The sequence below is a fragment of the Parasteatoda tepidariorum genome, chromosome 9 (genome assembly GCF_982258835.1).
Source record: "Parasteatoda tepidariorum strain Cologne lab strain chromosome 9, Ptep-v5.0, whole genome shotgun sequence".
NCBI classification, from domain to species: domain Eukaryota; kingdom Metazoa; phylum Arthropoda; class Arachnida; order Araneae; family Theridiidae; genus Parasteatoda; species Parasteatoda tepidariorum.
Genome location: NC_141763.1, coordinates 82728412 through 82800500, shown reverse-complemented (window position 1 = coordinate 82800500; position 72089 = coordinate 82728412). Strand labels below are relative to the sequence as shown.

At 30.2% G+C, this 72089-nt stretch overlaps 2 protein-coding genes across 2 annotated transcripts; one reads left to right on the top strand and one right to left on the bottom strand.

The window, feature by feature from the left end:
- Positions 1-15061: 15061 nt before the first annotated feature.
- On the bottom strand, positions 15062-16288 carry LOC107440248 (general transcription factor II-I repeat domain-containing protein 2). Its single transcript, XM_087151490.1, has one exon. The coding sequence runs from the start codon at positions 16286-16288 to the stop codon at positions 15062-15064; it is 1227 nt and encodes a 408-aa protein (XP_087007616.1).
- A 6223-nt stretch (positions 16289-22511) lies between these two features.
- Positions 22512-41188, top strand: LOC147804284 (uncharacterized). The gene is made up of 4 exons (XM_087151489.1): positions 22512-22631; positions 35117-35263; positions 37916-39708; positions 39775-41188. The coding sequence occupies exons 1-4, from the start codon at positions 22512-22514 to the stop codon at positions 41186-41188; spliced, it is 3474 nt and encodes a 1157-aa protein (XP_087007615.1).
- Positions 41189-72089: the final 30901 nt, after the last annotated feature.

Here is a 72089-nt window from a genome sequence, read left to right as displayed (position 1 = left end):
TATACATTTGCCTGGTATACCAGACACTGATGTTTTTTTAAGGTCAAGTGTCACTGCCCGGTATACTTTTGCCCGGTATATCCTACACCGATAATTTTTTAAGGTTCAGTAGAATTGCCCGATATATATTAGCCTGATACTCCAAGCACTGATGTTTCTTCTAATCTATCGTCAGTAAGTATTAAAATATCGAATAAATGTAATTATATCCACGAATAAATTAATATCAAATCGGATGTAATAAATATTTCGGACATTCACCAAAGCGCCTATGTGATTGCCAACATTCACCGGTAAAAGTCAACAACCTCCGATTTTGGTCATTCACAGTAACATGCACATCATTAATATAACATAATGACCTCATCAGTATGTTTTTTTTCCAATTTTGCCTAAATAACATTTGTCATTCTATAGAATGCCTAGGGAAAGTATGTAATACCTATCATATTTCATACTTTGCCTAAAAACATCCGGCATTGTATAGAATGCCGAGGCATTCTATTCAATACCGGCGATTCTTACTTTGCCGGTAACATATATAAGAAAACAAAAATAATAATAGTAGCAGTATTTGGTGATAAATGTAGCTGTAATCGTATTTGAAGAATATGCTGTGCGACATTTTAAGGTGAATTTGCGAATGTAAGTTTCAGAATGTATCGAAAGATGAGGATGGTATTTGCTAATCATCTTTATCCAAAGAAAGCCTTGTAACTAGAACTGGGCTATAAATCGATGTATGGAGACTTATCGATTTAACGCATATATCGGCAAGACGATACAGCGACTTTCATTCAAGGCGATGCATCAGAAATCTGATTTAAGCCGTCGAGTAAAGACAACGAGCGCAAAACGATATAGCGATATAAGACACGCAAGGATATAAGAACGATATAGCGATATAAGACTCTTCTCTTACGTTCCGATGTCGACTCGCGCTGTGGAAAACGATGTTCGTTTCGTTATGTTGAAATGGCCTTGATTGGCGAGCTGTAGAATCAGAATCAGACTTTTGAGAACACATATCGTTATATCGCATGTTCCTTTTCGCACCTCTTAGCTTTTTTTTTCGTTGTCGCGACTTTTCTTGTAGATTATTTTCAGTGGGACTAACTTCGTGATCGCCGATGTTACCTTGTTCTGAAGGCAATCTATTATTGAAAGGAATATATAAAGAAGAGTTTTTTCATTAATTAGATAAGTTTTTTTTAAAAAAAAACTTCTTTTTATTTTTAACTGTGAAAAATATCGGCAATCTAATTTAGGCTCCCATAAAGAATTGAATTTGTTAGGTTATTTTTTCACTTTCTTTTAATTTGTTAAAAACTTTTCGGATGAAACTTCTAATAATTTAATGAGTTTTTATTACAGATTTTAAATTTATAAATATTTTTGTTTTTATTTTTAGAAATAAAGTTAAAACAAAATCTATTTTTGTCATTTGGATTTGGACATAAGTCAATTAACTTTGTTTATACAAAAAAATTTGAAAGGTTTGCGTATTTTATTCATTTTTTTAAAATCATTTAGCACTTCGTTTTATTAGAGAGTATAATAATTTTTTTTTAAAAATATTCTTTTCACATTATTTGTTAATTAGCTAAATATATTATCGAATATCACAATTTTTTTATTTTTAAGAAATTAAATCTTACTTTGTTTTTCGTTCATAATTCGGTCATTATATAATTTAATTTAATTATTTATATGAAATGATAAGGTCCCGCAGTGGACTCATCGTTAAGACACGGTTCCCTGCAGATCACCGAAGTCAAGCATCACTGGCTGCGGTCAGTGTGCGGGTGAGTGACCAGTTGGATCAGTCTGCGTAGGGACCGAGGGTGTGCGGTATTGGTCCTCGTTAAACTGTCCTACCGTAAAGTGCTCGACTTCACGTGCAGGTCGTCGAGCTACCGAAGCGGGGGTGCCATCCCATCTGCAGAGGATCAAAATTGTGATGGCATGTCTTCGGATCATCCTCAGGGATGTTTCCCAGACCGTCGCCAATAGCACATTGTGCAGCTCTAGTGTGACGTAAATGAACTATAATAACTGCAATGATAATAATAAAAAATAGTGTTTTAAAAGCGTTTTTTTCTTTTAAATTTATTTAGCACTTTGTTTTAAACATACAAATAATTTTTTACGTTTCATTTAGAAATTGAACATTACGATTGAACTTAATAATTATGTAATTATTTATGCATAATAGTACAAGAAAATATTAATTTGTAAAAAACGCTTTAAAAAAAGTTTTTAACACTTTGTTTTACGCTTATTATGAATTTCCAAACAAACATTTCAATAAATATTTTAAGTAAGATTTGTACATTGTAGTCAATTTATTTAATATATATCTTAAGCAACACATATATAACTTCAAATTAATAAATTGATTTAAATCAATCTGAGTATGAAGTTTTGATAGAAATCTGACTTTCTGTGCCTTACAAGTAAATAAATTTCAAAAATACTATATCGCGATACATCGCTATATCGCGATGCAAAACTGACGATGCATCACGATATATAATTTCTAATATCACCCAGTCCTACTTGTAACCTAAATATCTAGCAAAATGAAACGATTTTTTAAACAATGAATCTTACAATATGCAACATATTATTTCAATATCTTATTCTTAAACATAACATATTTCAGTGTTTTTAAAATACCACTAAACATTCAGCAATTCCTTGAGTTATAGAAAAAAAAATTATCGTAAATTATAGAAAACTTTGCGAATGCGCATTAGAATTACTATACAATATACATTTTATTTTTCAAGCACTTTTTTTTCTTCAAACTTTCTTGCCTAGAACACTCGATTAAAGCTGTAAAAATGATTATCCCTAAAATTTTGTATATAGCCATAATAAGTTATGTTAATTTGATTTCAGTACGAAATCCTCGAATTTTTATAACAAAAACAACATAATCTAAATAATATCAGATAAAAAGTTCATGTATTTAAATTCTAAAAACTTAGAAAATCATAAATAATTTATAAATCGATTCAAATTTTCTATTCAATGGAGATTAAAATAAAAAATATTTTACTTTTTGGACAAAAATTAGCTTAAAAATTGTCTATATCCTAGAAACTTTGAGATATTTTCTATTAACTTTGAGATATTTCTATTAAACCTCTCCGAGCAATCACAGAGCATTATTTAAATTTTTTTTTTTACAGTCAGAAATTGGTTGCTTCGCAACCTAGTGAAATTAAGTCTTCTTCTTTTGAATTAGTCAATGGGTTACCTTAAAATATTAATTTGAGCTGGCGACTTTTTCTGGCGGTTTTCTGAACTATCGCCAAATATATAAACCTTTATTGTGACCCAATTTAAGACCCAATTATTTCAAAATTTTGTCTACCCCCCCCCCTAATTCAAGTGTCTGGATTCCAAATTATTTTTTAAAAAAAATACATGTTTATTCAGAGAAAGTACGTTTTTGTGTCTGATTTCGTAACTTAATTAATAATTAGCACTAATTAATTAGCATATTTGAGGTCACTCCCCGGAACCATTAAAATTGACACTTAGTTCGTGAAAATCCGATCATTAGAACGAAAGTTATTCAGGGTGATATCTTTTTTTTTACGGACTGTACCTCCATCGCCACATAATTTCGGCGAAATACGAATCGAAAATGACGTATATGGTACCGGAGAGGCGATGACATTTTTTTCTGAAGTCCTTTCTATGACTGCCCACATACCTTCGATCTTATTGACCAGAAGCAAAAGTAACCTTTCCAGCCAATATCCAACATAGAACTAACGGACCTCTGAAATTACATCTGCCCTTGAACATTTAAAAATGACGCTAAAATCTAAACCAATCAGAATCACGATTGGGTTTCAACATTGTCCAGCTTGGCGAGAATCGAGGGGCACCCTCAAATAAAGTCTAGCCGAGATAGGCTCTGCCACGCGTGCTTCGGATACGGAGATTAATCTCCGGCAAATAATTTAGTAATGTGTTAAATAATATTCCTTCCTTGCTTTATATGAGTTTATAATATTGTTTGTATTAAAATTGCTTCATATAAGTTTATAATGCTGATAATAAGGACCTCTGACATTTTACAATCCTATCTTATTCTCTCTATGTGATGTTGGTGCAGAAAAATTGTCACAAAAATGTAATCGCGTAGCAATTATCGGGGGTTGGCGAGCGGTTGCGAGCAGGGGGCAAAGCCCTCTAGTATATATATATATATATATATATATATATATATATATATATATATATATATATATATATATATATATATATATATATATATATATATATATATATATATATATATATATATATATATATATATATATATATATATATATATATATATTATATATATATATATATATATATATATATATATATATATATATATATATATATATATATATATATATATACTAGATATACAATATATATATATATATATATATATATATATATGTATGTGTGTGTGTGTGTTTCATCGGTGTAATGGTATAATGAAAGCAAAGTAAGGTTGGTAATGGATAGTAGTAAGCGAGATTGAAACTAACTACATTCACTTATCAATTTTAATCTTAAACTTTACTCTCGAAAGTTGCTATTATAAGTCCGAATGACACAAATGCTCCAATGATAGCAAAATAATTAAGTTTTGTAAAACAGAAAATATTACAGGCTGACAATATGACATCTGGCTGATTCATTAAATATTTCAAAACTGAGTCTGATAATGAAATAAAATCTGGCTTAAGCGTCATCATAAGTTTAGCGTATTTGATATGATAAGTATTTTTGATATTCCTCATTTGAATTGGTATTTCACCGGCGTAATGATATACTGAAAGCAGAGTAAGGGTAATGCATATTACAGCGAAGCTGGCCTCAAGAAACAGAAGACTCTTGGTGACAGCTGAAAGATAAACATCAGTGCTTGTAAGAAAGAGGGCAAATGTAGAAAACATAAAACATATACACGACAAACATTGCATGCAAATAATGCTCGAAAATGTTTTTTGAATTTCCTGCAGTGTTTCAAGAACTTGCAAATATCTCATTGCAAATTCTTTTTGCCGCGAGAAAAATGAAGAAGTTTTGAATGCCTTTTCCATATCAGAATGAAACCTCGATAATGAAATGGCAGCGTAGCGACAGCATGTCCAATATAAGCAGAAGCTTGTTAGAGTGCAAAATACTGCCATGAATCGATGTGTGAAAAGTCTGAAAAAGAATAACGCTTTAGTTAAATCTTTATCGGGAATGTCAATGTCATAGATCCAATATTTAACAGTTGCTTTTTTGAAATCATCGTCAGAAACTCCACACATTGTAACATAAAACAGCCCTGGATAGATAAAAGTAAGTGACACTAAAACTATTGTCGTTATTCGTTCTCTAGAATTTATAATACTCATTCGTTTTAATTGTGTAATTTTATCCAAGCTGGCAAATACATTACATATAATTTTGCTTTTTCTTCTTGAGCCGTGCCACGTAAGCAAATAAAGAACCCAACCAAATATATCAGCACTGTTGACTCTGATATCCTCCTTGCCTGTGTAGGAGTAATACAGTTGTAAAGTAATCATATCCATGCACGCAAAATGGAATAAAATAGAAAATACCGAAGATAAGGCTGCTAGAGGTTTAGAGTTAGATTTTATAATTCCACAAGCAGCAGCTAAATGAAGTAAAAAAACAAGTTCTTTACTTTTTACATTATTTTGATACATTTTAAGAAACCCGTATTTCTTATTCGTTTTGATATGAAATTGAAATGTTGTTCCAAACTCACAGAAGCGCAAAAATGTTTCCTTCTAATTTATAATAAATAATCCATTATTAATATACAGTTTCGCCACAGTCTTATAATAAATAAATAATTGATTTTAGATAAATCATATCTTTTTTTTTCTTCCATCAAGTTAAAAAATTCATAGGAAATTAATATTTCATTGAATTTTCAAAGATATAGGCCTCCTTTTTCATGTTGTCTTCAAAGAAGAACCTTTTTACAAGCACTTTAAATTCCTTTTCCGTTGCACAGAAATATTTCTATCTAATTTAGATTAAATGATCCAATATTGCGATGCAGTTTTTCCCCTATCTTATCATCAATAAAATAAAGATGGTTAAAGATTTAAATCATGTAATTTTTTCTATCAAGTCAAAAAATTCATCGGAAATTAATATTTCATTGAATTTTCAAAGATATAGTCCTCCTTTTCATGCTGTCTTCAAAGAAGAACCTTTTTACAAGCACTTTAAATTCTTTTTCCGCTGCACAAAAATATTTCTATCTAATTTAGATTAAATGATCCAATATTGCGATGCAGTTTTTCCCCTATCTTATCATCAATAAAATAAAGATGGTTAAAGATTTAAATCATGTAATTTTTTCTATCAAGTTAAAAAATTCATCGGAAATTAATATTTCATTGAATTTTCAAAGATATAGGCCTCCTTTTCATGTTGTCTTCAAGTAAGAATCTTTTTACAAGCAACTTTAAATTCCTTTTCCGTTGCACAAAAATATTTCTATCTAATTTAGATTAAATGATCCATTATTGCGATGCAGTTTTTCCCCTATCTTATCATCAATAAAATAAAGATGGTTAAAGATTTAAATCATATAATTTTTTCTATCAAGTTAAAAAATTCATAGGAAATTAATATTTCATTGAATTTTCAAAGATATAGTCCTCCTTTTCATGTTGTCTTCAAAGAAGAACCTTTTTACAAGCAACTTTAAATTCCTTTTCCGTTGCACAAAAATATTTCTATCTAATTTAGATTAAATGATCCGTTATTACGATGCAGTTTTTCCCCTATCTTATCATCAATAAAATAAAGATGGTTAAAGATTTAAATCATAGAATTTTTTCTATCAAGTTAAAAAATTCATAGGAATTTAATATTTCATTGAATTTCTAAACTATAGAGCACCTTTTTTTGTTGTACTCAAAGAAAAACCTTTTTACATGCATTTAAATATTAAAATATTTCTTTGCGTGATAAAATAAATTGCAAATAGTAATTATAAGATAAAAAAAATTATCATTAAAAATTAATGCATTAGTTGAATTGGGATAGAAAATGTTACATGATTTTCATAATTTGATATGACTATTAAATTTGATCAGGATTGTGGATTACAAATGTTTAGTATCATTTTTCGTTTTTCATAAATGGTTGAGTCAATAGAGGCTTTTTATAAAGTTTATTTGAATCAAAAAGTAATTTTTAAACACAAAAGTTTTTTTGTAAGCATTGCGGCTAATGATACCCTAGAACTCATTAATATTTTAGTATTTTAACTCATTAATATATACAGTTTTAATATTCCATTTTACAAATGATTGAATAATATCTTTTCAGAATTAAAAATTAGTCATAAATTAATTATTATTTTATAAATTACTCAATTACATTATTGTTTGACAATAAGTAAAATTTTTCTAGAAATAAATGAATTTTTAATATTTCCTTAAATTTTGACTGTTATTTAAAAAAATCCATTTTGGTTTTATTTGCTTTAAATAATGCAATATATAAATGAAAAATAGATAATTGTGTTCAAAAAATGATTTATATTAATGCGGTATGACTTGAAGGCAATTATTTGTGTTTTTATATAAAAATTTTTTGAACTGCATGATGAAACAAGCGAATGGTTTCCACATATCGTAAAAGTTAATAACTTAAATAAATGAAGTAAATAAAGTTAATTTAAAGCTCAAAAAATTAAATTCAGAGGCACACAATAAAGAAATGGAAAACCATATGAATTAATATTTAACAACAACAAATATTTAAATAATGCAAGATCATTTATTCCTTGAAAGGGTAGGTAAAAGAATTTGAAATTGTGTTTTATAAATGTTAAAACAGATCAACCTTTAAAAAAGAGGTTAAAAGAAAAATGAATATTTCCTTAAGATTATATGTATTATTTCAGACACTTTAGTTGGAGAAAGTGTTCTTAAACAAAACTTTAAGCTATCGTGATGTTTGGAACACTAGTGATTTAGCCTTTGGAATACTGTGAGATGCATTGAATTGCAATGCTGTGAGCTATATTGGAATGATCCAGCTGCAAGATGCATTGGTTTGTGATGTTGTGAGATGCATTGGGTTGATCCTGCTACCAAATCCATGGGGATTGCATTGTTGTGAGATGCATAGGGTTGATGATGCTGTGAAATGTTTTGAGGACTAGTCTTAACATTTTGGTTTTGAAAAATTCTTGGAGAGCTGGAGCCAACTCAAGACAAAACAAATCCATTCAGTTGGTCATTATCTGAAATCCATTCAGTTGGTCATGCTCTGAAATCATTGGGTTGGTTATGCTCTGAAATCCTTTTGGTTGGTCATGGTCCCATATCCATTGGGTTGGTCATGTTCTGAAAGTTGTCTCTGGTTGTTTGAATGAAACGCAAAGACATGACTCTGAAAAAATATTGGCTTGAAAATTTCTTGAAGAACCCGAACCAACCCAAGACAAGTTAATAGTTATACAACACTGTAAAAAAATTTGAAGTGGGCGTGGCTTAAGAATGAAACTAGTCGCTCCACACGGACATTGTCAGTCGTCCACCAACCTTCGAAGAGGTAACAACACAATACGTGGTGCTCTGCAATACAAAGGGATGCTGAAAAATCTTATAAAACTTTCAAACTCTCCAACGACTCGAACAGAAAAAATTTTGGGTCGTAAAAAAATTCTTGGAGAATTTGCGACAAGATGATTATTAATAAACAACATAAAAAAAAGTTTTTTTACAGTGTTGGTTTAAAGCAAGCGTTGATTCTCAGTAGCTTCAGCTGCTGAATATTTTTTGGAGCAATAACAACTTATAAATATTGTATTAGGAATAATACACAGAGAAGACTTGGAAAAATTTTAGCTTAAAAATTTCTTGAAGAGCTTGACACTACCCAAAACAAGTTGATCATCATACAACACTATAAATTTTTTTACAGTGTTTGGCTTAAGGCAAGCGCTGATTCTTAGTAGCTTCAGGTTTTTTGGAGCACTTACAACTTATGAATATTGTATTAAGAATAGTACACAGATAAGACTCCCCGCAACACTAAGGCATGTGGCACAGGTCCAATTCCTCATGTTACAGTGTCGCAAACGCAATAATGGAAACGAATCTTTGCCCGAGTGAGTGGCCGGACACGTTTCAATACAATGGGTGTTGATTACCATTTTTCAACCAACTGCAATTTTTGTAATGTGAAGAATCAATTATTTTAAATAACTTGTGAGAGTCTCCAAGGTTAAAAAAACCTGCAACGGGAATTGGAGTTCGTGGTCAACGGTAGCACATCCCCCTAATTGGGGACCTATCCCATTTTTTTGAAACACTCGTGAGACCAAAATTGAAATTTTTTGTTTTTTTACACTTGTCGAGAGCAAATTGAATATGAAAACGTTTGAGAGTTTAAAAATGTACTGCATGTGCAATAAATGCAATGGATCAATATCAGCACGATGAGTGTTTTAAAAAAAATGGAAAAGTCTCCCAATTAGGGAAACTTTCCCATTTTTTCAACACATTTGTGAAATGAATACAAATTTTTCTCAAACAAATCATGATTTTAATAAGCGCAAGTGATTGACAATTTACGAAAATTATGACAAGTGACTGGCAATTTACGAAATGATGAAAAGGGATTTTAAAAAATATTACAAAATCATTTCGAAAGAGGACACACGTATAAAAAATTGACTCCATAGGCAAATGCAAAAATTGGGAGATGCCTCCAGTGGCAGCAATCCATTTATGACAATCCTCGCGTGAACAGTACGCACATCTTCCCAAGGATTTCGATGGTTTTTTCAGAAGGACAGTTTTAATTTCTTTTTCTGGATGATAATCAGGCTAACTTTCAACTAATTCTCTCCATTTTGCATCAGTGATGGTATACGTTAGAACAGAAAAACTCACCCCCATGTTGAATAATTACTCTAACAATGCATGTTGACGAATGGGACCATCGGATGAATGATAAATATAACTATTCGTGAGGGTGTATCCATCTGTTCTTTTGCAAATAACGACGAATGAATGACTGTGAGTAGAGGAAAAGTGTTTCTCTGGCCTAGGCATGTACTGCCAAGATTCTCGTTTTGATGGGTACGATGACACTTTATCGTCACAATGTCTCGAATGAATCGGATGTCTCACAGGGTTGCCATAATCTCGTGTTGGAGCACTCACAGGTTAGTCACTATCACTCGAAACGTTTGAAGGTTTGGCCGATTTTGTTGAAACGCTTGCAGGTGGTTCGAAATCCCTTGAAACAGTTTCAGGTTTCCTCCAAAAACTCCATTTCAAAATCCATCCATTTCATTATTTCCTCCAAAATCCATTCAATACACTTTTTCGAGTATTATTTGCATGCAATGCTTGTCTTGTATAAGTTTTATGTTTTCTACAACTTCACTCTTTCTTACAAACAATGGTTTTTATTCTTCAGTTACCACCAAGAGTGCCCTGTTTCTTGAGGTTAGCTTCTACGTAAAATCCATTACCCTTACTCTGCTTTCAGTATATCATTACGCCAGTGAAATACCAATTCAAATGAGGAATATCAAATATAATTATCATATTAAATACGCTAAACTTATGATGACGCTTAAGCCAGATTTTATTTCATTATCAGACTCAGTTTTGAAAGATTTAATGGTTATATTATCAGGGTGTAATATTTTCTGTTTTACAAAACTTAATTTTTTTGCTATCATTGGAGGATTATTGTCATTCGGACTTATAATAGCAACTTTTGAGAGTAAAGTTTAAGATTAAAATTGATAAATGAATATAGTTAGTTTCAGTCTCGCTTACTACTATCCATTACCAACTTTACTTTGCTTTCAGTATATCATTACTCCGATGAAACATATATATATATATATATCAATATATATATATATATATATATATATATATATATATATATATATATATATATATATATATATATATATATATATATATATATATATATATATATATATATATATATATATATATATATATATATATATATATATATATATATATATATATATATAACGTCGTTGCCGAGTGGAAGGATTAAAACAGGTCTTAGGTCGGGAAGCCTCCTTCCCAGCCTAAAATCCTTGCAAAATTTATTTATTAATTATTAGACAGAAGCAGTCATGAAAGTGTGTAAAAAAGTGAACACAAAAAGTTGCGCTCCTTGGTTATATGTTAGGGAAAATCTCGCAAAGTAAAATCCGTAAAATGTCTTAATTTAGGGAAAGAGGGGAATCTTAGTAGTTGCTATTGGTTTATGAAATAGATCAAGCGTTTCCCACAGAGAGCAAAGGGAGAAATGCCCTGGTTTTAATTAAATGCATACTTGAGCCAAAAATAGATTTAAGAGCAGGATGTGGCTTTTAAAAGTGTGAGAAAGAATTTCGATTAGAATAATTAATTAGGATAACATAAAATGATCAACTGAACCTTTTTATGTTACATCCCCCCTCGCCAAAAATGTTTAATTACAATCCAAGAATTTTAAAAATTATCCATTTGCGAAATCTTCCCTATGGTAGAAGTACAGTTAAAATGAAAAAAAAATCAAATTTGTAATGCTTACAATATATAAAAGTAATATGAATTCTTAAACATTTACATATGTTCTCATGGTAAAAATTTTAACACAATTAAAAATCTGCAGTAGCATTATCAACAAATTTAAGATTTTCATTTTCAAAAGTTTTTTTGACTTAGAAGTTTTTTCAGTTCCAAAAGTTTTTTATTTGAAGATCACAGCACAGTTTTTTTTCATTATAAGAAGTATTCTTCATAATAATACAATTTAGGTTAACTCTTCAATCATGATGATAAAAATTTATAAACATTTGTTAGAAATGTATAATTTAAAATGTAAAGCACAAAATACCAAAAAACAGTTTTGCAGGAAAAATTTCAATCTGAAATTAGATTTGAGTATTGATTACCTTGTTTGAAAATAAAATTAAATAAAATAAAAAAATTCAAAATAAAAAGTAATATTTTTAAAAACCACGTTTTAGTAGTGGAGAATAATAATTAAGAAAAAAATTTTAAAACGAAAAACGTGGGGCGCATGAAATACATAACAGTAATGTTATATTAGTGTATGTGTGCTCTTGAGAATATGTGTATGTATATCAGTAATTGTAATTGTATCTGAATGTGGATGTGGAATATGCTTTTGTATATGCATATGTATGTGGATGTATATGTGGCTGTGCATGTGTATGAGTAAGAAAATGTGTATATGTATGTGTATATGTACTGTTATGTATTTCATGCGCCCCACGTTTTTCGTTTTTCAATTTTTTTCTTAATTATTATTCTCCACTACTAAAACGTGGTTTTTAAAAATATTACTTTTTATTTTGAATTTTTTTATTTTGAAGTTTTTTGTTTTAAACTATGATTTTTTTAATTTTTAATTTTCATTTTATATTTTTAAAAAATTATTAATTTTTAATTATTATTCTTCACTACAAAAAACGTGGTTTTTAAAAATATATATTTTTATTTAGATTATTTTTCTTGGTCAAGAGTAGTTAAAACTACTACAAGACCACTACTAAAGTAATAGAACTTTTATTTTAAATTAGGGATACAAAAAAATCTTTATAGAAAAACAATACCTTTACGACTTTCATTAGTTTTATGCTGATGACAACCAAAACATTCTGGAAATGAATGAGGAAAAACTGGATCCTACCACGTGATTTTTCAGCCAATAAAAATACTCCGACAACAGAAATATTTTCACCTGACACGTAATAATTTGAAATAATGGAATCGACAACAAAAGACAATCTCGAAAAAAAAAATTTTTTAATTTTAATTTTATTTTACTTTGCATGTCGTTTTTCTCTTCATTTTCATGCATTGTCATCCAATTCTGAACTGTGTGCCAAATTTGAAGTTTGTAGCTAGTCGGGAAGTTAGTTTAAAATCGATTACAAAATTCCACCCGGACAGACATACACGAAGGCAAGTTTATATAAACGTGGTAATAAAATGACACAGTAGTTGTCATTCTGAAGTCCAAGATTTCAGTATTGTCTTTATTTCACTTTATTATTTACCTTTCATTTTTTGTCACTTTAATAGCAAAATATTTGGAACTTTTTTTGCAAAATTACCTGAAGTTAGGAATTTATTAATTTTCTTGGATTTGCACAATTCTGTCAACATGATTTTGACAATGTTACGCACCATTATCATATTTAGTCTCAAGAATATTAGAAAACACAAGATCATTTTCAATTTTGAAATTTGAAATTTTTTTTTAATATAAATATATTTATATTTATTTATTTATTTTTTTTATGTCCAAAATTTGCCTACTGTAACACTTTTTCTTTTCTCTCTTTAATTTTTCTTTTCTTTCTTTTATTTTTCTTTTCTTTCTACTTTCTATATTTCATACTTTTATTTTCTTTCTTGGTATTTTTATTGCAATTATTAACCCGGATTTCAGAAAATATGTAAAAACAAATTGCTTTTATAATCAGAAAAGGTGATCAGTCTTCTCAGATTTTGCATTTCAACCGGTTTAACACAATCACTAATTGAAATCCAAAACAAAGCTTTCAAATTTAATATGGTATTAAGGTAAATCAGTTTTTAATTTTTGACTGATCTAGCTATTGCAAATTTGGTTAATTTGCAAATTACCTTTTGTTTCTTTTTTTTTTCATTTATATCTTTCTTTCTTCTTGGACATAATTTTTTTTTTTCAAAAATTTTAGTTTGGATATTTTTTTAAAGTAATTTTTGTGCAGAGATCTTAATTGGTAATTTTATTTGCCACAATCGGGTGTTAAAAAATTCAAATATTTTTCAGTTCTATTTTAAACGTGTTTTAAAAGTGTATTTGGTTACTAAATTTTTCAATTTGTGTTTGATCATTTTCCTATCTGTATGCTGGAATTAAAGTTCAGAAATAAAGAAACGATTTGTTTATGGAAATTACTGAGCTAGAACAGAGCTAGAACAGAGCTATGAACTAATTACCAACGTTGGACTAAAGCAGGGGTCTCCAAACTACGGCCCGAGGGCCACATCCGGCCCGCGGACAGATTTTGTCTGGCCCGCGGAGAGCTAGCATACTTGAAAACTCCTTTTAGAGAACATATTTTTTATAGCAAATTAAATTCAGTTTACTGAAGTGTTCCAATTTTATGTTGAATAATTATTAATATGACATCTACATTGATATGGTAATGGGCTAACTACTCATAACATTGTTGTAGGCTTATTGTTATTGCTTTTGTGATAAGTTGGATAAAGAAACACAGAATTATAATGAGTAAAGACATGTATAATATGCAGAAAATTTAACTTCAGTATATAATAACTAACAAATTATTGAAACGAATCCAACTAACATTTTATACATTTTAAATAAAAACATAACTTATAACAAGCATAATGACATATGAAATACTAATGAGATTTATGTAATTGAGATTTTCCACTGACAATAGTTTGTAGTTGTGGACTAATTTTACTTGTACCAATTATTAAAAGAGATTTAAGATGCTCATCAGTTAATTTAGATCTGTAAACATTTTTTGTGTACTTCATTTTGGAGAAGGTCTTCTCACACAAATAAGTAGTACCAAAAACAGAAAACAGCCCACGAACAAATTTATGCAAATTATCAAATTGTGTCAGTGGAGGACTCTTATAAAATTCCAACAAAGATGAGTTTTGATATTTGTTCTTAATTATATCACTGCACTGTAGATCAATCATTTCCATTTGAAGTTCCGGGGCTAGGGTTTCAATGTCAGTATCAAAAGGATTCTGAAAAATCTTAATTTGATTCGCAATGGCATCAAAGTCCGAGAGACGAGTATCAAAATTTATTTTCAAAGCACTCAAAGTTTCGATTGCAAAATCGATAGGAAACTCAGTGTCGGTGGTGTGGCTGAATATTTCACATGTTTTAAAATGTGAAAAACATTTACTTCGTAGTTGTGATTGAAACAGTATCAATTCTGGAATGATTTGATATTAGTGTATAAATCAGGAAGATGCTGGTTTTCTCCTTGTAATCTCAAATTCAGTTCGTTCACGTGTTTTGTCAAATCAACATAGAATGCTAACTTCCACAGCCATGCGTTGTTTTGTAATTCAGTAAGAGGGCGATGCTTTTCATTCAAAACACTTTCGATCACTGCTCGAAGTTCAAAAAAGTGCTGAAAGACTTTCCCACAACTACGCCAACGTACGGCAGTATGATAAGGTAAGTCATTTTCTCCAATCTCTGCAATAAATTGTCGGTGATTCAGCCCAAAAAATCTGATAAAATTAACAGTTGATATGACTGGTTTCAGAACTTCAGACATATCCAAACATTTTCCGCACAAAGACTGTTGATGAATGATACAATGTAAGACTAATGGTTTTGAACCACAGTCATTTTCTACAGCCTTTGACACAAGAGCGACCACTCCTTTATCTTTCCCACTCATGTTTTTGCCTCCATCAGTTGTAATACATTTCAAGTTTTTCCATTGAAGGTTCTTTTGATTAATGGCCATTTCAACTCCTTTAAAAATGTCTGTACCAGTAGTTGTGACATGAATACTATACATATCAAGAAGTTCTTCATGCACTTCATAACTTTTATCTACCCCTCGAATATAAATCAACACCTGAGCAGTATCTGACACATCCGTTGACTCATCCAAGGCCAAAGAAAACCACTCAACTTGTCCATTTTTGTCGAACAGTTGAGAGGATATATTTTCAGCGATGTTTTCTACCCTTCGAGCCACAGTGTTTGCTGACATACTGACAGTTTTTAATAAATTTACATTTTCAGGGCACATTTCTTCGGCTACTGCAATTATGCATTCTTTGATCATTTCTCCATCAGTGAATGGTTTTGCACGTTTTTCAATTTCAAGAGCCACACGAAAGCTGGCTCGAGTTGCAGCCTCAGTTTTGAGTTTTGTAAATGAAGATTGCTGCGATTTCAATCCGCGCTTCATAGCTTCGAATTTTTCTGTCCGCAAACTTCCTGTATATTTTGAGTAATTTTGAAAATTTTTTGTTTCATAATGACGTTTAATGTTATATTCTTTGAGAACGGCTATGCTTTCATTGCAAATCAAACATAGCGCCTTGTTACTGGACTCAATTACGAAATACTGAATGTTCCACTGATCTTTGAATTTTCTGCATTCAGTATCAATTTTTCGCTTCTTTTCCATACTACTAAATCACATACAAAAGCAACAATTCAAATCAAAATACTGTTACAAAGATGTCTTAAACTTAAACACGCACAAACACGTTTTAAGGAGGTACGCACTATTTTATTTCACAACAGTGTCATAGGAACTGACTTGTGGTTGCGCCACTAGCCTTCTTAGATATTCCAATTACTGCCATCTAGAAGTGAGTGGAAGACACCAGAACTTTCTCGAACCAACGAGATTATTCTGTACGTGCTATTAACGCCACCTGTTAGAAGGTACTTCCTATTTCCGCTTGTGTCCACCAGATGTCGTGTCACGTTACTCCTCATGGCTCGTACTCTTCGACTAATCTAGAAATTACAGATAATGACAGGAAAATTAATAATATGCAGTGTTGCCGTTTTGCGGACTTTAGTCCGATGTCCGATTTGCAGCCTTTTTTAAACGTTGCGTACTTTTTCGGACTTTTTTTTTCATCAGTGGACTATTTCACTTTTTACCACCGGCAACAATGATAATATGGTTTTGGCCCTCAGAACTTACTGGAGTAATCAGTATGGCCCTAAGGCTGGAAAGTTTGGAGACCCCTGGACTAAAGCATTAATATCAGGTTTCACATTTCAATTCAAATTCCAAAAACAAATATTTTATTCATTTTCCAAATTATTTTCATTAGTTTCAACATTTCTTGATTTAATTTACAATTTTTGCCACATCGCAATTGCATTCATATATTAAAATTTTAATTTCAGTAATTATTGTAATTGCATTACGAAGAGAAAAATATTTAAATGGCATTTCATCTTTACCCTAAACATTGCAGTAAAACAAAAATATAAATTCAACTAATGAATAAATCATAGAAACTGTAACACGTAAAACAATAATTATGAAAATAATTTTTCTAAACATTTCCTATGCCAATCAAAACAATCAATTTATTGAAAATAAACATTTCAAGAGAAAACAAAATTTCACCAGTAAATACGATCAATGTTTAAAAAATAATTGCTTCAATTGAAGCATCAAGCATGAGAAAAAAAATTTAAAATCGTAGTCTATGATTTTTGTTCATCTACAAGAGTGCTTTTTTTTTAATCAATAAAAATTCAAAAAATTGTTTTATGAGAATTGTAAAAAAAATTAACACAAAAGGATACGTGAAAATGCTCGAATTAGTCCAAGAAGATATTTTGAAAACCGAAACATCATAGACACGAAAGGGCGTTGAAATTCCATGAACACAATTCCAAAATCAAAGACGAGAGCTGCAACGGAAAAATTTTGTTTCTTCGTTAAGAGGAATCATAAATTAACACCGATAGTGACGGAGAAATTAAAGCGGATTCTTTGAGTTCTGAGTAGGGGGAGGGAATGTCGACCACAATTCGTAAACCATTCCTGGATGTGAGAACAATTATTCATCGACGATAAAATGCAGAGCAGCACTGGGAAACTTTCCGTAAGTCACTTGTAAAGATAAGGGATTGGATTTCAAATCGAAAACTTTTTAATGTCGATCAGGAATCTGATGCAGTTTATCTCTTTAGTCCAAGGGGCTTTCTTTTTAGTCCAAAATATCGAAGCTCAGCTTTCTAGTAGTCTCAGGAACGTTGACATAATATGCAGCATAGACATATGGAAAACCGATGATCTTTAAACATCAAGCATGAGAAAAAAAATTTAAAATCATAATCTATAATTTTTTTCATCTACAAGAGTGCTTTTTTTTTAATCAATAAAAATTCAAAAAACTGTTTTATGAGAATTGTAAAAAAAATTAACACAAAAGGATACGTGAAAATGCTCGAATTAGTCCAAGAAGATATTTTGAAAACCGCAACATCATAGACGAAAGTGCGTTGAAATTCCATGAACACAATTCCAAAATCAAAGACGAGAGCTGCTACGGAAAAAAATTTGGGCCAAAAAATTGGATACCTACGCCAGTTCCACTGGGCGTAGGTATCATTTATAATAAACAAAAAGTTTGATGATTGAAGAGTTTTTTTTTGTTGAAGATACTGGATGAATTATTAATTGCCATTAGTTGAAGAAGAATTTGTTGTTGAAAAGTTTCGCTCCTCGGTTATATGTTAGGGAAAATCTTGCAAAGTAAAATCTGTAAAATGTCTTAATTTAGGGAAAGAGGGGAATCTTAGTAGTTGCTATTGGTTTATGAAATAGATCAAGCGTTTCCCACAGGGAGCAAAGGGAGAAATGTCCTGGTTTTAATTAAATGCATACTTGAGCCAAAAATAGATTTAAGAGCAGGATGTGGCTTTTAAAAGTGTGAGAAAGAATTTCGTTAGAATAATTAATTTGGATAACATAAAAAGATCAATTTAAGCTTTTTATGTTACAATCCGAAAAAAGAAAAAGCACAAAAATATAAGTTGAAATAGAAGCACTGATGGACAGGACAGTGTCTTTAGGGGATAGCATTGCCAACATTTTCCGCACTGACGACATGGTAATCCTATCCATCCTTTTCATATTTACTGATGAAATGCTCGCCGGATTTTTCGAGCCCTGGTTTCAGCGTAAGCTCTTAAGAATCTAAATCAGTTGTTAAAATCTTTCAAACTAATTCCCCTTTGAAAAATTAAAATTTACAGTCAATAATAAGTTGTTGAATTAAAATATACAGTCAACGATAAGTTAAGCACGCTTTTTTAATATAGTTAAAAATCGTAACAACACAACGAACACGCATTCTTTATGAATAAAAAAATGAATATAATTATTCTTAATTAAGCTGTTTAATTATAATTAGAACATAATATAAACACTTTGTTGTTAAAAAGTATTGTCTTTCAAACTATCAATTTTTTCCCTCAGTTCGTCTCAGCTTTTGGTTGTCCACGCGATGAAAGAAGATTCTTTCAGAAATTTGTAAAAATGTGACTTAAAGATTTCCTGCGTCTTCTTGTTACTGCTACTCGTTGTTCCCTACCCAAAAAAGTGTTGGAAGACTTTCATTGTCGCCGAGTCAGAAAAATATAGATATAAATTATTGATTCCGTTCTTAAATACACAAAGAAAACTGTATTAATGTCTTATAGCGGAAAATTTGTCCAAAATTTTGTGCTATGTAGGCTACAGCGAAAAACGTAAAGGGAATAAAACAAAATTGAAACACATTATTTGTGCTTTATTCACGCTGTGTTTTGCTTTACTCACTAATTTTAAATTTTTACCCATTTTTATGCAACTAATGTTGAATACAGTTGATCAGTTCATAAATAATTTAAATTTTCATCAAATATGAATCAAAATTTTTTGATGCTTTTTAATTTTGTTGTTGAAGAAGAGTGGCATTCATATTTCGGTGTCTCAAAACCGTTAGTAACGGTCTTCAGTGGGCGTTTTTGCATGCCTACGCCCTTGACTTCAATTTCGGCCTGCATTTCCTGTCTCAAAAAAAAAAAAAAAAAAAAAAAACGGTTACAGTTCCTGGAATTCATAGTGCTTGCCCCCCTCAGGCCAGCCAACAACTATCTAAGCTTATGATTCGATTACATGACCTCGTTGAGACACCACATTCATCGAAACAACACGCTTTCTGATAATACTTTTCCACTTTTTCTTTCATTAAGTCGAAAGCCAATCGCTGCCTCTAAAGCGTCGTTTTCGACATGAAACTCAAAATTTGAACAGCGCGAAGTTTGGAAATAAAAAAAAATTGCTTTTGTAACTCTCTTATTCAATTTTATGCACACAAAAAATTGCTTATACCGTTATTTAATGCAAGACTTACAATATCCTTTAAGCAGTGCATATAATGTAAATATAGACAATTATTATAGATAAGCAACAGGTTACTTTTAATGTAATATTTTATCTAACTAACTCCATTGCATTACAGTCCATGTTGGACCATGGCCTCACTAACAATTTTCCTCCAAAGTCGCCTGTCTCTAGCTCTTTGTTTCCAGTTTCGGACTTTTAGAGTCTTAAGGTCTTTTTCCACCTAGTCAAACCATCTTTTGACCGGCCTTCCTCTTTTCCTTTGGCCCTGACGTTGCCCATCGAATATCTTCTTACAAGGGAAACTAGGGCCTTATGAGGAATAATTTTAGGGGGAAACATTCGCTTCGGCCCATAGAAGGTCCTGTGAGAGATAAAAAATAATTCAATATATAGAAAAATCGGTATTTTATTACTTCAGTGCAGACTATACTTGTCTCATAATCCAATTAATTTGTAATTAATTGGATAATTAATTAAATGTTGATTAATTATTTATTAATTAATTGATTTGCAATTACATACTCCAATTAATTTGGAAAGTTTCTTGAAAAAAAAAATTTTTAAATTTGCTGTCAATTTTTTTTTTTAAATTAACCTAACAGGTTTTTCTGAAAAACTACAGATATATAAAATTTTCGAAATCAATTTTGACAATAAATATGCATTATATAGTACGTGAAAGTACCACAAAATTAATTGGAGTATGAGACAATTACACTAACTAATAGTCTGCCTTGAAGTAATAAAAAACCGATTTTTCTATATATTGAATTATTTTTTATCTCTCACAAGACCTTCTATGGGCCGAAGCGAATGTTTCCCCCTAAAATTATTCCTCATAAGGCATACATCCCAATAGTTTATTTCAAAATTGGCGAGTCACACTTCCCTAGTTTCCCTTGTTAGTGCCTCTGTTTTCATCCATTCTCTAAAGGTGTCCTAGCCATTGAATTCTCCTTGCTTTTTCATAGTTGATTATATCTTTTTCTTTAAATAGTCTTGCAATTTCAAAATTGTATCGCCTTCTCCCCAGATCACCCTCTTTGACAGGTCCAAAAATAATTCTAAGAATTTTTCTTTCCCAGGTAATCAGCATTTTTTCTTGTTTCTGGGTTGGAGTTCACGTCTGTGATTCATAGACAACGGTTGGTCTGATTATAGTAATATTTTATCATTCACCCTATTTTTATCACTTAAATGGATACGCTCCCGTTGGAAAGTTTGAAGGTAAACAATTTATTTCTCAAAGCATTAGTTCACTTAAACTTTAGTGTTGCTAATGGCCAAATTTCTAAACTACCCATGACTATTAAGATATCCTCAAATAAGGTACGAACTATTTCTAAACCCAAAAACACCCGCATGTATATTTTTCTATTATTTCAGTACAAAAATGAACAACTATTTTGCATTGGTCCAAAGTAATCTCACAAGTGCCTAAGTTGTCCATGTAGACGATAACGAAACTTTTTATTTCCGCTTCACACTATTGCGCACCGGTCACCTTTCTTCACTGACCAGCTGATGCTTAATCGTTCTGAAGTCAGGTTGGTTCCCAGCCGCCATCGGAAATAAAACTCTAGTCCTATTTAATAATAACGCAGTGACATATAGGCAAATGTCTTAAATACATTGCAAGTTATGCTAGACGCTTATTAAAAAGAAACTTCAAAATATTTAATTGATTTTTTTCATGTTCATTTTTGGTAAAGTACTATTATTATGTTTGATTATAAGCAGAAATGTGCAGTTCAACTAATAGAAGAGGGAACATTACCATTTCAACTCATATGAGCAGGTATGAGCACGCTTATGAGTAATACTCAATTCAATTTATTGGAAAAATTCTCTTGAAAATTGTGATAATAATCAATTCAATGAAACATTATTTTTTCTATGTTAAAAAATCATAATGGCCACCTTGAACCCTGTTTTAGGTGTTTAACTTATTTTTACATTTTGTTTTGCAGCACAAAGACTATAGGACTTATAACTATTAGACTTATAAATTTGAAATTGCGAAGTGTATAAACAAAAAGTATAGGGAGTGTGACGAAATTAAGAAATTTCAGATTCGAGAATTATTAACAGTTAAATTTGAAGTAAAATAAATAAATAAAATAAAAAATAAAAAGACGTGTAAAGCTGATCTTCTGTTCGCTAAAATGCAGCTACAGAGTTGAAATTTAACGTCCTGATACGGTCATTTTCTATAGCATTTATTTCTGCTAATCTCAAATTCTTTATATTTTTGGTTAATTTTTTTCTCATGCATATTTTATTGTACATGAAAATAATAGTGCAATTTTCTGTAGCAATTATTTCCGCTTATTGAGTCTGAAATTGCGTATTTCTTTGGTTAATTTTTTTCATGCGTAGTTTATTGCTTTTCAATTCAGGTTGATAGTTTATTTCATCCCTATCAACACTTTAATAGAATGCTTTACATAAAGCTACAATAATTATATATTTTGAAACCAAAATGTCCTATGTTTTCGTGAGAAATATTTACCGTTTAGGAGGAATAAAAAATGGTGAACGAGAATCCATTACGGGAATTAGTGAGAGGGAGCCTCTTAAAACCATTTCTTGCGTGCGTGAAGTAAGTTGAATAATTTTTATTATTGCTAGCACAGATAAACGAAAATAGATAGAGGGTTATTTTTAGTATAGATTACCTGAAGGACTTATACTAAAAGGAGCTGATTAATTTTTATTATTGCCTACTATTAGGACCTGAAATTACCAAAAATATTACTACGTATTATTTGACTGGCATCATTGAATACTACCTAATTCTTCATGAAGCCAAGTTGCGTGCGCAGATCGAACAATTCTTTATTTAGTTATGAATATGGATTATTGTCTTTAGGCAAAAAATTGTTTCTATACGAAATTTCATTAGGATATATTTTCGCATAAATATTCAATTTCATTTTAAATACTTTTATAATTAATTTCATGTAAGCAACATTTAAATGAATGAATTTATTGCATGTTAAATAGTTCTTTTCAGATAAATAAATTAAATTTTTAAAGAAACGCAATTCATGTAAAATCTTTCCTTAAATATTGCTATGAAATAGAACAATTTATTTCTTACATAAATCACAAAAGTAAAGTAATTACTGAAAGACTATTTTATAAAGAATTTGAATTGAAAAAAAAAACATATTAATGAAAATAATTACTAATGTTGATAAATGTTGTTAAGTTTTTTTTTGATTGATGAGTTTAACTTTGATTTAAAAATGCGAGAATATATCGCTGGTTCAAAACTAAAACGACGCATCTGCAAACGTAGTATGCCTGCAGATGCGTCATTTTAGTTTTGAACCAGCGATATAACAAATAAAGTGATTTTAGAGGGTGGTAAATAACATGAAAATTTTCATATCAGCGAAATTGTAAGCTTTGAGGTATCTAAAAATGTCTCAAAGAAATGGTAAAAACAAATTCCAAAGTACTGACATTTTTACCTTGTTACATATTGCTGCTAGTTGTGGAATAATTAGATCAAAATTCAAACCTTTCATTGCCTCTGGCATCATATTTTCAATTTTATTTTATTTCGGATGCATAGATTCAATTTCTATATCAGTATTTTATCTGATTAAGGGCATTGATGATTTCAGAACTGATTTCTCTAATCTGATGGGTTGGATTCTGTTTTTTCTCACATGGCATGATTTGCGTAATAAAAGTAATGACATATTAAATGTTTTTTGTCATATTAAGAAAATCACACAATCGAAAGGAAGAAGTATTATGAATACAAGGAAACTAAATACATTCAAGTTGTTAATATATCTTAATTTTATATTTCCAGTTGCCTTTTGTGTTATACTTACCATAGTGTCCGATGATACTTATAAAAGATTGGTTTCAGAGTATTGGATGTATGGTATACAAATGCAAAATGAAAAGCTATATAAATCTGTATTCTTTATCAAACTTTTCACACATCGTTTTATTTTAATATTTTTCACTCTGACAAATCTAAGTTTGTATTTGACATGTTGTGGATACGTGAATTTTTCATTATCCAAGTTCCACGAAGACATGATTGCGGCGTTCACATCTTCAATAATCTTTTCTCTACAAAATGAATTGGCGAAAAGATATTTACTTATTCTTGATGGAGTAAATAAAATACAATTTACATTTTTTAAGAGTATTTGTTTCCAGTGCTTGTCTTGCATCGGTTTTATGTTTTCTACGATTTCGTATTTTCTGACGCAAGTAGGAGCCAAGTTCCTGTCTAAGGAAAACAAAAACGTCTTCATCATCAAAATGCTTTTCGATATAACTTTATTTGTCACTTCGATATTTTCAGTTTATTGTAGCGCTGGAGAAATACCAATACAGATGAAAATGATCAAGAAATCTTACCACTCAGAATATGCTAGACTAAAATTGTCAGCCACACAAAATAATGAATCTTTATCAGACTCTGCTTTGAATGAAATAATGAATCAACCCGAGATTGTAATGTCTGGAGCAAATATTCTCATATTTACAAAGACTAATTTTTTCACAATTGTCGGAATATTTGTATCGTTTGGTCTCATAATTCTGGGAATTGATGGTAAGTTCGCAAAAAGGTAACCCTTCATATTTCAACACCCCCAATTTTAACATCTCCATTTTAAAAGCATATAAATATACTATGAAATTAAAAATTTATCGAAAAAAATGCTTTGTTGTATTTTTACAACATTATGCGAGATGACAAAACGTTGATTGTTAAATTTCTTCAAAATTGTGAAAGATAGCATTATAGCGAAACTACCACTACAATTAATAAACATCAGTTCAGTGGTATATAAAACGTGGTAACTCAGCTGAAACTTGGAGGAGTTTCTATTGATAGATGAAGGTTGACGTCTCTGATAGGACTTTCCCCACTTTGGTGTCCAACGGACGGGATGTCCATTTCGATAAAAAGACTCCTACTACGATGGATATATAACATTGGATCGTTGATTGTAACTGCGTAATTATCCTTCTCCTGCTGTTGCTATTCGGTCTATATATCACACACTCCACTGCTAATTGCAACACAGAAACGACCACACACACAACCGTGAGTGAACCAAACAAAAAGTCTTACGCAAAAACTTTTATGTATGAAATAGAGGCTTCCGCACTTTGAATTTAATCCCTTATAAAATTCTTGTAAGGGAATAATCTGACGTATCTCTCTCTCTACCACTGCAATTACAAGGGGTGATCAAATGAAAAGGTACGAAACGACGTAAAAACGTAACAGTTAAATATTTGCATATTCCTCTATGGGAGAACGAAGCGAGACATCGCGGGATGCGATTGGAGTCTCTGACTGGGATCGGAGCATGCGCTGGTGCCCGCATGAGCAGGAGAGAGCAGAGGCTCCTATCAAAAGCGGCGTCCAAATGATGCGGCAGTCCGTATGAGGACTGGATGGCGTTCGCGTTGCAAAATTCGACGATTGAGGAGCAGCGAGGAGTTATCCGATTTCCTCGAGCACAGAAAAATCATTAAGTCCGATGTGTACTTCGAGACACTCTGACGCCTACGCAGGTCCATCAAGAACAAAAGACCGGGGCTGCTCACGGAGAGTGTGGTTCTGCTCCATGATAAAGCGCGTCCACACGTCGCCAGTCTCACACACATGGAACTGGCCAAGTTCAAGTGGGAGACGTTTGACCATCCACCCTACAATCCGGACTAGTCGCCCTGCGATTTCCCTGTGTTTGGTCCACCTGAAAGGGAAGCTCTTCAACTCGGACCGATTCACCAAAGTGTATCAAGCGATTCTATCTAGAACTTTCCTTGTGATAGATGAAGGTAGACATTTGAGATAATCTACATAATGATACAAATATTTTAGCATTTCAATTTAAATAATATATTTTCCCAATTATTAGCAATAAGAAAACCATCAAGCCTAGTATTAATAACCTTACTCTACTTAACCAAGTCATGGCCGTTGTTAAAAAGAGCTAAGTATCTTGAATTAACCATCAGCAACAAACTTAAATGGAGCGAGAGCATCAACAGTACAATTCATAAAGCGCTCAGTGTATTCTACTCATTAATACCCATTCTCAATCAATACTCCCAGCTCAACAACAGAAACAAAAGACTCATTTATTTACAATGCATTAGAGCTATTCTGACCTACTCATCTCCAGTCTTAACTACACTTCCTGACTCACACAAAAAAAAACCATTCGTTGTATGCTACGTGCCCCGAACTCCATTAGTAATAAAGCCATTAAAAACAGCTCTGAATTGATTGATATTGTAGTTCATTTACGTCGCACTAGAGCTGCACAATGGGCTATTGGATGCTTATTCACATGGCATCTCTGGTGAGGTTTTCCTGACCTCTAGGATTGTACTTATGTACGCTTTTTCTTTTTTTCATATTTTATTTTATAACCGTCGTTGAACGGTCGACCTAATTTTTAGGTTTACGACAATTGATGTTCAAATCCATAGCCTTGTAAGTTTGAAATCAAGCCAAAAGATAAGGGAACTCTTAGATCAAGTATCGGGAGAAGTTTGCCTTTGGTTCGGTCTTTTTGATGGAACTAATTCCATGCATTTGATGGAACTAATTCCATGATGGAACTCCATGCATTTTCGTTACATGAAGGGAAAATCCACGAACGTCTGTAACGGTTAGCTTGACGGAAATAGGACTCTAATCAGTGGTCCTTTTACCACTGAGGATATTTTACGTCTGCACTGTGGCTGGTTCGAGACGAGTGCGGAATTCGTATCGACCAGCCATTGCTGGGAATCGAACCCTGTTCACCTCATTGGAAGGCGAACGCTCTACCTCCTGAACCATCACGGTTCTTTTTTTCTCATATTCATATTAGTTTGCATATTTATAGCGCTCTTAATTATTCGATTCATATTACCGATAAATCGGTAAGAGCTGACTTCGGCGGCAGACACCGAGAATCCTGTGAATCCGAGAATCTTCATGAATCGTGAATCGAAGTACCGTATGATAAATGAGGGTTGATGTTGACGATAATCTACGTAATGATCCAAATATTCCAACATTTCAATTTATTTCAATTTGAATAATATTCCTGAAATAAGCTTGCTCACCTTTGTAAGCAGCAAATTAAACTTCAATTCTAAAAATCATCTCACTCTCGCCACGTAGGAGAAAAAAAGTTGAACAATATGTGATAAGAGTAATGTTACACTACTGTAAAAATTTCCAAGATCACACTTCAAAATGTTCTTGCGAAAATACACATCTCATGGACATTTTATTACTTTTCTTGTTCGCATTTCTAAGCCAATGAGAAAATTCGACTTTTCAATACAAAACTACTCTTTCTTATTCAATATACAGTAGATTTTAAATCATTCAGTTTTATAGAAATACCTTTAAAAAGCATAATTACATATAAAAAAAAATAAACGCGTGGATTCATATTGCTTAAGAAATACTAATTTGGTGATGCAGTTCACCTATACTACAACACTCAGGTTGATTTTTTATCTGAAATAGCGAAATAAAATTAATTAAATATCTAAGAATGAGCAACAAGTTTCTTTATTTGATTAAGGAGAGCTTTAAGCAATAAAACATCACTGAAGCTTTGTTTATAAATCCTCTGCAGTTTCATTTATGTCAATGAAGTTAGATTTAAACCTATAAGAAAATTCCATTTTTAAAATGTCTCTCCTGAACGATTGAATAGAAATTTTTCAGGATAGACCTCTAAAACAACACCTCTCATTCACTTTCCAGATTTCAGGATGGTTCCGGAGTTAAAAGAGACGCACACTGACGAACTCTTCATTTTATAATTATAGATAATTTCGCTCAATGTTAACAATTAATAGTCTAAATATTATTAATCAATCAAAGTGCGCCAAAGGATTGGCTCTTACGGAAAATATAATGTCGGATCCTGAAAATATCATTTCAGGAAAATCTATTATTTATTTTATAAGTTAGAATAAACTAATTATAATTTCGTTCAATATTAACAATCAATAGTCCAAATGTGATGAATGCACTGAAGAGCGCCAAAAGATTGGTTCTTGTGTAGAAGAAAATGTGTGATCCTGATAATATGATTTCAGGTGAATTCATCATTTCTTTTAACAGAGAGTTTTTCAATGTGTTAGACTGGGATATAGATTGCAATCTCAATTTTTCATTAGTAGCAAAAAAGGTATCTCTTATCAGCTTCATTTGAATAGGTACTTCACCGGCATAATAATACATCGAAATTAGAGACGATAAGAAAAGAGAAACATAAAATGAATGTTCGTATAAAAGTAATTGGTAAACAGGTAGTGTTAGCGTGTTTGTATGGGATTCTACTAAAAAGGTTGCTATCACCGTGAATAACAATGATAAAAATGATAAAGTTTGAAAACAAGAACTTGTTGAAAAAGTCTGCTCGATTTCTCGTAAGGCTTGGAGTAGCTGAAAATATCTGCGAGATAAATTATTTATTTTAGAAATGTCATATATGTCTTTCATAAATGTTTCTAAGTCCGTCAAAAAACAAGTAAATTTAAGACATGCATAGCGGCAAAATGTCAAATACGTAATCAGCATTACAATATTATAATGCATTGTTAAACAGAATAATATAAACATTTTTATGACTAAGCAGATTTTACCTGTGTAGTCAATTTGAATGTTATACATCAAGGTTTTTGTATACATTCTTATATATTCTTCTTCGAATATAATACAAAATAATGTGAAATACAAGCATGGTAATCCGAAAGCAAGAATTATCATAATTAGAGTTTTACCTCTCTCTCTTGCGTTGATTGAATTATAGTTTTGATTTTGTTCCATGAAGTACTTAATTATTCTCATTATTTTCTCTCTTCTTTTGCGCAATGCATGCCATGCGAGAATTTGACATATACTTCCAATTACGTAAGCTGAAAATATCCTGAAATCTATTTCGTCGATGAAAAAATAAAAAAGTGATAGAGTAACGTAATCAACACAGCCTAAATGAAACAGTACAATTAATATCGTAGACAAGAAGGTCATAAACCTTGACTTCGACTTCAATATTCCGCATAATGTTAAACAAACAACCAGAATTTGCAGCTCGATGTTCTTATTTAAAATACTAAAATATTTAGTCATGTTTAAATAATAAAATTTATAAGAATAAGTAGTTAGACTTGATTGAAGAAATAAAAACTGTATTTTAAATTTAAAAGGAAAGGAAATGAAAGCATTCTCAAATATTTTTTTAAAAACAGATTGCTTAACAGAGGTAAAACTATCGACAGTTAGGGTACAAATGTTATGAAAGTATGTTTATGAAATTCGAAGTCTAAGTAAAAAAATAATCTTTTAGATTCGTTTTTTATTTTAAAACCATTTTCAAATAACTATTAATATTTGATTTTGAACGAATTTATTTTATTAAGTAATGCAAATTTATGTTTCTTTTGCTATTATATTTCTAACTGTAAATATTAGTTTTGCTACCAATTTAATAAATAAAATCTGATGCCACCATCAAATTGAAGGAAAAATGAAATTATGTTTAGGCAAAAGAATGGAAAATACAACTTGAAATTGTGTTATATGATTAAAGCCAATAGTAATGGCTTGTTATTTTCTTTTGCATACGGGGTAAAAATAGTATTTACTTACATATGCTTAGATACGAAATAAGTTTTTAAAATCAGTTCTTCAATGAAAATCAATAAATTAACATTTTATACCACTTTTCTATTTTTATTATTTAAATTTGTGTTCGTAATGTAATGGAAGTAGTTCGTGCTTCTGAATTATAAGGCCAAACTATTTCAATGAGACATTTATTTGAACAACTTCTTTGGATAAAGAATCTATTAGACCAATCACTTTAATTTATGAATCTAGTTGACCAACTCTTTAGAAATGTGAGTTTTTGAACGATTAAGTTTCATATTTAGAGAATTTTAACATGATGATTTTTGAAATATATGTTTTAGGTAAACTGCTGTGCTCTAAAAATTTTATATATTTTAAATACAGTTTTTTTTTAAATTTTAGTTATTTTTGTTAACACTTTTTCTTGCTCCTTTAATATCAATTTTATATGCAAAAGGATTTGAAGAACTAGATACAAATTTTATTGAATGATTTTTAGAAATTTAAAGGCCAACCTCTGCAAGTAATCCCGACATTTAGAGATTTTGTTCCATGCAGGAGCGCTATTTGAACTTATGGCCAGAATTGCTGCTTGAGAATCAGAGAGCAGAACCACTCTTGAAATTTTATCTTCAGAAACCAGTAACTGCTTTAGTGCAATACGAATACTTTTTTAGAATATTTTAACATAGTTTTTTTCTCTCTTAAATTTCTGGAAATTCTAGCTTTGAGTATGAAACTTAAGAACTAAACCATTTATCAAAAAATTGCTTTTAAAAGCAAATAAAAAAGTTAACTGAAAATTTCAAAATTATTCAGCGTTAATATGAATGTAAATATGCTGGCATCACAAATACTAAAACGTAGAAATCAAACGAAAATGATTCTAATCCATATCATATTTTCTTACCAAATTATCATATCATATTTATTTGATCATATCATATTTATCGTATTTATCTAGTCAAGGTGTGCAGTTTTTAAAAATTCACTAAGCAAACTCAAGAAAAATTACATTGAATATTTGTTATTTCTTGTCACAATTTAATCTATCAGAATCTAGCCATCATCTCATACATTCAAAATAATAATAATCTCTATCTTAACAACAAAGCATATCTCTATTCATAGGTAAACTAATTTTTTAAGTAAGTAAGCTTGGTCAATTTTTATAGAAGGAATTTACTGTAAACTTAGCCAACGACTTCCTTTGTTTGTTTTCACGAAAATTGGATACTTGCAACTTGAGAAGAAGATGATCTCCGACACATAGCACGTGACCTATGATCTCAGCGCCAGCTGATCGTTTACACTCAAGATTGCGTGTTAAAGTTAAGCTAAGTTTCTCACATAAATTAGAATGTTGATTAACGTGAAGTTAATTGAACACATCACCTTATCGTTAATCGAATTAGTTAAAATATAATTCTTCCGCTTTTACATCTTTTACTAAACTTAGATTCATTATTTGTTAATGCATTTTATTGTAACTGTGACATATTTTTGTTTTGTGTACCTGGCAACTTCGAAGTCTAATAATGAATAGTTGCTATCGTAAAATGTCACGTTTCAAGAACCAATCAGAATCGAGGTACCCACAATACGTCACTTGCAGGTATCCCATTCAAGATGGATTTTGAGCATAAAACCGGAAGATTTCAAGATGCAAGAATGAGCTAACTATAGCATAGGTGATAAGCTTAAGGGATTAAAATGTAAGCTAACTAAGTAAAAATGCTTAATTGAGTAATACGTAAAATAAAACAGATAGAAGAAGAGACTGTGTAATGAACAACATTACAATCAGTGTTATAACAATAAGAACAACAAAATCAATATTTATTTTAAAACAGAATTCCAAAGAAAAATATTTAAACTTTCAAACTAAATATTCATCAAAAATCTCACATTGAGTCGAATTCCGTAGCCAAATTTAAATACAAGGAAACAGTCAACAGCAGAATGAAAAAAATGAAGAATGTAAACATGAAAACCGTAACAAAGAGTAACAAAGCAAAGAAAAGTTTTTTTAAATATAATATTACTAGTGGGCTGCGCCCACCTGCTCGCTAAAGCTCGCCAACCCCCGAAAATCGCTACGCAATCTTATATGGTTAGCTTCGCTCGCTACTAACTTAGGTACAATGCAAATGCACAAAATTCTAGGAATTCAAAACAATCATTCAAATCCATAAAACAACTTTTTTTTAAAAAAAAATTGCATCTTTTTAGTAAATACTAAGTCATTAAAATAAATTTGAATTCAAATAAATGACATTTAATTCGCTAAACCTATTAGAAATGTGCTATAGTATAAAATCTTAAAGCATAACAGCAGCATTGTTATTAGTCAATGAATAACTAATAACAATAATAAAACAAATAAATTCGTGATATAAATCAAAAATCGTCAAATAAATTCATAATATATAAATTCGTGAAAAAAAGCGCTTTCGACAAAATACTAAAATAGAGATCTATCGACAAAGACTACTCTCTCTGGCTCTCTGGCAAAGACTCTAATTATTTCAGTTTCCGTTTTTACAAGCGCTATATGTTGAGCCACCTCATCTAGATTTGGCATTGCTCCATTTTTAGCGGCAATCATTGGTCGATTTTCTATTGTTGCCATTCGGGGAGTTGTAATGAAGTTTTTTTGTAGCCGTGTAAGAGAAATATATATATAGATTTTGATTTTAATAATACGTAATTGTTACCTTGAAAGACAGAAATCAAGAGAAAGTCGACAATCACATAATCGCTTTGGCGAATGTCCGAAATATTTGCTATATCCGATTTTATTTTTATTTATTCGTTAATATTGTTTTATTTATTATATATTTTAATATCTGCTGAGGATAGATTAGGAGAAACATTAGTGTTCGGAGTACCGATCAAAGGCACTCTGGGCAGTGGCACTTGCCTTAAAAAACATTGATGTAGGGCATACCGGGCAAATGTATACCAGGCAATGGCACTTAATTAGACCTAGTATATATTTCGAACAGTTATCAAATGGTCAACAGCCACCGATTTCCGTCGTTTAGAAATTCAATCGAATCAATTCAATTAAAACTGTGAGACGTAAATCTCAACTATCTGAACAACGAAAATGTAAATATATAATTGAGAAAGTCACAATGAAAGAGTCTCTACTATTTCGTAATTGATTTTTTTTTACCACTTTTATCTTATATACTTTTTTTTATATTTTAGATATATATTTTAAACTTACAATCTAAAATTTCCACATTTTCCCCTTTCGTCTATATATCTCAATTTTCAATTAAATTATTAAAAACAAAGTCTATATTAATTTTATCCTATAATATTATTAATTATTTTCATTACTTATTTTCATTGCTTTAAATTAATTTTTATCTTTTTCTTTAATTTCGAAAACAAAATGCAGGGTGGCCACCCACCTGGAAAACCTTGAAAACCTGGAATTATCAGGGAATTTTTTTATACTGGAAAAAACCTGGAAATATCAGGGAAATTTGGATAAAAACCTGGAAAAATCAGGGAATTTTAAAGAAAAGCTGGAAATTTTTCTTTGATAATTTTTTTAATTTCACTAATTTAAATTATTTACTAATTTTCTTAATTTAAATTATTTCATCCATTATACCCACTTTTTTTAAACGGAAATGTATCGCCAAACAGTTGAAATATCATCAACTTAGCTATACTTTGCTTGCATCAAAATTTGCTCCATTACAGCTCTGTTAAACTAGAATGCCACATAAAATTCTCACACAGTTGCTAAACGAATGTAGAAACCTTTGACTGCTATGGGACTGTGCAATTTAGGCAAGATTCTGGTGGGGGTGGTAAAAGGGATTAGGATATTAGCTTCTTTTTTTTTTTTAATTCTCTCCTTGGGCTGAATCCATTTATGGCTCAACTTTGTTCCAATGCTTTGGTGGTAATTTTTTTTTCTATTTTGACAAAATGTTTTTGTATTTTTAACTTTATAAAATTCTCCAAAAATTAGTTGGTTATAATTTAATAATAATAATAGATTTTATAATGCACTCTTTTTCTGAAAGCTTTTTTATTCCCATTAAAAGAAATCTGTGAATTATTTTTTCTCAGCAAACCAACCAATCAATCACACATTTTTTTTTACAATCGCTAACAGCAATGTTTGTCGACAAATCGTTACAATTGTTGCATTAATGCTAATTTTTTCTATTTCATTTTAACCTTTTATAACATATTTTAATTTTAAAAAAATGTTTTTTTAAGAACCAACTATATATTTATATTTAATTTTACTCTTTTGTTGGTCAATATGATTTTTGATTCGATATTTTGTACCAAAACATTAAAAAATAAATTTAAAAAAATCTTGAAAATTGTCAAAATAAATTATTTTTTTCAAGATGATATGTTAAAAAAATAACATTTTGAATAAAATATTTTATAATATCGACACTTTTCTTGTACACATCCTATACTTTATATGAAAAAAGAAACAAAAACCTGGAAATTTTATGATTTTTATCTGGAAAACCTGGAAAAATCAGGGAAATTTGAAATCGGATTTGAGTGGCCACCCTGAAATGCTTTAGTATGCAAAATTTAATGAAGTAAATTCGCGTAAGTAATTTTTTCGGAAAATCTAATTAAAATATCCTTTTTATGCCTTCTTCAACTATTTGAACAAATATTCAAAATTCAAAAGGATACAATTAAGTGCATCTCAAAACATATTTTGCATCGTTTTTAAATTAAGAAAATTTAAAATGCTGTACCGAATTAAGCTGTACTGGAGCAACAGTTTTTATAAAATAACGTTGATTTGAAACATAAACCACACATCAACAAGCAAAAACAAATTAAATACCCGTAATGGGTTAGTATAAACCTTAAATATAAAATATCTCAACGAAAATCAATTAATTCTCCGACATTTCGAAAATTGTCCAGCTCTTTTAGTTTATTCTTGATCTCGTTGAACTAGTTTTCTTTTAATGTTTGTGTTAGCTGGATGCTTTTAGGATTCTACAATCCAAACAGCAAAATACTAATACATTATTAACAAAAATATATTAGGAAAAAATCTTTGAAATTTAGTATTTTAATGAATTTTAAAGGTGAAACTCAAAAGCAACAAAAGTTTAAATTTAAAACATTTTGGTGACATTTCATTTTTTTTTCTAATCTCATATTTATTTTAACAACTTTGTGATAGAGCAATGAAATTAAAGTCTTTTTCATAACTTTGCTCAAATTACCACCACCATTGTTGCAGCATATTTGTTGTGAATTGAGCTTGATTGCATAATATTGCAAGTAGTCCTAAATTTGACTGATGGCTTCCTTAAAAAATTAACAAGAAAACAGTGAATGTTTGCAAACCTATTCTTGCAGCAAATTAATATGAAAAAGCATACAGATTTTATCTTTTGTTTACTGACTTTAATTCGAAACTTTTCTAGCATATGACGTTGAGCCGTGGTGGTATAGGAGACAGAGTTCTCAGCTCTCAATGGGGTGAACCAAGTTCAAATCCCAGGGTTGGCTGGTTCATACGAATTCTGCATCCGGCTCGCGCTGACCACAGTTCTAAAGTAACGCAAATGCAGGTTAGTTCCATCAAAATGTCCTCCACAAAGACAAAATTTCTCCCAATACTTAATCCTGGAGTTCTCTAGTCTTCTTAATTAGGTTCAAAACTGCAAGGTTACGGCATAGAACATTAGGTTCTATTAACTCAAAATTGCGTTAGGTGTTCAACGACTGTTATAAAATAAAATTTATCCAGCTGAATTATAATTAAGAAATTTTACTATTGATAAAATTCAAGTTTAATTGTTATTTTTTATATTTATGATTTTAAAGAAGTTATTAATATTTAATAAAAATACAGCTTTATTAAATATTGGAAGATTTTTAGCCCTAGATTTGCCCGAATTGGATATGCACATGGTACAAATGTAAATTTAGTTAACAACGAAATTTTTAATTCTAACATACAATCAACTCAACGATTTCGTGGTTTGCCTCTCCATGTAACGCATATGCGGGTTAGTTCCATCAAAAGTTCCTCCATGGAAGCAAATTTCTCCAAAGATTTGATACAGAAAATCCCTTGTTTTCTGTAATGGGTTCGAAATTACAAGACTACGGGGTTGAACATTGGTAGTTGTAAACCCAAATTTGGGTCGTCTGTTCAACAACAGTTATAAAATAGAACAAAACGTATATGACATTGCACTTCATGTCTACAGTTTTTTTTTTCGTTTCTTTTTAATGTATAAAATTTTGGTTTTTTCAATTATAAGTAATTCTGCATGATGAGGGAATATTTAGATGCAGCCTAATGTGACTTGTACCTAATGAAACGTACCTTAAAATTTCAATGTGGATTTCAGTTGGTTTCCTGTAACAGTTTGAGTTGTTTTCTCGTATACCGTAATTTTTACAGCAATAATTACAGTAATATGAATGAATCCCTCTAGTTAAATAAATATTGCTGTAAAATCTACGGTTTATTATTGTTCGCGCATGTGCGACTGCCGCGCCACCCTTTTTTTTGTGAAAGATTTATATACCTTGAGAACTTCATAAATGGCGGACGTAGTCCGTGAGCTATTTAAAATAAAGAGATATACAGTCCATTGCAAACCAGTGTTCTTCTTATTTACGAAATAAACCTTGAGCTATCGATTAGAGTGACCACAAACATGTGGTCCAGTCACCCGGAAGTGAATTAGTGATTTATGGAAATCATTTAAAGTGCATACCGAAACGAACGAACTATGTGTACGATGCTCGTGTTATTTAACAATGGAATTTATATTATCTTTGAGTGAAATTTTTAGTGAGTGACAATAAAAAAGAAGCCGAAATTCTGAGGTAAGAGCAATTTCCCTTGTTTCATTCACTGTGCAAAATTCACTTTGAGTTATTCAGTTTGTCTATTTACATTGAGTTATTTTAGTGTGTTTAAAAAATGTCCCTTAATAAACTAAAAAAAGACGAATTAAAAGTCGTCGTAGACGAGTTAAGTTTAAAAGTTGAAGAAGGGGCAAGAGTTATTGATATAAAGAAGCTAATTGAAAATAGTGAGATTTATAAAAACGATAGTGATTTCGTTCAGAGTTTGATTGATAATATTCTTGAGGAAAAGAAAAACAATTATGAGTTAGAAAAAGCTCATAGGAGAATCATTTTTCAAACCACAAGAGCTAGGAAGAGAGTGCGATATTTATCTTTCTTCCAAGGTTAAATCAAAACAAGATATAAATTATCATTCCCAAAGGAATCGAGACTTCCGCTCTAATAAAAATATTTCTAATGTGTTTTTATCCGAAATAAATTATCCTAAATGTGTCATTTGTAAATCTAATGAGCATGCCTTGTATATGTGTTCGAAATTTAAAAATATGTCCATTAATGAAAGATTAGAAGTAGTCAAGAGTAACAAATTATGTTTTAAATGCTTATCCGCCAAATGTTCCGTTCAAACGTGCAAATTTAAGGATTGCTTTTGCGGTAAACCTCATAATAAAATGATCCACTTTCCAAGAGTAAACAGAAATAATAAATCACCCGCTATTGTTAACCAAGAATCACAGTTGAGTTTTGAATATTCCATCCCCCCTTCCTCCCAAGACGGCGCCAATGGAAATACGTCTGTAGTCGCCACCAGTTATGAAAAAAATAAATTAAACACAAAAACTGTTCTTTTGAGTACGGCTAAGTGTTTTATTAAGGATAAAAATTCCTTATGGCAGGAAGTTAGGTGCTTGCTCGATTCAGGCTCCCAATCATGTTTGATTAATCGCAATTGTTTACAAAATCTTAATTTGCCTTACGAAAAAATGAACACACAAATTTCTTGTTTGAATGATTCAACGATGAATATAAATAGGTGTGTTAGGACTTCGATTTCAAATAAAGATAAGAGTTTTGAAAAGGAATTAACCTTTTTAGTAGTTGAAAAAATAATTGATTTTACGCCGTCGAAATTTCTTAATGCAGCAGTTAAGGTTCCTGTTTCTGTTAGATTAGCTGACGAAACATTTTTCATTCCTGATAAAATTGACGTATTGTTAGGCGCGGAGATATTCTATGAATTATTACGGTCGGGACAAATATATTTACACGAATCAAAATTAATTCTACAAAATACCGTTTTCGGATACGTAGCGAGTGGTAGTTTAATTGATTCGCATACAAACAACGTGCATTGCGGATTAATTTTAGAGGATGATTTAAACAAAACATTAAAGAGTTTTTGGGAAGTTGAAAATTTAGACGTAGGGTTAACGAAAAGTAAAGAAACGACCTTTTGCGAGGAACATTTTGAGCAAACACATTTCCGTAATAAAGAAGGTAGATACGTAGTAACTATACCCCCGTGTTTAGGCGAGTCAAGGGATATTGCTCTTAAACGGCTGAATTCTCTGTGGTATCGGTTATCAAAGGACCAAGAACATTTGAGACTTTACAAAAACTTTCTTGATGAATACGAGAGGCTTGGTCACATGAGTGAAGTTAAAGATGAAGGAGAACCGGAAAGTTCCTATTATATGCCACACCATGGCGTGTATCGTCCTGAGAAGAGTACTACGAAGCTTCGCGTAGTATTCAACGCTTCTAGCTTGACGCATAATGCTACCTCATTTAACGCTATCCAGTATAATGGTGGGGTGATACAGGAAGACTTATTTAGCATAATGACTAGCTTTCGAAGGCACACATACGCGTTTCAAGCGGATATAAAGATGATGTACAGAATGATTTTGGTGAACCCTAAGCAGCATTGTCTTCAAAGAATCCTTTGGAAGGATCATGCGAATGGCCCAACAAAAGCTTATGAATTGAGAACTATCACGTACGGCACCGTGAGTGCTAGTTTTTTGGCAACAAGGTGTTTGAATCAGCTATCTCTTGACGAGGGGATAAATTTTCCTTTGGCAGCTCCTCTTCTACGTGACAACTTCTATATGGATGATGTGTTGTATTCAGCACCCTCTCTGGATGAAGCGAAGGAAACACGGCGGCAACTGATTTCAATTCTCGATAAAGCCGGTATGAGTCTACATAAATGGTCTGCTAGCCATCCGGAACTTTCACCAAGTAAAAACGATTATGACTTTTCGAGTGCCGATGAAACAAAAACTTTAGGAGTCATTTGGCGACCATCAGAGGACTGCTATACCTTCAAAATATCAGTGGATGAGAACAACACTTTTACCAAGCGGTCAGTTCTGTCCACCATTGCAAAACTTTTTGACCCCCTAGGGATAGCCGGCGCTGTCATAGCCAAGGCCAAAATATTTATGCAGAAATTGTGGAAATTGAACATTGACTGGGGTGATCCACTTCCTGCTGCAGAATCTCAGGAGTGGAGCGAATTTATTTCCACGTTGAAAGATGTGAACAACATTAAAGTTGATAGGTGCATTACAATAGAACAGTCTAAGACAATCGAATTTTATGGATTTGCTGATGCATCGGAGAGTTGTTATGGAGCGGTAGTTTACTGCAAGTCTTTCAACTCTGCAGGTGACATAAATGTGAAATTAGTTGCTAGCAAATCTAGAGTTGCCCCACTTAAAGCCCTAAGTATCCCCAGACTGGAACTTTGTGCTGCAGTCTTGTTGTCCAAGTTAATGAAAAAGATACTTTCCGCATTAAAATTGCAAACAGACAAAGTTTACCTTTGGTCTGATTCCATGATTGTACTAGCATGGATTCAAAAGGAGCCAACGAGTCTTAAGACATTCGTGAAAAATAGAATTGCACTCATACAAGAACTGACGCTAAAGTCCCAATGGAATCATGTGCCATCCGAGATGAATCCCGCGGACTTGATATCCCGAGGATCGGACCCTGTGAATCTTTTAGAGACAAATTTATGGTGGAAAGGCCCTAATTTCCTTTATGATAATGAGTATCCTAACCAAAACTTTCCTGTGTCGCAAGAACTGAGTGTCTTCCAAAGTGAACTTAAAAAGCCTTCAAGCTTAGACATTGAAGGTCCCTTAAAAGCCTTTACATTAACATCCAAAAATTTTGTGCATGAACTAATTGGCTTGAGTAATAATTATTTTACTATAGTGCGTGTATTAAGTTATATTTTTAGGTTTTCTAAGAATTGCAGAAATCCTACTGAAGGAGCTTCAGGACCTCTGAGCAATGAGGAGATCAACGCCTCCGAGCAGTTCCTGTTGAGAGTAATACAGAACGAGGAATTTGGATCAGAAATTCGGAGTCTCAAACTGCACGGGAAGGTGTCTCCTACGAGTAAGATAAGAAATTTGAACCCTCTTTTAGATCCAAATGAAATTTTAAGGGTTGGAGGACGATTAGGTAACACTGAATTGAATTTTCTTAAAAAACATCCTGCAATACTCCCTAAAAATAGTCCTTTAACTTCTGTTATTATTTCGACATATCATCTTAAATATTTGCATATTGGTCCAAATGGTTTATTAAACTGTGTAAGAGAAAAATTTTGGCCTTTGTGTGGCCGTTCTCTATGTAGAAGAATTACTCATAATTGTGTTGTTTGTGTTAAAAATAAACCCATTGCTGCTACGCAAATAATGGGAAATCTACCTAGAGAAAGAGTTGTGCCAGATTTCGCATTCAATTGCTCTGGTGTTGACCTAACTGGTCCGTTTTTCATTAAATGTAAACATCAAAGAAAAGCAATTTCTCTAAAGGTGTATATTTGCTTATTCATATGTTTTGTATCTAAAGCAGTGCATATAGAGATAGTTTCTGATTTGACATCCGAGTCTCTAATTGCCACGTTGAAGAGATTCATCGCGCGTAGAGGCAAATGTGCCAAACTGTTTTCAGACAACGCGACGAATTTCGTTGGCGCTAACAAGGAGTTAAAAAAATGTTTAAATTTATTCAAAAATCCTGATGAAAAATTGGCTAACTATCTATCCGCTGAAGGCGTAGAGTGGAATTTTATCCCGCCTAGAGCCCCCAACTTTGGTGGTCTCTGGGAGGCAGCAATTAAGTCGTTTAAATACCATTTTAAAAGAGCTGTAGGTAATGCCTCTTTAACTTACGAAGAATTGCATACTATAGCCACTCAAATTGAAAGCATTTTGAATAGTAGACCGATATCTCCACTATCCGCGGATGAAACCGACTTAGAAGTTTTAACTCCTGCGCATTTCCTGATAGGGAGAACAATGAACGCCATAATTGAACCGGATTTGACAAATTTAAAGGAAAATAGGTTATCCAGATGGCAAAGAATAACCAAATTAGTACAATTAATTTGGAGAAAGTGGCAACGAAGCTACTTAAGTGAACTGCAGCAACGTGGCAAGTGGAGATTCGAAAAGGACAATGTCAAAATCGGTAGTCTAGTCTTAATTATTGAGGATAATCTACCAGCTAATAAATGGTTAATGGGAAGAATAATTAAAGTGTTTTATGGCACTGATAAGAAAATCAGAGTTGTAGAAGTGAAAACCCAGCACGGGACCCTTAAGAGGTCTATTTCTAAAATATGCTTGTTACCTGTATCATAAAAATATTCTCATGTTTAATTTTATTTTGAATTGAATATTTGTTGTATGTGAAGATCGGTTGCAGTGTAAAGTATCATTAATTTGTTTTTTCTTATTTGTATCAATGTTACTAATTATCATCTAAATGCTTTGTAAAGATTTTTTAAATAATGCAAATTGTGCTTTGTTAAATTACATATTAATTGAATGTTGAAACATTGCAATGCCGGGCGGCATGTTCGCGCATGTGCGACTGCCGCGCCACCCTTTTTTTTGTGAAAGATTTATATACCTTGAGAATTTCATAAATGGCGGACGTAGTCCGTGAGCTATTTAAAATAAAGAGATATACAGTCCATTGCAAACCAGTGTTCTTCTTATTTACGAAATAAACCTTGAGCTATCGATTAGAGTGACCACAAACAATTATATTTTACGGTAAAAATTGCTTTTACAGATGATGCATCTAATGTTCCAGCACTTAATACCTCAATTCCATCCGGAATTTTTTACAGTGCGTAAAGTCCCTGTATTAAATCTTGCAGTGTTACTGTATTAAAACGTTTATTTGTTGGTAATTACAAGTTATTTTTTAAAATTAAAACATCCCCTGACATGCAATTTAAATTAAAGTTTAAAAATAACATATATTTGATTCACGTAAATTAATTGAAAATTACTTTTCTTGATTAAGTTTTTTTTATTTAAATTATGGCAATATTGAACTTGAGTAATAAAGATAAGTAAAGATACCTAAGATAAACATGCGAACGATAAGTAAATATGCTAAACGCAGATTACGATGCTATTATTATTATGCAGAATATTTTTCTTTTCATTCTACGTAAGCAATATAAGAAGGCATTAAAATTTGCTTGGTTATAATACACAAAATGTTAATCGTTTTTATCCTTTCAAAAGGCTAATCATTTAATAAGTTTTAGGTTGCGTTAGCAAACTATTTATAAATTTCAATAGATTAGTATGCAATTTACAAGCTGTTTTTGAATATGTATCATTATAAGTAATTTAGATGCAATTTATATAATGTATTAAACCTAACATAAATAATAAAAATATTGAGTTTTTTAATGACCGTAAAATAAATTGTTGTTGCATGGCGTTTCTTAAAGCATTTTCATATATAGATACAGTAGAATATAGAACAGTATGTTTTCTTTTGCATTAATTTTCAATGCAGTTTGTGAACTAGCAAACATAAATAATAAATGTCATAATGTTAAAATCGATTTTTTTTTTTAAACTTGCGATGCATTAATATTCTTTTAATTATTTCAATATTGTAACTCTGTTTAGTTTTCATAATTGGTCTTTGTGTTTGGGATATTGAATATAAATTTAAACACGTCTATTTTTTATTTTCCATAAAAATACACTACAAAATAGCAAAAAAGTAAACCCATGCGTTAAAATCATACTTTTGGCAACATGCCTATTCTTGCTCATTTCATAAATTTCCTCATGCTTGCAACTATGCAGGCTTTGACATTGTTGCAGTTTCCACTTAATATTATGGGAAATTGGAATTACATTTTCTGCCTTATCAAATGAAATGTGACCAACTAAAATATATAAAATTGTAATCGATAGCTTTAAGAAAATTCAGCTAGCTTATTATAAAAGTTTTTGACAATGGTAAATTGAACTCTGCAGACGGTATCAGTGCTTGGATCGATTTTTGAATTTTTAAATGCCGTTATTATAATACCACATATTATTTAGAAGACAAACAATATTATTTTATTTGATGTGTTTGTATGGAGTTAATTATTATGCAGATGAAGTACCATTCATAGTGTGTAAAATCGAAGATTCATTTTATACGGCTTATGCTAATTAAAGAACATCGTTAAAAATTATTCTAAAATATTGAAATATTTAATAAAAAAATAAAAGAATCGATTCGCGTATTATGAGGACATCATTTTTTTCTCTTGCTCAAAAGCAAATTTCTTTAATTGCAATGGAGTCTCAATTTGTTTAGGACTTATAATTCCTGTTTTTGATAGGAATACATTGTGATTTATTGAATAACTAATCATCCTTTAAATATTTAATTCATATAATGCTTTTTGTGTGATAAAAAGTGACACAAAACTATTATTGACAAAACATGAACAACAATGGCAAAATAACAGCTTACAATAACTACTTTTATTGATGTTTTTGAATACTTAATAAAACTGTGTTTGAAAATTGCATAATCGTTCAATTTAAACGAACTTTTAATTTTGTATGTGATAAATCTTTTTTACAATACAGTTTATATTGCAAAAGTAATAATATCAGAATAATAAAAGGAACTAATGAAACTAAATCGACTTTTATTCTACACGTAAATAAAGAAATAACAGGAAGTTGTGCAATATCGTAACTGTTACAAAAGAGTGCTGTAATCCTTGTTTACGATATACGAAAAATAATTTTTATGTAGTACGATGGATTCAAAAAATCATTCTCAGCTGAAAAAAATTTACAAAATGCAAAAAAGTTTTTAATTCTCGGTTTTGTGTGACGTTTAACAAAGCAAATTTTCACCTGTTGTAAATTTAACAGCAAATTTAGTAATTTTATTTTGAATCAAAAACAATAAATATAAAATTTAATAAAGCTTGAATGTAAAATTTGCTTATTCAACCCTTTTGAGTGATATGCTGGATTAGAATAATTAATAAAATAAGAAGCATCTAACTGTTCAAAATGCACAGAGTTGTTGGAATTTAAAAACATTAGTTAAAACATATTCGAAAAAAAAAGAAAGTCATTTCATTTTGAAGAATTTAAGTATTCGTCATTAGTTTTATTTAGTAACCCAAAATTATTGAAATATGATTTAAAATCGACATTACTGCAGAAATAAAGAAGAATAGAAAAAGAAAGAATAAGAAAGACTGCATTAACAAAGTCATGTCAGAAGAAATTAGTCCTAGAAGTAAAAAGAAGTCGTGAAAGAACCATAGAAGTAAAAACAAGCCACAAAGGAAGAAAGGAGACATGAAGGAAGAAAGAAGCCATGAAGGAAGAAAGAAGCCGTAGAAATAGAAAGTAGCCAATGAAGAAGAAAGAAGCTATAGAAAAAGAAAAGAATTCATACAAACAGAAAGGAACCGTAGAATTAGAAAGAAGCCATACTTATACAAAAGTGCCATAGAAGTAGAAAGACGCCACACAAGTCATAAAAGAAGAAAGAAAACCATGCAAGAAGAAAGTGTTGTATGACATTCTTATTTATGTCGAAAAATATATTGAATACACTCGAACAGGAACACATCAAACTAGTGTTATTCAAGATTAGGAAAATCATTAAACCCTGAAAATTATTTACACATCATTTGTGTTGTACAGAAATAGAAAATAAGTCAGCATTTGCAAAATTTAGTTTCAAAATATCAATTTAAATTTCCAAAAACAGGAAACTGTTAAAATTTGATAAAAAATATTTTGAAACGCATCTTACTTAAACGAAATTGCTTTTAGTCGTAAAAGCTTTATTTTGAAGAGAAAGCTGATAAAATGTTTAAAAGATTTGACGAATTTACAATTTTATTTGAGTGTGTTGCTGTATGTGGCATTATGCAATCCAAATTCAAATCACTTTCACTGTTATCTGTGATTTTTATAATTTTATTTCACTTTCTTTGTGCAGACTCGGCTGCCTTAATAATTCTCTACATGGCGAACACACCAGCTGATGTCAAGGTGCATTGCATTTATATACTTGGACACGTTTTTCAGCTTCTAGCATGGCACACATTACACAAGAAAAGGGACATGGAACAGCTTCTTATCCACCTTAATAAATTGTCTCAGACCACACACCATGTCATGAATAAGCAAAAAAGAAGCAGAAGTATCCTGATAATTTCCTTAGCAGTTGGTAGCCCTATCTTTTTCTTCAATTTCATGGTTTGGGCATCTGATGACGAATTTAGAAATATTTACACGCATTATGCCATGTATAACACCCAAACCGATAATGAAAATTTAAAAACAGCCTGCTTTATATTCAAGTTCTTCCTAGCTGGGTTAAATATGTATTTTCAAAACATGATTTTATTGCTGTACATAATGTTCTGCCGCTTCGTAACTTATTCACTCTTACAATTTGAAAAAGATTTGAAAACATCACTTGAAACGTCTTCGATTATGGCTCGCAGAGATCTTCTTGCTAAGAATTATGTTCGAATACTCCATAGTTTATGGAAGATTCAACTCACATGTTCCAGATTTTCGTTGTTTCAGTGCCTTTCACTTATGAGTTTCACTTTTTCAACAATAGCCACCTTTCTTACGGAATCACACACAAAAACATTGGGTAGTAATGTCAACATATATTACGTTATGGAGCATATCTATATTGGGATTTATCAGATAACGTTGCTGGTTTGTTTCTATTACTTTGCCGGAGAAATACCAATCCACATGAAAAAAATCAAGGAAACGTTTTATGCATTCTATCCAAGGTTAAGAATACTACTCAAAAAGGAATCTAAATCGCTCCAAGATTCTCTTTTGAAAGAAACTATAGATTTCCCTGAAACTGTATTGTCTGGATCCAATGTTTTGTTTTTCACAAAACCAAATTTGCTGGTAGTTCTTGGGTCATTTATTACTTTTGGGCTAATTCTTGTGAATCTGAATCTATAACTGAGAAACCCGTACAAATGCTGTACACAATGTCACAGTACTTTTTACAGAAATTTGACCTCAGTTTTTTAAAATATAGGAGCTGAATCACAATAAAATAATTGTTCTTCTTTAAAGTTAATTGCTGAATTTAGAACGTAACTGTATTACTTTTGGGCTAATTATCGTAAATCTGAATCTATAATTGAGAAACCCGCACAAATACTGAACTCAAAAAGCCAGTACTTTTTTTCATCGTAATTTGATCCGAAATGGTTTGAATGCTAAAGAAATATAAGATGAGTTACATAAAATAATGGTTCTGGTTTGAAATTTATTGCTGAATTATGAGCGTAGTTTTATTACTTTTGGGCTAATTCTTGTAAATCTGAAGCTATAACTGAGGCACCCGTGATAACAAGTAACTTCAATTTTTATTATCATTTAAATTTCGGGAAGTGTTTCTTAATTACAGGATGCACTGTAAGAAACTCAGTATAAAGTTTTGGTAAAAAATACTGGCACCCTGAATGACGATAATTTTTACCGTAAAATTTTAGGAGACAAGTTATCTGATATACTGTAATTTTTACCGTAATATTTTCTGTAAAATCACTGAATTACTGTTTTTAAATAAATAATACTATAAAATTACGGTTCAAAATTTTATGGTAAAAATAGATTTTAATGTTAAACGAATTTAACAGATGCTGTAAACAAGATGTCAATATTTTTTACAGTGAGTTATTTGAAATGCAAGGTGAATGACAATAAAATAATAGTACTGGTTTGAAATTAATTGGTGAATTAAAAATGTTTCCCGTAAGGTTTCTTACTATCTTGGTACTGTTTATAATTTATTGTCTCGGTCATAATTTTGTTTATTTTTGAGCGGTTAAGCTTATAACACAGAGATGCCAACTGCTCCGGACACGCCAAAATTATAGAAAAAACGGTAAATTACTACACACTAAATTTTGCAATCATTTGACAATTTTTTATTGCTTTTTAAAAGGTCTAGCATGACTTCAAACCATGAAGTGGTGAATTATATAAGCCTACGAATTTTTTGGATATAGTGGTAGATTAAAATCTACTAAATTGAATTTGTTAAACCAAGAATCACAATTTATAAACTACCAGTTAAAAATATTTATTTGTTGTCCGGAGCAAGTTGGCATCTCTGATAACATATAAATTAACTTCTTTTTCATTTACAGATTCTTTTCCTTGTTGCTTTATTTCCATCAGTATTATTGTATCAAAATGTTTTGAACTTTGCTTTCTTACTTTGCATTTAGGTAGAAGAGTAATTGTTTTTATAAATTACAATTCTATACCTTAAATCTTTAACTATCATTGTGAGAAATATTATTTAAATCATTAACTATTCATTAAAAGTATTTCTGTTATATATTTGAATTTACTTCATTATCACATGATAAATTTTACTGGAACGAACAGAAGAAAAACATAAATAATTAATCGAAAAGCAGGTATGTAGTAATTATAAGCAAAAATGCTTTTTTGTATTCATAATTTTAAAGGAATTAATAGTATAGAACACTCATATAAATAGGGGAGAGTTTGGTAAGAACGGGTACCACGATAGAAACAAAATCAGTTCTGTATTTTAGCAGACAAACTCTTAAATACACTTCACTAGTCAAGAAGGACCTACCATATTGGCGTGTTGTTGCTGATTAATTCAAGGCGACTGTGTAGATTAATTTGGTGTACTATGTCAACTCTCTAATTAATTTGTTGTACTATGTCAACTCTCTAATTAATTTGTTGTACTTTGTCAACTCTCTAATTAATTTGTTGTACTATGTCAACTCTCTAATGTTCTTTCGTTTCAAAACTAGACTTATTTATTGGTCATTTCTGTTAACAAAATTGTTTTTAGTAAAGCTTCTTTAATGTTTACTAAAGATTCATACTTCTACAAACAATAAGGATTTAGTTCAATAATACCACTGTTCTGTTACGTTCTCTGCTCTCGGTATATAACAGGACTCTTTTAACCAGTGGCATAAGAATTTTATGAACAATTGTCCAACGTATTTCATAGTGACAGCTCTTAATATATATCATTGGATTCAATAACGTGTACAAATTAGGTGACAGCGTACACAAGCTAATGATCTAAAATGACGCCAATAACGTATACAAACTAACGCCATCACATACTATTGAATCGGTAGTAAGGAAGTCTAAATTAATATCGAAACATATTTATCACATACTATATTTTATTAGAAAAATAAACGGTTTTAATATTTTTCACGATGACGTTTTGGTGGTATAAAACTTGCATTAGCATTAATTTGCGACTCTTAACCTATAAATATTTTTTTGTATTCATTTCTTCAAGGGTTAACCTGCCTTTATTACGGGTTATCCCTCTTTCATTACGGATTATCCTGCATGCATTTTTCTTCCTCTTGTCTTCAGTCTTTTGATGAAGCAAATTAAAAATTTAAAATTAAAATGAAAATTTTTTTTAAATTGATTTTTTCGATTCAATTTTTATCACTGATTCTTCTTTTTTTTGATAGTAGCCATATAATTGCTACTGGAAAAAGAAAATTTGAAATAGATCAATACTAATCAGACAGTAATTTGAAAGCCTCTTTCAAACTTTTTCAAAACATTATGTTATTTAAACTGAATCTATGGAAACGAGAAGCATTCTTATTTGAAGACCACAAGAAATAATACACATTTCGCTTGTTTCACAATATTGTGTTCATAAACTAATGTTTGTGAAAGTTGCAACACCATGAAGGTATTGTTAGAAATTAATTCCGTATATTACTCAAAGTAGTACAAATAAATATGCGTCACAGTGTTTATGCAAAATCGCTTTGTAAATCTAATTATTTGTATGTCTTGCCTCGCACTTCATTTCATGTTCAATTGCGTAATTTCTCAATGTTGTTGCCATTTTCACGAACACCAGTGCATAGTGTTACCTGCATATTTGTAGAAAGAGGCTTAATATTAATTTGGAGAGAAACTGAAATGTTGAAAGGATTTAACCAACTCAAATTTCTGTTCCAGTGTTTAGCATTATGTGGAATTTTGCAATCCACATTGAAACCAATCTTAATATTGGCAGCAATTTTCAATATATTTTATCACATCGCCCTGATATTCCTCAGTACAATTAAAATCATCAATATGTCATCATCTGTAAATACCGTCAGCGACTTTTCTCGTCTTGTCGCTTACTTTCTCCAAATCTTGACCTGGCACACTTTACGCAGGAAGGGGTCAGATATTGAAATTCTTTTGGTGTACCTCAAAAAACTATCTGATGTTAAAGAAAGCGCGAGCAACAGCAGCAGGAGAAACTTAAATGCTGCAATAATTGTTCTAGCGGCTACAGGCCCGCTTGTATTATTCATCGCATTCGCCTGTATTCCTGATGAGGAATTTAAAGATGCATACTCAAGCTATACCGAAATTCTAGGCAAACCTGATAACTTTTACGTGAAAGAAATAGGATTCATAGTAGAGGTTTTTATTAATTTTTTGCTAGATTATTATCAGAACATGATGTTATTGTCGTATATAATGTCTTGCCGATTCGCAGAAAATTGTTTATCAAAATTTGAAATGGAGTTGGAAGCATCAATCTTATCAGACTCTTTGATCACCAGAATCGATGGCCTTGCCAAGAAATATATTCGAATACACAAGGGTCTACGGAAAATTCAACTTACATTCTCTCAAAGCATATTTTTTAATTGTCTGGCGTTCCTCTGTTACACCTTCTCCATGGTTGTTAAGTATCTTCTTGGTGACCACTTATTCAAGAGCGATGCAAACCCGTTGCTCATTATGCAGCGCCTTTACTATGAAATATATTTCATCATAGCGATATTCTTTGTTTATTTCTGTGCAGGAGAGATACCGATTCGCATAAAAAACATCACGGATACATTCTATACGCATTATCCAGCATTGCGGTTTATACATAAAAACGAATCAAAGCTATTGAGTGACTCAATCCTAAAAGAAATGATAGATCTACCTCAAATTACTTTATCTGGATCGGGAATTTTGATTTACACAAAATTAAATTTAATCGCAGTTCTTGGAACGTTTATTTCGTTGGGAATTGTTATAGTTAGTGTGCAACAACAATATAGACTGGACAGCAATACTTGCGCTTGTAATTAACAACACCGTTTGATGCACATTCCAACTTTAATCCAATATATTTCATAACTGCTTCGAAATAAACAACAAAGTCAAAATGTTAAGTCCTGAAACTTGCAGATTTTGTTTTCTTACCGGTGGCATCAGTAATGAAATTTTAGCTCACTCAGTGTAAAATATGATAATAGCCCTGAAGAACAAATTTTTTCTTGCATTTTTACAAGTACTTGATCTTAACTAATACGGGTGTGGAAATTTTAAATCTGAAATAAGTTTTGCTCTTCAAACTACAGTTTTTTTACTTATTTAAACAACAGTTTTAGTATAGTTTTTGTCCAAATATACAAGTTCAAAAGCACTATGTCACGTAAATATTACAATACAAAACTAAGGAAATTAGAGCACAACATCAGGACTAAAATGGCACAGGAAACCATGCCCGAAAATTCCATCTTATGCGGCTAGCTAAAGAGCACTTCTATATTGAAGTAACAGTATTTAATAGAAAAGCGCCCCCAGCGGCGCATAATGACATTTCCAGGCATGGGTTCCTATGTAATTTTAATCCTGATGATGTGCTCTAACTCCCCAAGAAGTTGACTTCTTGTTATAAAAATCATTTTTAAACCAGTACATGTGGAAAAAAAGTAGACTGAATACCAATAAAAAAAGCAGTAGCTTGGAGACAGAAAGCGATTTTCGATTTGAATTTAACGATAAGAAATTATCTAGTGAAATTTAGTGATACGATCACTTTTAAATAATCTCATGCAACAGAAAACGAAAAACAAAATGCACTCCATGGTGTAATCTGCTTTTGAATTTTATAAAGTAGATCCTTAATCAAAAGTAAAATATTATATGGTAATTATAACGAAAATAAAAGTTTTTTTTTTTAAAAAAAATATTTATTTTTAGAAATTTTTAAGAAATTAAATTTAAAAAAAAAGCTATTTGCGAAAATCAGTTTTGTAACATCGAAAATTCTCCAAACATTTTGGAACCTCAAAAGTAAGAAATCATATTATAGTAGATTCTGTTCGTTAACTTTTTATTCAAAGAAAGGTATCCAGCTCGAAATGCTCGCTTAAGAAAATGGACACCGCTTAAAATGCGCATTCAATAAAATAAACCTAGCTCAACATGAACATTAAGAAAATGGGCCCAGCTCAGAATGTGTGTTAAAGAAAATTGATTCAGCTCGAAATGCGTCTTCAAAAAAAAAAATGAATCCAGCTCAAAATGTGCTTTTAAAAAAATGGACGCATCCAGAAATACGTGTTTAAGAAAATGGACTGAGCACGAAACGGACATTTAAAAAAATGAAACCTGCTTGAAATGTGGATTCAAGAAAATTGACCCAGCTCAAATTACACCTTAACACCCAGCTTGAAATGCATGTTTAAGGAAATGGACGTACTAGTTTAAAATAACTCATCAAATAAATGAATCCGGCTCAAAATGCGTATTCAAAAAAATTATTCCAGCTTAAAATGAATGCTCAAAAAAGGGGATACGGCTTAAAATGTGTGTTTAAAAATGGACATGGCTCAAAATGCGTGTTAAACGAAATTGACGCAGAAAAAAATGTGCCTTTTCAAAGTTGAACAGAAATTTAAAAACTGAACTGAAGAAATTATGCGCTTACTTTTTCTTACTTATTTAAACTCTAAGAATAATCATTGCGGTGCGAAATCCCGTATTTCGAGATAGGGAGGGCTGAGTATAATACAGATGTACACTGAAGAGCCAAAAAACTGGTATACCTGCCTAATATCGTGTAGGGTACCCGCGAGTACGCAGAAGCGCCGCAACACGACGTGGCATGGATTCGATCAATGTGTGAAGTAGTGCTGGAGATAATTGACACCATGAATCCTGCAGGGCTGTCCATAAGTGGGAGTAAGAGGAGGTGGGGATATCTTCTGAACATCGCGTTGCAAGGCACCCCAAATATATTCAATGATGTTCATGTCTGGGAATTTTGGTGACCAGCGGCACTCTTCTGAATTTAGACACTTCCGCTGGCCACCAAAATCCCCAGACATGAACTTTATCGAACATATTTGGGATGCCTTGCAACGTGATGTTCAGAAGATATCCCCACCCCTTCTTACTCCCACTGGTTTATGGACAGCCCTGCAGGATTCATGGTGTCAATTATCTCCAGCACTACTTCACACATTGATCGAATTCATGCCACGTCGTGTTGCGGCGCTTTTGCGTACTCGCGGGTACCCTACACGTTATTAGGCAGGTATACCAGTTTTTTTGGCTCTTCAGTGTATAATACAACTCTAAACAATAAAGGGAGTCTTAAAAATTTGAATTCCTACTACGAAAATTTACTGCAACTATTATAAGTTCTCTCTAATTTACTACAACTTATGGACTCGTTTCAACCTTGTTAAATAACCGTTGACTTTGAAAGTTTTTTTTAAAGACTTGTTTAATAAAAGTACTTGGTGATTTATGCAAATGTATATAATCATATTACGATTTTTTTTTTGGATTTATTTATTCCTATTTTAAATAAAGAATTTTAAAAACATCAACTTTTCTACGTTTCTGCACGAAACATAAACATGAAATATTGCGTTCAATTTAGATGAACTCAGTTGATTTAGTCTCAGTTAATTTTCCACATATTATGTTCATTTTAAAAGAGATTTTTCTTAAAATGTGCTGAAAGAATTTTGTACTTAATTTTTAAATGGAGCAGAGGAAAAGGCACGTTTTATTTAATGTTATTATTGGTTCCGGTGGCACAGTCGGTTGGTCCCGCAGTGGACTGATCGTTAAGACACGGTTCCCAGCAGATCACCGAAGTCAAGTATCACTGGCTGTGGTCAGTGTGCGGGTGGGAGACCACTTGGATCAGTCTGCGTAGGGACCGAGGGTGTGCGGTATTGGTACTCCATAAACTGTTCTACCGTAAAGTGCTCAACTTCGCGTGCAGGTCGTCGGGCTACAGAAGCTGGGGTGCCATCCCTTCTGCAGAGGATCAAAATTGTGATGGCTTGTCTTCGGATCATCCTCAGAGATGTCTCCCAGACCGTCGCCAATAGCCCATTGTGCTGCTCTAGCGCGACGTAAATGAACTACAACAACACAGTCGATTGAGGAGTCACTCACACTGATGGTTGGAGAGCCGACGATAGTGAGTTCGATCCTAATGATCCTCAAAACAACCGGTGTGTATACGTAGCAAGGTGTAGTTTAAATCTGTGGTGGGTGAAAACTCTCTCGTAGGTTGTGGTGTGGATGTTTGTCGTCTGACCAAGTAAGGTGCTAACCACGTAATCTGACCAGAGTTAAAATTAAGTGGCATACCGTTAAAAAGAAACACATAGCCGTTAAAAGAAAGATCCTTAAATTTCTGGCTAGGCACTTGGCCATGGTTGGGTGATGATGTTATTATTGTTATACGAAAACCGGAGTAGTTTTACATAAAATAAATTTTAGTTTGTACGCTATTTCATTGTAAATAAGGCTACTTTATCAGCTAAGGAAACGTTTATTTTCGGTCTATATTTTCAGAAAACATTTACTATTTAGGGGGGAAATGTAAGTCAATAAATTAGATAAGGACATGCGATACGAATAATTTTTTGCATAGCATTTACATAATGGAAAACTAAATATATTTAAGTTTGATTCAAAAATCTAAAAAAATTTTACAATTTTAACCTAACACTTGATTAGTGTTACAATTTATGAATTTAAAAATGAATATTTATAGGTGCGTTAAACGTTTGATATAACAATTATGAAAAGACTAGTTTCCTATTTATTTCCAAAATTCGAATGCTAAAAATACAAACTTGGTATGTAAGTAAATGTGTTAAATTGTGCTGACTTTCCGCTATTGTTATTCTTTCTTTTTTTTTGCTGAGTTGTCATCCTGTTAACAAAATAATATTTTCTTTTTTTACTTTTTTCAAATAATTCTGTCACGCCCATCGTAAAAATGTTCCCATTGCTAGCCATATAAGTAGTGGAAAATTGGGGCTCAAGTCGCAGTCATTGACCCCGAGTCGATGTGACAGTATACTCATGGGGCTCATGTCGCAGTCATTGACCCCGAGTCGATGTGGCAGTATACTCATGGGGCTCCTGTCGCACTTGGACATTTTTCTGAAATGGAGTGAGATTACGAGATCCCCTCTTTAGATAAAGTTTTATCAAAAGGAAGATTTTTATTATCTCTTCTTTGGAAAGTGGAAGAATTATTTTTATTTTCGGGACTTAGAAATTTTTCGCAAACTAGTATATTTTATTATGCTTTCAATATTTAAATTAATTTGTGAATTATTATTTTCTCAATTAAGCATTATAATTTCAATGATTTAATTTTAAGAATGAGCCTTCAAAGATTACATTTTTATTAATTTTATACTATAAAACTAAAAATTCTAAGCTAATTAAATAGTTTCATAATCAGAATGTTTATATTTAATTTGTTTTCTTCAGTGAGTTCGCTAATGTGATGAGCAACGTTTTTTTTTTTTTTCCCTTCCAGGGACTTAGAAATTTTGTGCAAGCTAGTATATTTTTCTTATGTTTTTATTATTTAAATTAATGTGTGAATTATTATTTTCTCATTACAGCATTATAAAAACATTAATTTAATTTCTAAATGAACCATTTTTTAGAGATTAAATTTTTACCAATTTTAAATGATATGTCTAATAATTCTAAACTGATGAAATAGTTTATTAGTCAGAATGTTTGTATTTAATTAGCTGAGATAGTATATATGTAATAATCATTTTAAGAGATAACTATACATATTCAGTTGAATAAAATGGTTTATGTTTTCATTACTTAAATTAATGTTCGAATTATTATTTTCCCATTAAAGCATTATAATAACATTGGTTTAATTTCTAAATGAACCCTTCTTTAGAGATTACATTTTTACCAATTTAAAATGATATGTCTAATATTTCTAAACCGATGAAATAGTTTATTAGTCAGAATGTTTGTATTTAATTAGTCGAGATATAGTAAATATGTAATAATCATTCTAAGAGATAACTATATATAATCAGTTGAAGAAAATGATTTATGAGTTCGAAAAAACTTGATAAATTTGTCTACTCATTATCAGTTATATAGTGTAATTATTATTCATTAATATTTTTATGAAAACTCGTTAATTAAGTCACTAAAACTCGTAATTCATATTTTAATGAAAATCCGTTAAAACTCGTTTGATTAAGGTAGTTCTTGGAAATATCGATGAAATACTAGCGTATTTATCATTAACCTAAGAAAGTTAAATAAACTCATATCGTCACTCTGTAACTGAAGTTTTCGATAACTATGTCTCGTTTTTAATCATCTGCGTTCCAAAACACTTCAGATTGGTTGTTAATTTAAAGTTAGAAAAATATTCAAAATGTTTGTACTTTGAAAATTTCCAATGTTATTGGTATTTAGAAAATTTCTGAAGTTCTTTGTACTTTACATAACTTTCAAATTGTTTTGAGTTAGAAAAATGTACAATTTTTTTGTACTTAGAAATACGCTGAAGCTGTGTGAACATATAAAATTATTTTAGTTGATTAATACGGTACCTTGGTAGTTATAAATTTTTTCAAGCTTGATTGGAATTTAAAAAACTTTAAATTCGGATGTATTGTTGGAAGAAAATTTCCGAAGTTGGTTGTACTTTGAATTATTTTTAAATTGTTTTAACTTTAAAATATTTTCGAAATTTTTGTCCTTAGAAATATTTTGAAGTTTTGTAAACATGTAAATTTTTGAAGTTGGCAAAAATTTATTTAAGAAGTAGCAGAAGTTTATATTTTAAGTAATTTTCAACTTGCTCCGGCTTAGAAAAATTTTACAATTATATGTAATTGGAAAAATTCTGAAGTTCTTTGAACATAGAAAAGTATTTTAGTAGAAAAGAAACGCGTTTATGTAAAATCACAGAAGTTTAGTCACGGAAAAAATTCGAAACTGTTTCGGATTTGTAAAATCTTCTAATAATCTGTAGTTTGAAAAGCTCAGAATAGGTTTGTTTTCGAAAAATTCTGATAATGCTTAGAATTAGGAATATTCTGAAGTTGTTGGCATTTTGAAAAATTCCGAAGTTCTTAAAAACGGGTGAATAAAGAATCTCAGAAGTTTGAAGTTAGAAACATTTAAGAACTATTACGGTTTTGAAAAACTTTCAAATTATTTGTACTTTGAAAGAATTCCGAATCAGTTTGTTTTCAAAAATTCTGAAAAAACATAGAATTTGGAAAATTCTGAAGTTGTTGGTACTTTGAAAAATTCTGAAGTTTTTAAAAACGGGCATGTAAAGAATCGCAGAAGTTTGAAAAATGTTAAAACTGTTTGTACTTAGAAAATTTCTGATGTTATTGGTACTTAGAAAATTTTTTAATTTGTTTGTACTTTGACCAGCTTTCAAATTGTTCTGACTTTGAAAAATTTTCTAAATTTTTCTGCTTAGAAATATTTCAAAGCTTTGCAAATTAGAAAATTTTCGCAGTTGGGAAAAAATAAAATTATTTAAGGAGTTGTAAAAGTTTGGTGTTAGAAAAATGTTAGATTTGTTTCGACTTAAAAATTTTTTCAAATAATTTTCACTTTGAAAAAATTCCGAAGTTGTTTGAACATAGAAAATTATTTCAGTTGGAAAAAACAAGTATACAAAAGAAACAGAATATTTTATTTTTTTTTCAAATTGTTTTGACTTTGAAATTTTTTTAAAATTATTTATACTTTGAAAAAATTTTGAATCCGTCTGTGTTAGAAATATTCTGGAGTTGCATGTACATAAAATTGTTTTTAGTTTGAAAAAAATGGCTATATATCTAGCAGCAGGTGTTTGGTCGTGGGAAAGTTTTTGTAATTTGGAAAATTTTTAATTTCTTGGTTTTAAAAAAATTCTGAAGTTGTTGGTATTTCTAAATTTCTGCAGTTTTTTAAAAACAGGTATATTAAGAATCGCAGATGTTGTAAGTAATACTGTTGTACTGTTTGTAAAAACTGTTTGTACTATGAAGAATTCTGATGTTGTTGGAACTTAGAAAATTTCTCAAGTTGTTTGCTCTATAAAAAATTTTAAAATTGTCTTGACTTTGAAAAATTTTAAAATTTTTCATACTTTGAAAAATTTTTACATTTTCGTACTTCGAAAAGTTTTGATGGAAAATTCTGATTTCTTGAAAATTCTGAATTTTTCCTGTTTTGTACTTAGAATTGTTTTTGAATTCTTTAAACATAGAAAACTATTTTAGTTGGGAAAAATGGGTCTATAAGAAGTTGCAGAAGTTTATTTCAAATTGTTTAGACTTCGAAAAATTTTTAAATTATTTATACTCTGAAAAATTCTTAATCTGCTGGTTTTAGAAATATTCTGAAATTGTTTGAACATAGAAAACTTTTTTTTTAGTTTAAAAAACAATGGATAAATAAAGAATCGCAAAAGTTTGAAGTCTGAAAAATGTTCAACTTGCTTAGACTTTGAAAAAATATTCAAATAGTTTATACTAAGGAAGATTTCTAAAGCTGAGTGAATTCTATAAAACGTTTCAAATTTTTGTACTTAAAAATATTCGTAAGTTGTTTAAATGTAAAGTTTTCCTTTCCTTTGTTGGAAAAAAAAAACGGATTTATAAGGAGTAGCAGGTGTTTGGACGAGGAAAAATTTTTGAACTGTTTCGACTTTTGAAAGTTGTCAAATTTTTCGTGCTTTGATAAATTCTGAAACTTTTGATTTTAGAAAAACTCTGAAGATGTTTAGAATCAGGAAAATTCTGAAGTTCTGAAAAAACGGATAAATAAGGAGTCGCAGAAGTTTGAAGTTAGAAAAAGTTTCAAACTCTTAATACTTTGAAAATTCTGATGTTTTAGGTATTTAGAAAATTCTGAAGTTGTTTGTACTTTGAAAAACTTTTCTTTTTGCACTTAGAAATATTCTGAAGATACGTGAATTTGAAAATTTCTGAAGTTGGCAAAAACAAAAAGGAGTTGCAGAATTTTAAAGTTAAGAACTTTTTTTAACGTGTTTCAACTTTGATAAATTTTCTAATTCTTTGTACTTTGAACAATTCTCAATCTGTTGGTTTTAGAAAAGTTCTGATGTTGTTTGAATACAGAAAATTTTTTGAATGTGAAAAAAAAAACGACTATATAACGTATAGCAGAAGTTTGTTCTTTGAAAAATTTTCGAATGTTTTGTAATGAGAAAAACTCGGATATGTTCATTACTTAGAAAAATTCAGAAAATGTTTTACCTTTGAATAATTTTCAAATTCTTTTGGCTTTGAAATTGTTTAAACATAGAAATTTATCTATGTCGGAAAAAGCAGCTTTATTACGCCTAGCAGAAGTTTGGTCTCGGAGAAGTTTGAATATATTTCAGCTTAGAATATTTTTCAAATTATTTGCACTAGTTGGTACTAAAGTTGTTGGTACTTGAAAATTTTTTTAAATTGTTTTAAGTTAAAACATTTAAAAAATTTCTTTACCTAAAATTATAATGAAGTTGTTTGCACTTTGAATAATTTCAAATTGCTTTGACTTCGAAAAACTTTAAAAAAATTTCTTCTCAGAAATATTCCAAAATTTTTTGAATATAACACAATTTTTGAAGTTGGAAAAAATGGGTATATAACGAGTCATAGATGTTTGGTCTAGGAAAAATTTTCAAATTGTTTCGATTTTTGAAAATTTTTTTAAATCGTATGTACTTTGAGAAATTATGAAACTGATGGTATTTTGAAAAATTCTAAAATTATTTGTACCTAGAAATTTTTTAATTTCTTTTGATTTAATTTTTTGTTGATACTTTTAATGTTTTTGGTACATTTAAAAATTCTGAAGCAGTTTGTACTTTGAATAATTTTCAAATTGCTTTAAGATTTACAGAATTTTCAGACTGTCAGTACTTAGAATCAAATCTTAAGTTGTGTGAACTTAGAAAAATATTTCGAACTATTTGGACTTTAAAATATTCTGATATTCTTTGAACGTAGAAAACCTTTTAAGTTGGAAAAAATGGCTATATACTGAGAGTAATCAGTAATACCTTACCAGTGGGGTTGAACTCTGATCCCTACTAGGGAAGCGGATTGTAGCTCTTGAGTCATTTTCAAATTGTTTTGACTTTAAAAACGTTTTCGAATCATTTGTATTTAGAAATATTTTGCAAATGTTTATACACAGAAATTTATTGAAGTCGGAAAAAACAGTTATATAACGAGTAGCAGAAGTTTGGTCTTGAAATGACATTGAATAATTTTCAAATTAGTATATAAGAAGTCGCAGAAATATTTTCAAATTATTTTGTCATCAAAAAAATTTTCAAAGTGTTTGTACTTGAAAAAAAAATTTCTGATGTTGTTGGAACTTAGAAAATTTCTAAAGTTGTATGTACTTTGAATAATTTCAAATTGCTTACACTTTCATAAACTTTCAATACTTTTGTTCTTAGAAATAATCTGAAATTGCTTGACCTTACACAATTTTTGAAGTTGAAGAAATTAGCAGATAACGACTCATACTTGTTTGGTCTAGGAAAATTTTTCAAATTGTTTCGAATTTTGAGCAATTTTCGTAAGTTATGCACTCTGAAAAATTCTGAAACTTTTTTTAATCAAAATAAATTTAAATGCAAACAGCTTCAGAATTTTTCAGAGTACATAACTTACGATTATTACTGATTACTCTCAGTATATAGCCATTTTTTCCAACTTAAAAGGTTTTCTACGTTCAAAGAATATCAGAATATTTTAAAGTCCAAATAGTTCGAAATATTTTTCTAAGTTCACACAACTTAAGATTTGATTCTAAGTACTGACAGTCTGAAAATTCTGTAAATCTTAAAGCAATTTGAAAATTATTCAAAGTACAAACTGCTTCAGAATTTTTAAATGTACCAAAAACATTAAAAGTATCAACAAAAAATTAAATCAAAAGAAATTAAAAAATTTCTAGGTACAAATAATTTTAGAATTTTTCAAAATACCATCAGTTTCATAATTTCTCAAAGTACATACGATTCAAAAAAATTTTCAAAAATCGAAACAATTTGAAAATTTTTCCTAGACCAAACATCTATGACTCGTTATATACCCATTTTTTCCAACTTCAAAAATTGTGTTATATTCAAAAAATTTTGGAATATTTCTGAGAAGAAATTTTTTTAAAGTTTTTCGAAGTCAAAGCAATTTGAAATTATTCAAAGTGCAAACAACTTCATTATAATTTTAGGTAAAGAAATTTTTTAAATGTTTTAACTTAAAACAATTTAAAAAAATTTTCAAGTACCAACAACTTTAGTACCAACTAGTGCAAATAATTTGAAAAATATTCTAAGCTGAAATATATTCAAACTTCTCCGAGACCAAACTTCTGCTAGGCGTAATAAAGCTGCTTTTTCCGACATAGATAAATTTCTATGTTTAAACAATTTCAAAGCCAAAAGAATTTGAAAATTATTCAAAGGTAAAACATTTTCTGAATTTTTCTAAGTAATGAACATATCCGAGTTTTTCTCATTACAAAACATTCGAAAATTTTTCAAAGAACAAACTTCTGCTATACGTTATATAGTCGTTTTTTTTTTCACATTCAAAAAATTTTCTGTATTCAAACAACATCAGAACTTTTCTAAAACCAACAGATTGAGAATTGTTCAAATTACAAAGAATTAGAAAATTTATCAAAGTTGAAACACGTTAAAAAAAGTTCTTAACTTTAAAATTCTGCAACTCCTTTTTGTTTTTGCCAACTTCAGAAATTTTCAAATTCACGTATCTTCAGAATATTTCTAAGTGCAAAAAGAAAAGTTTTTCAAAGTACAAACAACTTCAGAATTTTCTAAATACCTAAAACATCAGAATTTTCAAAGTATTAAGAGTTTGAAACTTTTTCTAACTTCAAACTTCTGCGACTCCTTATTTATCCGTTTTTTCAGAACTTCAGAATTTTCCTGATTCTAAACATCTTCAGAGTTTTTCTAAAATCAAAAGTTTCAGAATTTATCAAAGCACGAAAAATTTGACAACTTTCAAAAGTCGAAACAGTTCAAAAATTTTTCCTCGTCCAAACCCCTGCTACTCCTTATAAATCCGTTTTTTTTTTCCAACAAAGGAAAGGAAAACTTTACATTTAAACAACTTACGAATATTTTTAAGTACAAAAATTTGAAACGTTTTATAGAATTCACTCAGCTTTAGAAATCTTCCTTAGTATAAACTATTTGAATATTTTTTCAAAGTCTAAGCAAGTTGAACATTTTTCAGACTTCAAACTTTTGCGATTCTTTATTTATCCATTGTTTTTTAAACTAAAAAAAAAGTTTTCTATGTTCAAACAATTTCAGAATATTTCTAAAACCAGCAGATTAAGAATTTTTCAGAGTATAAATAATTTAAAAAATTTTCGAAGTCTAAACAATTTGAAATAAACTTCTGCAACTTCTTATAGACCCATTTTTCCCAACTAAAATAGTTTTCTATGTTTAAAGAATTCAAAAACAATTCTAAGTACAAAACAGGAAAAATTCAGAATTTTCAAGAAATCAGAATTTTCCATCAAAACTTTTCGAAGTACGAAAATGTAAAAATTTTTCAAAGTATGAAAAATTTTAAAATTTTTCAAAGTCAAGACAATTTTAAAATTTTTTATAGAGCAAACAACTTGAGAAATTTTCTAAGTTCCAACAACATCAGAATTCTTCATAGTACAAACAGTTTTTACAAACAGTACAACAGTATTACTTACAACATCTGCGATTCTTAATATACCTGTTTTTAAAAAACTGCAGAAATTTAGAAATACCAACAACTTCAGAATTTTTTTAAAACCAAGAAATTAAAAATTTTCCAAATTACAAAAACTTTCCCACGACCAAACACCTGCTGCTAGATATATAGCCATTTTTTTCAAACTAAAAACAATTTTATGTACATGCAACTCCAGAATATTTCTAACACAGACGGATTCAAAATTTTTTCAAAGTATAAATAATTTTAAAAAAATTTCAAAGTCAAAACAATTTGAAAAAAAAATAAAATATTCTGTTTCTTTTGTATACTTGTTTTTTCCAACTGAAATAATTTTCTATGTTCAAACAACTTCGGAATTTTTTCAAAGTGAAAATTATTTGAAAAAATTTTTAAGTCGAAACAAATCTAACATTTTTCTAACACCAAACTTTTACAACTCCTTAAATAATTTTATTTTTTCCCAACTGCGAAAATTTTCTAATTTGCAAAGCTTTGAAATATTTCTAAGCAGAAAAATTTAGAAAATTTTTCAAAGTCAGAACAATTTGAAAGCTGGTCAAAGTACAAACAAATTAAAAAATTTTCTAAGTACCAATAACATCAGAAATTTTCTAAGTACAAACAGTTTTAACATTTTTCAAACTTCTGCGATTCTTTACATGCCCGTTTTTAAAAACTTCAGAATTTTTCAAAGTACCAACAACTTCAGAATTTTCCAAATTCTATGTTTTTTCAGAATTTTTGAAAACAAACTGATTCGGAATTCTTTCAAAGTACAAATAATTTGAAAGTTTTTCAAAACCGTAATAGTTCTTAAATGTTTCTAACTTCAAACTTCTGAGATTCTTTATTCACCCGTTTTTAAGAACTTCGGAATTTTTCAAAATGCCAACAACTTCAGAATATTCCTAATTCTAAGCATTATCAGAATTTTTCGAAAACAAACCTATTCTGAGCTTTTCAAACTACAGATTATTAGAAGATTTTACAAATCCGAAACAGTTTCGAATTTTTTCCGTGACTAAACTTCTGTGATTTTACATAAACGCGTTTCTTTTCTACTAAAATACTTTTCTATGTTCAAAGAACTTCAGAATTTTTCCAATTACATATAATTGTAAAATTTTTCTAAGCCGGAGCAAGTTGAAAATTACTTAAAATATAAACTTCTGCTACTTCTTAAATAAATTTTTGCCAACTTCAAAAATTTACATGTTTACAAAACTTCAAAATATTTCTAAGGACAAAAATTTCGAAAATATTTTAAAGTTAAAACAATTTAAAAATAATTCAAAGTACAACCAACTTATGAAATTTTCTTCCAACAATACATCCGAATTTAAAGTTTTTTAAATTCCAATCAAGCTTGAAAAAATTTATAACTACCAAGGTACCGTATTAATCAACTAAAATAATTTTATATGTTCACACAGCTTCAGCGTATTTCTAAGTACAAAAAAATTGTACATTTTTCTAACTCAAAACAATTTGAAAGTTATGTAAAGTACAAAGAACTTCAGAAATTTTCTAAATACCAATAACATTGGAAATTTACAAAGTACAAACATTTTGAATATTTTTCTAACTTTAAATTATCAACCAATCTGAAGAGTTTTGGAACGCAGATGATTAAAAACGAGACATAGTTATCGAAAACTTCAGTTACAGAGTGACGATATGAGTTTATTTAACTTTCTTAGGTTAATGATAAATACGCTAGTATTTCATCAATATTTCCAAGAACTACCTTAATCAAACGAGTTTTAACGGATTTTCATTAAAATATGAATTACGAGTTTTAGTGACTTAATTAACGAGTTTTCATAAAAATATTAATGAATAATAATTACACTATATAACTGATAATGAGTAGACAAATTTATCAAGTTTTTTCGAACTCATAAATCATTTTCTTCAACTGATTATATATAGTTATCTCTTAGAATGATTATTACATATTTACTATATCTCGACTAATTAATTACAAACATTCTGACTAATAAACTATTTCATCGGTTTAGAAATATTAGACATATCATTTTAAATTGGTAAAAATGTAATCTCTAAAGAAGGGTTCATTTAGAAATTAAACCAATGTTATTATAATGCTTTAATGGGAAAATAATAATTCGAACATTAATTTAAGTAATGAAAACATAAACCATTTTATTCAACTGAATATGTATAGTTATCTCTTAAAATGATTATTACATATATACTATCTCAGCTAATTAAATACAAACATTCTGACTAATAAACTATTTCATCAGTTTAGAATTATTAGACATATCATTTAAAATTGGTAAAAATTTAATCTCTAAAAAATGGTTCATTTAGAAATTAAATTAATGTTTTTATAATGCTGTAATGAGAAAATAATAATTCACACATTAATTTAAATAATAAAAACATAAGAAAAATATACTAGCTTGCACAAAATTTCTAAGTCCCTGGAAGGGAAAAAAAAAAAACGTTGCTCATCACATTAGCGAACTCACTGAAGAAAACAAATTAAATATAAACATTCTGATTATGAAACTATTTAATTAGCTTAGAATTTTTAGTTTTATAGTATAAAATTAATAAAAATGTAATCTTTGAAGGCTCATTCTTAAAATTAAATCATTGAAATTATAATGCTTAATTGAGAAAATAATAATTCACAAATTAATTTAAATATTGAAAGCATAATAAAATATACTAGTTTGCGAAAAATTTCTAAGTCCCGAAAATAAAAATAATTCTTCCACTTTCCAAAGAAGAGATAATAAAAATCTTCCTTTTGATAAAACTTTATCTAAAGAGGGGATCTCGTAATCTCACACCATTTCAGAAAAATGTCCAAGTACGACAGGAGCCCCATGAGTATACTGTCACATCGACTCGGGGTCAATGACTGCGACTTGAGCCCCAATTTTCCACTACTCATATATCCTACATGGTTACAGGTCTTGGACAGTTTATTATTGAAATCAATCAATATATCAATGACATCAAAAGATTTTGCACTTAAGTTAATTTTTTTCTTGCATCGGAAAAAAAGTTGTTAGAAATACAAAGAAAAAGAAGGTAAAAGTATTTTTTTAAAATCTTTTAGTCATGTTGTTTAGTATTTAAATTTAATTATATGCATTGGCATATAACGACAAATTCGATATAAGAACATTTCCATCTGTAAATAGATGAACGTTTTAATGAACTTTTGAACTTAATGTAATTTTCTTTTTCATATGAAATAATTAATGTATGATTATAATAACTCAATAATTAACTATAATGACGAAAATATAAGTAGCGAGTTACAATTCATTAAAACTATGAATTGAAAGATGTGATTTAGAAGTTATTAAATTTTTTATAACTAAAAATATATCAGACAGCGATTGAATGTGTGGTTGTTTATAATAATATGGTACTAAAATATAAGCTAATGATAAGAAATATTATTATTAAATGTTCAAATAATGTCCGAAAAGAACTACTGCAAATTTTTATTAAAAGGAAATAAGAAGAAAAAAAATCGAAATCAAAAGCAAATGAGTGATTCTTTGGAAACATGACAATTCGGAATAAAAAATTTCTTCAAATTTAAAGTCTTCAAAATAATCTAAATTTTCTTTAGTACATTTATTTAGTTACATTTATTAATTTCTTACAGACAGCAGCGTAGTTTATTGACATTTGGTCAAGAAAAAAATTAAATAAAAATTCACCAAATTTTGAATGTCAGGAAAATGTGCATATTAACTTAGAAGTTAAAAAAACAGTTATTTTAAACTAATAGTAAGCAGTTCAACTTGAGCCTTTGCGTTAGATGGACCATGAATTGCTTAAATTAATTATTTTATCCACTGTAGAAAGAATCGAAAATGTTTTTGTTGCTGATATGTATAGAATAAAATTGTGTGTAATAATCAATCATTAAATAAAGAAATAACTTTGATTACATTCAAGCATATTGCAGTCTTACATTAGGTTAATATTTACTTTCTCTCTTTACATTAAACTGTTTAAAAAATTTTCTGGTAACTGCTTCAATGTCCTGGCATTCATAAGCTAGGAAAATGACAGCCATGATAATGACGATTTGCCATTACATAGCATTCAACTTTATTATAACTTAACATTTTGGTTTAAGATGTTTACATTCCGCAGAAAACAACAGGATTTCTTGAAATAACTCAAGTAAATCTATGTAGTTTGCTTTATTAATGATTTCAAGAAGACTGGAAAATGACGACATAAAAATCTACTCACCTTGAAAGCATTTTTGAAACAGGAATTTTGAAGAAGAAAAACAATTGAAGACCAAGGGGGAATGGTTTATGCCCATAAAAGCTGATTTGAAGAAGAAGAAAAAAGATTTTGCGCACTGAAAGGAAGGATTTTTCTACAGCACGGCTCATCTTCACTGTATAATAACTCTTTAAAAGAACCGAAGTTCTAAGTTATTGATTTGTCAAAACAATATTAATTCTCAAAATACAACAGATGGAAATCCAATTGCATTTTTAGTGAAAAATGGACGTAAACTGTTCTTCCCCCTTTTATCTTCAATTACGTTATATAGCAGATAATAATTAAACTCTTGATCAAAAGTGACATATGACGATTATGGAGAAGGTAGACTTTTCCACTCACCTTTTCCAAAGTTTGGTCTTTAATGCAACAAAATCTATATTATATAAAACGCTAATACGTATGTATCAATAAAACCGATGATATTTCTTTTCTCGCGTTGGCAACAGTTTTCATTTTTAATTGATAGGCTTCGGCGCGCAAGAGCACGTAGTCAGCATCATATGGCTAATCTATATTATATAAAACGCTAATACGTTTTAATTGATAGGCTTCGGCTCGCAAGAGCACGTAGTGAGCATAATATGTCTAATCGGGTGAATTCTCACCGAATTATCAAAAAAATTCTCACAAAATTATCTTCATCGAAGCCGATCTTTACAACCGGCGTTCAGTACTATTTCATATTGTTTTACAACACTTGGTTTGAACCCTCTGGTGGGAAAGACTTTAAAACAAAACTTACAACAGTTACTTTTCTCAACAACTGAAATTTAGAATAGTGTGATTAAGAAAAATATGCCAATTGTTTTCAATCTCAAATTAATATTGAAATGCACAGGTTTAGAATTTTCTACAGTGAAAAGTTTTCGGAACTTCAGTGTTCAAAAAAGTATACAAAAGCTAGACGTTAAGAACGTATCCAATGAGCGAGCAAAGCAAGCATCGGATTGCGAAGCAATCCGAAATGAACAGCGAAAGCAATTCCGGGGCTTGGCGAGCGCCAGCGAGCAGGGGGTGAAGCCTCCTAGTGTAATTTTAAAACGCGAATGAAACATGGATTTGATCAAATTTGCCATTATTTTAAGTGTTCAATTGATAGAAAAGTTTATTCCCAACTTAGAAACAGTAAAAAAGCATATTTTGATGATTAGAGAAGTTTTACAACTAAATGATACAAACATTAATTATTAAAGCCTTAATTGTATATTTTTTGATATTATTTTTGACAAGGATTGTAAAAATATGTGTTAAGTGCGATGATTTTGAGGCACTTTCTACAATTCTAGCCTATTTGCACTCACATAAGGAATAAGTAATAAAAAAAGGACCCAAATAAAATGATTCAGAAGAAAAGGTCCCTACATAAAAGGTACCTGGAAAATAAAGTCTCGACAAAAAAGGTACAGAAAAAGTCCCGAAAAGTACATTCCGTTGTACGTAGCATAAACTACGTTGTCATACTATATCCTTTTTTTGTTGTTACTTACTCCTTATGTTTGGTTATTTGAGTAGTTTTCTTTAATTTAAGAAAACGCACCAGTTTCTCTTTTAGAGTTTAAACATACCTTTCCGAATTTAATGTCGAGAAAATATAAAAATTGTGTTTATAATAATATATTTATTATAATATTACAAAAATAAATAAACTGTTATAAAAAAAAACGTGTACGGTTTTTAGATGTAGGAAAAAGATAATTATGTTCTCATGCGAAAATTTATATAAATCTGTCACTTTTTGAGTATTTCGCTGTATCGCCGGAACTAATGTGAAAACCTTTTTGTACGCACCTTTAAAACTTATTTAATTCCAGGCAAACAATTTTTTTAGAATTATTTTTTGTTTTTAATGTTTTATTTATTTATCAAAAAAAAATTTAATTCAGAAAGTAGGCAAATTTTTTACTCTTATTTAATCCAACTTTAAAAGTTAAAATCAACAATTGAAAGAAATCGGTCAAATAGAACTTGAAAAAAAAATTTGTTTTAAGAAATAAGACTTCTATTAAATAGCGAAATACGGAAAAAAGGAAAGTAACATTAAGGGGTCTTATACTTCCAAATACTAAATTATAATGCCTAAATTATTTCAGCAACAACTAATTTTAAAGGTCACAAATCCAAATCAGTTTTAAGAAATGTGTGTTTATTCAAAGAAAACACATTTTCGTGTCTGATTTGAACTGAAATAATAACCTGTACTATTTAATTAACGTATAGTAAAATTGACTTGTTTTTTTCTTTTGCGATCCGGATGTTAAAGAAGATTTCCAGTAAATCAATGCAAAGATCTGACGCTTATTTTGCCGAAGGCTGCAGGGCCCTAACAATTCAGTATAATTTGAAATGTACTAGAATACTAGTCTAAGTCAAGAGTAAAAGTTATAACAGCTGTTGAATAAAAAAAAATACATTTTAATTATTCAAGGTGTATACATTCGCACACGCATGAATTGTTACACACAAATGCATTGTCTTCCAACAATGCTTGTTGTTGAATGGTCAAAATAATAATTCCAAAAGAGATGAAAGTTCCGAAAACGCCAAATAGATTAGATTTTGTAAAAAACAAAATACCTGATCCCGATAATGTAATCACAGGCAAATCTATTATCTCTTTAAGAGTGGATTTTTCCAATATTTCAATTTCATTTTTAACCAGTAAACGTTGGGACGGATAGTAAGCATAAAATGTTTCCTTAATATTTTTCATTCGAATCGGTACTTCCTCGGCACAGAAATACAGACAGAACAAAGATGCCACGTCCATTAGAACAAAACAAATGTTTATTATGGTGATATCAATATTAGCATCGGCGCTGGATTCCCCTGACAATGCTTTGGCGAGATATTGTGCTGAATAACGAAATAGATAGCAGATAATTGACAAGCACAAAAATAACGAGCATTCCGAAAACGCAAGCTGCATTTTCCGCACACCCTTGTGAATTCGTGTGTATTTTCTGGCAAGATTACGCATTTCTGCCGTAACGGAATCTGTTACGATTGAAGTTCTCAACTCCATTTCAAATTGGGATAGAGAATTAATTACATAACGACAGCAGATTACATAAATCAGAAACATCATAAAAAGATACCAATTCGCCAAACAAGACATGCCAATCTGGAGAAGGAGACAAGCTTCTTTGAAGTAGACATTGTCTGATTCGCCAAAAAACACTTCGAAATTGGCGAAATCTTCTCTGAATTCTTCATCAGATATACTAGCAAGTGCAATGAAATATAATAATGGGTTTACAGCTGTCAAAACGACTATCGTTGTGTTTATAATATCCTTGCAAATGTTATTTTCATGGTTTCTAGCACGACACAAGTTCTTGAGGTAAATAAGAAGTTGTGCGATGTCTTGCTTTTTCCTGCGCAATGTATGCCAAGCCAGAATCTGAAAAAGGAATCCAATTGAGTCCGATATATCAAGCATATTATATTCCGATGTTTTCATTTCATCGATATTTATTACAATATCGTTAAAGAAGCAGAGGTGTACCAGTATATTGGAAATAATAGCAAATGCCACAACGGGTTTGAATTTGGAAGGTAAAATTCCACATAATGCAAATAATTCGAACAGAAATCTGATTTTGTTGATTCCTTTTGGCATTTTAGTTTCTTTCTTGTATGGTGTAGTAGATACAGATAGAATGTTATCGGAATTTTCAGATATTACAAATTATTTTTAGTTTATTACGATAGTTTTCATCGATTACGATAAATATATGAAATAAATAATATTTTTAGTTTATTATGATGGCGATAAAATTATATTCAGTAATTTGTAATTATTTTAATGTTATTCAAATTATGCAAGACTTTCATTTAAAATATTCAGTTGGATGAAGAAATTTTAGAAGTTTTATCTTCTTTTCCTTACTGATGCAAATGGTTTACTTTATATACTAAAGGCAAAGAAGCCAAAAATTTGGTACTATCTAATTAATTTTCCACATATGCAGCAATCGAACGCAATAAAGAGGAAAGTATAACTTTAAAAAATGTTATTTTTCTTTCTAATCCATACTGTATTTCGAAAAATGTTTGTAAAAATTATATTGTAAAGAAAAAAACAATAAACCAGAGTAGACAAACAAATAACCAATCAAAAGCAAATTTACCATTCATTCATTTTCAACAATGCAGAATAAACAATTGAGAAGATCAATATTTTTGCTACTCTTTCATTTTCGAACAAAACAAAAGAAACAGTTATTGCAGTAACGTACTTTCAATAATGATGAATACTGCATTTAATACTGAATGCTGCATTTCCTCTCTTTAATACTTATAATGAAAAAAATGCACAATGATTTTGAATTTAATTTGCATAATTACATATTTCGTATCTCGTTTAGATATCTAAGGACGTTCAATATGTAAATTAATCCTATTCTGCAATACAATAGAATTTTAACTGAATGCTTAGTACAGATGTTTCATTACTCTTTTACATTTCCAGCAAGAGATTTAAACGTTTCGTCTATTTTGAAATTATTTCAAAGAAAGCACAGAAAGCTTGAAACGAAAACCTATCCTCATCAGATAGTTAATTCTAGAACTGATTAGAAAAATATTCTTTTGAAAAAATAGTGTTTAATGATATAATTGGCTCTTAACTTAACAAATGTTGTCAATATTTCTTTTAAAGTAATTCTGGATAATACATTTCATAGTGAAAGCAAGAAAAATGGAAAGCATTGGTTATTGCTTAAAAAAAGTATGGAGAACAGAAGAAAGTAAAATAAAATAAAATATAATTCACGAATAACCATATCTGATTTTCTCGATTAGTACAGAAAATAACAATTAAAAATTTGAAATATTATTTATTTTAATATTTTTGGTAGTTTAATATTTTCGCTCAATTCAGATGTAAATTTTATTATATAGTGTGGTTTTTTATAATATAATTTCAGAATATAAATAATGACTGATAATTGGGAAATTTCAAATGGCTTAAGTTACGACTTTTATAAATAATGTTTTACAAAACTAGCAAATACCCAATTCAGATTTTGATAAAATAGGCTCATTTCTAAAAAAAATTAATCAGTCAATGATTCATCAGAAAACTCATTGTATGAAGAAAAGAAAAAAACAACAATAAAAGTTCTAATATAGTATTATTTCTGAAATAAATTTGAAATAATCAAAAAAAATTCAGCTGAACATAAGATATACTTTGGAGTAAGAGGGAGGAAAATGAATGGTAGCCGAATTCGCTTATATAATTTTATTCAGTATTTCTGTATCGCTAAGTAAATAATGCATGGAATGACATTATAAAACTACTGTTATATGTTTTACTGTTTCACTGCAATACAGAAAAATAATTAAAATTATATCTCCAAATTATTCTACTACCACCCAAATCTTCCTCTTGCTTACTCCAAAAAAAATGAAAAGCAACGCAAGATAATATCAGAAAATACAAAATCTAATATTATATAGCGTCAAAACTAATGCAAAATAATATTACGGCGAAAGATGGATAATATTAGTTCGCATAGAATCTAATATTATATAATTCAGAGCAAACAACGACCTCTTGTATCTATCTAATATCAGAAGTTGTGCAAGATAACGTTAAATTTTACCAATTTTCTGATATTGTCTAATATTAGGTGCTACTTGGGAATACTTTTTTAAGAAAAAGAAAAGTTACTACCCCCATTAATATATGAAAAACATAATAAAATTATTTACGCATTACAAGGTAAAGTCAATCTCATCGCGGACAGCCTAACAGCTCAATTGAGCAATAACAAAGAGGGATTACAAGCAATCAACTCAATAGTTCAAAAAATAAACAAACTCCCCCACTAATCATCCACCTGATAACATAATGCCCAGCGAAATTATCACAACCAACAAAAAATTAAGAACTAAAAACTCCCCGGGTAAAGACACAATAATAGTATGATTAAAAAATTACCGATCAATATCATATTCCTCATCACGCACATTATAAACGAATTGTTTAAATTATGCTACTTCCCTAACAGCAGGAAAATCGCAGAAGTATAACTACTACC

Bases quoted from the DNA above. Each gene is read 5' to 3' on its own strand.
- LOC107440248 (XM_087151490.1), bottom strand. From the start codon at position 16,288: ATGGAAAAGAAGCGAAAAATTGATACTGAATGCAGAAAATTCAAAGAT.
- LOC147804284 (XM_087151489.1), top strand. From the start codon at position 22,512: ATGTCCTATGTTTTCGTGAGAAATATTTACCGTTTAGGAGGAATAAAA. The intron at 22,632-35,116 runs GTAAGTTGAATA...AAACTTTTCTAG, and splicing joins CCATTTCTTGCGTGCGTGAA to CATATGACGTTGAGCCGTGG. The intron at 35,264-37,915 runs GTTAGTTCCATC...AAAACATTAAAG, and splicing joins CTAAAGTAACGCAAATGCAG to AGTTTTTGGGAAGTTGAAAA.